Genomic DNA, 72089 nt, shown 5'->3' with positions numbered 1-72089 from the left:
CCTGAAGAGACTCGAGGACCAGCAATTATACCAATAAGAGGATGATCCAACTAAAGCATCTGGCACCTACTGATCCATAATGCTTCTTGTGTATTCATCTGGAACCACTCTGCTTAATTAGTGAAGGCTGGACTATAATCAATAATATATGAATTACAGAGCTCATCTTCTGGAAACCCTAACAAAAATTGAAGAATGCACCCTGACTCAACAGAAACTCCAATCATCCACATCTGCTAGATCCCAGTGCTGAGCTGGACCACAGTCCTTCATATTCCTCCTCTGCAGCACATTCTCTCTCCATCTCAGAGAGAATAAATGGTGAACATTACAGGATAAATGCAACAAAGCTTTCTTTTTCACTTGTTCACTTAGTCATTCTGTCTGCATGTTTTTATAAAGTACCTGAAAGTGTCACTCACAGTGCTAGAGCTAAAGTTATCATATATAAATGAGGCAGACCTGGTTCCTTCCCTTCCTGCTTAGTGAATAGAGTAAATAAACTAATAAATTCCCATAACAGAAAAGCTCAAAGAGTTCTAGGAGAGAATACAAATATCTAGATGTCCATCTGTATGTGGGGTGATGACCTACCCAGCACCAAATGATGATGGAAAGACTGTCTGACAAGGCAGTGTTCAAACTTAGAAATGAAGGAAGGCATTGCTATAGCAGAAGAGTGTTCTAGCAAAGAGAGTAATCTGTGCAAAGGCCTAGGGCTGAAAAGAGTTTGGAATTTTCTGAGAACTAAAAAATTTATGTTGGGCTGACTCATGATGTGTGAGGTGAGTATATGATATAAGATAAGGCCAAAGAATTAGGCAAGGACCATAGGAAGTAGGATCCTGTAAACAATGGTAAGGATAATGTGATATGTAAGCAAGGAACTGATATCAAATTGTTTACATTTTTTAAAATATTCTTGATTATTGTGTAAGAGTTAATTGGAAGAAAAGCACAGACATGGAAGCAATATAGATACTTAATATAATGAGCTCATTGCAGTGGTATATTCTATCTGTCTAATAATGGAAAAGGAATCTAGTCACTCTAAAACAAAACAGAATTCTGCAATTAGCATGTTTATTTACATTACTTCTCTATTTAGAGACATGCATGATCAGTTATATATTTATATATAAGGTAGTGTACTAGAATTAAAAATAATTCAGCTTTCACATTTTATTTATATAAAGAAAACTTTGTCAAATATGAACATTAGAAATGCAGCTGTGTTATTTTTTCTATTGCAAAATCTTTGTAATTCAAACACATCTGATTTATATTGATTTTAAATTTAGCATAAAGAAAACACTTACATGCTCTATAACATTGTTAAGCATCACAAATAAAATTAGAACATGAATTGTCATTGTTTTTCTAAGTTGTAAATTAGATGACTCACCATGTAGGAAAAATGGCTCTATGATGGTTGGCTAGTTTATAATTTGAATTGTAAGTTAGGCATTATGATGTGTTTCCTGTCATAAGATTTGTGGTCTCACATGAGATTATGTATTCTTATCTTGAGCTCAATTAAGCAACAAAGTACTGAGTTCATTCAGTGAATAAAATTCAAGAAACAGCAGCTGGCTTTTTCCCAAATTATGGTAGTTGTATACTGTGCTGTATCTCTATCACTTACAAAACCTTCCGTTTCATAACCTGCTCATTATAAATCATGTAGCTTCGAAGTTTATTCATTTTATATTAATACACTCCTTTGAATTGTATTTTACAAGTCCTATTTCATCCTAGAATAGAAGGGTAATAATAAACATGAGTAGTCATGAAAACTTGTTTTGCTGAAGAATGAGGTCCAGGGAAAGCTCAGAGATTTAATTAAAATAGTTATATCTATTGAGTCCTAAATCTCTAAGTCAGGTTGTCGTGAGAATGCCTAGTGTTTATATACTGCTAATTTTTCAAGAGGGCACTGACTTCTCAGAAAATTGTATATACATCTGTCCCATGGTTCTATCGGCAAATGTCTTCCTTCATGGATAGTCATCGATATTATTTCATTCCCACTCTATGCTAAGGCCATCAGGTAGGATGCTGTTGAAAACAGCAGAAACACTAGACTTGGCCTATGACCTCAAAGATTTTTACTTTTGGCAGAAATGACAACTCTTTGTACACATGCAATATCAATGCATGTGATTACTTGCTTACTAGATTTTAGGCTTGATAAAAGCAGTGGCCATGACTTTTTTGATAAATCATTGAAACCTTAGATCAAAGCTTATAAGCAACACAAAACAGACATCTGGAAATGCTCTGAATGCTAAGGAAAAGAATTTGGAGAACCTGGAGAGAAAGAATGCATGTAAAGAACACATTTTTGAAAGTATATTATAGAAACACATAGCCTACTAAGAAATCAGTTAATGGGGGTTCCATTATCTAAAATCTGAAATTAGAATAAAGGATGAAAATTCTCTGCTACAGATACAAAAGCTCTTGTGCAGAAGGCATTTTTTAATTCAAATCACTGTGGAACAAGAACAGTATAAAACATGTGAAAAAAGAATAGAAAAATATCCATCAATGCAGGAAGAAATTTTAAAAATTAAAAAAGTATATTAATAGAACATTAAAAAGTCTCAATGACACTGAAGTAAAATTTTATGAAGATTTTCAATGAGGAAAAAAATGAAATGTTTACTTAGATCCCAAGGTAAGACATATGTGCTTAGGTCAGAAAATGCTGTAGTATACATTCTAGACAGAATTAAGACATTAATCTTTTTTTCTTTCTATGCAAATGTCTATACTTAACGAATCTCTCAAATTACTGTTCAGGTAGATATTTAGACCAAATAAATGGAAGTTTGCCACAAGAATATATATTCTTGGATATAGAGAAAGTAATAGTATGTACCATCAGCAATATCAGCAGCATTTCAGACTTTACTGAAAAGTGACTTTCAACCATAGAGGTTCTTGATAGTTCTGACAGGTTGCATTGCTGCTGGAATGGTGGACACCCAGAAGTTCAGCATGGAAATATGGAATTCTGGGTATGTTATAGCTAGCAAAGAGCATTGAGAGAAGCAACCCAACTGAGTGTATCGACATGAGAAGTAATAATGATGCTGGGCTAGATTAGTCTTGAGCTGATTCTTTGTGGTCAGATACATGCTACAATAGTTTGGAATCTGGGAAAGAAGAAAAAAAAGAATTTGGTTGGCTAGGTAATGCTCCACTGCCTAAGTCCTAATGTCTCCTAATTACCACTACCTGTGACTATGTGACTTTACATAGCAAGGGACCTTCTTATTGTGATTAAATTAAGGATTTTGTAATTGGGGAGATTATTCTGGATTATCTGGGTGGGAACAAAATAATCACTAGAATTCTTAAAAGAGGGCCTAAAAGTGTCATAATTAAAGTCAGAAGAGGAGATGTGATGACAAGAACAGGAATCAGAGACAGGGAAAGTGATTTGAAGATGTTACACCGCAGGCCTTGTGGATGGAAGGAGAGGCCAAAAGTTGAGAAAAGTGAGTGGCTACTCTAAACTGGAAAAGACAAGGAAACAGATTCTCCTTCAGAACCTCCAAAGGGAATGATGCCATGCTGACCCACTTGGAACTTCTGACCTCCAGAACTAGAAAAAAAAAAAATTCTGTTTTTGTTTTGTTTTGTTTTATTGTATTATGTTAGTCACCATACAGTACAAGATTAGTTTTCAATGTAGTGTTCCATGATTCATTGTTTGCATATAACACTCAGTGTTCCATGTGAACCATCCCCTCCTTAATACCCATCATTAGGCTCACCCATTTTCTCACACCCCTCCCTTCTAAAACTATTTGTTTCCCAGAGTCCACAGTCTCTCTTGGTTCATCTCCCCTTCATTTTTCCCTTCTCCTAATGTCATCCGTGCTACTCCTTGTGTTCCACAAATAAGTGAAACCATATGATAATTGACTTTCTCTGTTTGACTTATTTCACTTAGCATAATCTCCTCCAGTCCCATCCAAGTTGATGAAAAAGTTGGGCATTCATGCTTTCTGATGGCTAAGTAATATTCCATTGTGTATATGGACTACATCTTCTTTATCCATTCATCTGTTGAAGGGCATCATGGCTCTTTCCACATTTTGCCTATTGTGGACATTGCTGCTATGAACATTGGGGTGCATGTGGCCCTTCTTTTCACTTCATCTGTATCTTTGGGTTAAATACCCAGTAGTGCAATTGCTGGGTCATAGGGTAGCTCTATTTTTGATTTTTTGAGGAACCTCCACACTGTTTTCCAAGGTGGCTACATCAATTTGCATTCCTACCAACAGTGTAAGAGTGTTCTCTTTTCTCATAACTTCTCCAACATTTGTTGTTTCTTCACTTATCAATTTTTACCATTCTGACTGGTATAAGGTGGTCTCTCACTGTGGTTTTGATTTGAATTTTCCTGATGGCTAATGATGATGAACACTTTTTCATGTGTCTGTTAGACATTTGTATGTCTTCTTTGGAGAAGTGTCTGTGCATGCCTTTTTTTGACTTGATTTTTTGTTTTGGGGTGTTGAGTTTGAGAAATTCTTTATAGATCTTGTTTGAATAGCAGCCCTTTGTCTGTAGTGTCATTTGCAAATATCTTCTCCCATTCTGTGGGTTGCCTCTTTGTTTTGTTGATTGTTTCCTTTGTTGTGCAGTAGCTTTTGAAGTCCCAAAAGTTCATTTTCTCTTTTGTTTCCCCACTGCTTTTGGAGACATACCTTGAAAGAAGTTGCTGTGGTGGTGTTGAAGAGATTACTGCGTATGTTTTTCTCTAGGATCTTGATGGATTCCTGTCTTTCATCCATTTAGATTTTATCTTTGTGTATGGTGTAAGAGAATGGTCCAGTTTCATTCTTCTGTATATAGCTGTCCAATTTTCCCAACACCATTTATTGAAGAGACTGTCTTTCTTCCATTGGATATTTTTTCCTGCTTTGTCAAAGATTAGTTGACCATAGAGTCAAGAGTCCACAAAATCTGTGTGTGTATTTTAAACCACTAAATTTGTCATAATCTGTGACAGCCATAGTAGGAAACTAATATGGGTGGGTGAAAGAGTTTCTGTTGAATGTCTCTGGAAGACAGAAAAATCACCTTAAGGTCATTATGGCTTCAAAGGTTAACTACCATGTAAGTACTTCTAGCTAATGGAGAGCAGGGCAGCAGAAATTGGGAAAACTTATTCTCAGCTCAGAGTAATCAGAGAGAAAACGGAAGTCCATAGTCCAGTTTTAAAACATCAGATAACAGTTAATACAAAAAAAGATTGAATGTGAGCTTAAAGTTGATTTGATGCTAATGGAGTTTCAAAAGCTGACTTTTGACATTTGCTATACATCTTAAAAACTTCAGGTTTTGGGGCACCTGGGTGGCTCAGTGGGTTAAAGTCTCTGCCTTCAGCTCAGGTCATGGATTTTAGGGTCCTGGGATCAAGCCCTACATCGGGCTTTCTGCTGAGAAGGCAGCCTGCTTCCTGCTCTCTCTGCCTGCCTCTCTGCCTACTTGTGATCTTTGTATGTCAAATAAATAAATAAAATCTTAAAACAAACAAACAAACAGAAAAAAACAAAGTAAAACAACAACAACAAAAAAAAAACTTCAGGTTTTATCTTGTTAGACTACATAGAAATCTGTGAGTAAGCAGCATATTAAATCCCAGGTTTATAAATGGACAAATGGAAGCATGTGCAAAAGAAGTCATTTGTCCAAAGTCACAAGATGGCACCTCCTGGCTCAAAATAGAAGGATATTACTAATATAACCTAGCTCTTTCGGAAACTATTTTAAATTACTATATTTTTATAATACAATGGATATGTTGCCAGTAGCAAGCATTAAAGTTATGTTAAATAAATGAACTATCTTAATAAGCATTAGCTGGATTGATTATCTGGTAGGGGATGAGGTTTTATTACTAATGAGTATAGTACAAAGAGAATGAGAGTTGGGTATGCTTTGAGTGACACTATTAAGTTTACACACATGTATTCAGGGTAATTTTTTTTTTTCTGTGTAAGTTTTCTAAGATTCAACTGTGAAAATTGTCTCAACCCATGAATGTTCTCTATATTGTTGCTCTGCCAGCCCCCGGACCATTCCTGATTGTCCCCTGGAACTTCACTGAAGGTCTAAATCAGGCTGGATGCCACCCAACCCATCTGCTCAGAGTCTGGCATGCCAAAGAACACAAGATATCAAGCTGTCCTGTGACTTCACTCTCAGTATCTGATAAAGAGCAAAAGAAGATCCCTCTGAATTGGCATCAGGACCCGAGGTCAATGCTGGCTTGTCAACTTATGAGCAGGAGAAAGGGACCAAAGCATTTTCTTTGCACAGCTTGAATCACATTTATTTCAGGGATGCAAGAAGAGGCAAGGTGTGTTGAGTTTACTTCAACATCTGAAACTGCAAAACTAATTTATTCACTTAGTCAATGAATATCTATTTATTGGCTAGACCCAATGTGAAATGCCTGAAGACATGGTCCCTGACTTCCTGTAATTTTCAGTCTAGTCTGGGATACAGTTAATAAACAGGTGAGTGAACACATAAATAATGACAATTTAGGGGGAAAAAAAAAACAAAAACAAAAACAAAAAAACAACTACCCAGAAGAATGTGAAGCCAGAATGGGTAGGGGTTAAGAAACTAGGGGCACCTAGGTGGCTCCGTGGGCTAAACCTCTGCCTTTGGCTCGGGTCATGATCCCAGGGTCCTGGGATCAGGGCCCACAAGGGGCTCTCTGCTCAGCGGGGAGTCAGCTTCCCTTCCTCTCTCTCCACCTGCCTCTCTGTCTGCTTGTGATCTCTGTGTGTCAAATAAATAAATGAAATCTTTAAGAAAAAATTAAAAAAGAAAGAAAGATACTACTTCACCATGGGTGGTCAGAAAGAATTATTCTGAGAAAAAAATTGAAGCTGATACCTGGGATGGAAAGAAGAAGTGGTCAAATGTCATGGACAGTGTTTCCTACAAAAGGGTTAGCATTAGCAAAGGCCTGGAAAAGAAGAAACATGGCCTAGTACAGAATATGCATGACTGAAGCACAGGGAGAAAGAACAAAATTAATATGAGAACAGATCAGGGAGTAGGGAAGAAAGTTCTGAAGGGGATATTGGAGGAAGAGCAAATCAACTGATATTACTCTAAATTTGGTAGAAAGTAGTGGACAGTTTTTTAAACACAATCTTCATTTAAAAAGACACGAGTTTGGGGCACCTGGATGGATCAGTTGGTTAAGCATCTGCCTTCAGCTCAGGTAGTGATCCTGGGGTCCTGGGATATAGCTCTGTATCTGACTCACTTCTTAGCCAGAAGCTCACTTCTCTTTCTTCCTGCCTCCAGCTCATGCTTCCCCCCCTCTCTCACATAAATAAATAAAACCTTAAAAAAGAAACAAACAAACAAAACAAACAAAAATATCTTGCCACTCTACTGAATTCTAGCAATTTTGAAATGAAGTCTCTTGGGTTTTCCACATAAAGTATCATGTCATCTGCAAAGACAGAGAGTTTGACTTCTTTGCCAATTTGGATGCTTTTTATTTCTTTTTTGTTGTATGGTTGCTGAGGCTAGGGTTTTTAATACTATGTTGAACAGCAGTGGTGATAATGAACATCCCTGCCATATTCACCACCTTAGGGGAAAAGCTCTCAGTTTTTCCCTATTGAGAATCATGTTCACTGTGCGTTTCTTTTATGGTATTGAGGTATGGCTTTTATGATATTGAGGCATATACATTTTATCCCTACACTGTAGAGTGTTTTAATCAAGAAAGGATGCTGTACTTTGTCAAATGCTTTTTCTGCATTTATTGAGAGGATCATATAGTTCTTGTTCCTTTTTTTATTTATGTAGTGTATCACATGGATTGATTTGTGGATGTTAAACCAACCCTGCAGCCCAGGTATAAATCCCACTTGGTTGTGGTGAATAATCCTTTTAATGTACTGCTGGAGCCTAATGGTTAATATTTTGGTGAGAATTTTTGCATCCATGTTCATCAGGGATCTTGGTCTATAATTCTTTTGGTGTGGCCTTTGTCTGATTTTGGGATCAAGGTAATGCTGGCCTGATAAGAATTTGGAAGCTTTCCTCCCATTTTGATATTTTGAAACAGGTTTAGAAGAATAGGTACTAATTCTTTAAATGTTTTGGTAGAATTTCCTTGGGAAGCCATCTGGCCTGAACTCTTTTTCCTTGGGAAATTTTGGATTACTGCTTCATTTCCTTGCTGGTTATGGGTCTGTTCAAGTTTTCTATTTCTTCCTGGTTCAGTTTTGGTTGTTAATGTCTCTAGGAATGCATCTCTTTCTTCCAGGTTGTCTAGTATGTTGGCATATAGTTGCTCATAGTATGTTTTATAATTGTATTTCTTTAGCGTTGGTTGTGATTTCTCCTCTTTCATTCATGATTTTATGTATTTGGGTCTTTTTTCTTTTTGATAAGTCTGGACAGGGGTTTATCAATCCTATTAATTCTTTCAAAGAACGAGGTACTAGTTTCATTGATATGTTCTACTGTTCTTTTGGTTACTGTTTCATTGATTTCTGCTCTTATCTTTATTGTTTCTCTTCTGCTGCTGGGTTTAGGCTTTCTTTGATGTTCTTTCTCCAGTTCATTTAGATGTAGGGTTAAGTTATATATTTGAGACTTTTCTTGTTTTTTGAGAAAGGCTTGTAGTGCTATATACTTCCCTCTTAGGACTGCCTTTGCAGCCTCCCAAAGATTTTAAACACTAATGTTTTCACTTTCATTTGTTTCCATGAATTTTTTTTTCAATTCTTTATTGATTTTCTGGTTGGCCCATTCATTCTTTAATAGGATGCTCTTTAGCTTGCATGTATTTGAGTTCTTTTCAACTTTCCTCTTGTGATTTATTCCAGTTTCAAAGCATTGTGGTCAAAAAATATGCAGGGAATGATCTGAATCTTTTGGTACCAGTTGATACCTGGTTTGTCACCCAGGATGTGATCTATTCTGGAGAATGTTGCATGTACACTTGAGAAGTATATGTATTCTGTTGCTTTGGGATGAAATGTTCTGAATATATCTGTGAAGTCCAGCTGGTTCAGTGTGTCATTCAAAGCCCTTACTTCCTTTTGATCTTCTGCTTAGATGGTCTGTCCATTGCAATGAATGGGGTGTTACAGTCCCCTGCTATTATAACTGTATTATTTTTGATGTGTTTATTTGATTTTGTTATTAATTGGCTTATATAATTAGCTGCTCACATGTTAGGGGTATAAATATTTAAAATGGTTAGATATTTTTGTTTGATAGAACTTTAATTATGATATAGTGTCCTTCCTCACCTCTTATTACAGTCTTTGGTTTAAAATCTAATTTGTCTGACAATAAGATTGCCACCGCAGCTTTTTTTTTTTTTCTTTTCTCTCTCTCTCTTTTTTTATGTTCATTAGCATGGTGAATGGATTTCTACCCCCTCACTTTAAATCTGGGAGTGTCTTTGGGTCTAAAATGAGTTTCTTTGGGTCTAAAATGGGTCTTGCTTTTTTTAAATCCAATCTGATACCTATGTCTTTTAATTGGGGCATTTAGCCCATTTACATTCAGGATAACTATTGAAGGATATGGATTTAATGTCACTATAGTGCCTGTAAGGTCATTGTTACTATATGCTCTTCCTGTTCCTTTCTGGTCTATGTTACTTTTGGGCTCTCTCTTTGCTTAAAGAATCACTTTTAATATTTCTTGTAGGTCTGATTTGGTGATTACAAATTCTTTTAGTTTCTGTTTCTCCTGGAAGCTTTTTATCACTTTTTCTATTTTGAATGATATCCTAGCTGGATAAAGTATTCTCGGCTACATATTTTTTTTTTTCTTATTTAATACTCTTGGCTGCATATTTACATCATGCCAGTCCTTTCTGGCCTGCTAGTTCTCAATGGACAGGACTGCTGCCAATCTAATGTTTCTACCCTTGTTGGTGACACAACTCTTTCCCAAACTGCTTTTAGGATTTTCACTTTGTCTCTGAGATTTATAAGTTTTACTATTAGATGAGGGAGTGTTGACCTATTTTTAATTGATATTGAGGGTAATTCTTTGTTCCTCCTATATTTTGATGCCTGTTTCCTTCCCCAAATTAGGGAAGTTCTCTGCTATAATTTGCACCAATATACTTTCTGTCCCTTTCTTTCCTCTTCTTCTGGAATCCCAATTATGCTAATATTGTTTAGCCTTATGGTATCACTTATTTCTCAAATTCTCCCCTTGTGACATAATATTGTTTATCTCTCTTTTTCTCAGCTTTATTCTTCATCTTTTGATTTTCTATATCATTAATTCTTTTTTCTGCCTTAAATGAGCACAGAAATCAGCTGTATTTCTATATACCATAAGGATAAACCATAAGATAACTAGGAATAAATCTAACCAAAGAGGCAAAGGACATGTGCTCAGAAAACTTAGAACACTCATGAAACAAATTGAGGAAGACACAAAGAAATGGAAAAAATGTTCCATGTTTATAGATTGGAAGAACAAATATTGTTAAAATGTCTATGGCACCTAGAGCATTCTACACATTCAAAGCTGTACCTATTAAAATACCATCAACTTTTTTCACAGAACTGGAACAAATAATCCTAAAATTTGTATGGAACCAGAAAAGACACTGAATAACCAAAAGAATGTTGAAAAAGAAAACTAAAGCTGGTGGCATCACAATTCCAGACTTTAAGGTCTATTAAAAAGCTGTAATCATCAAGACAGTATGGCACTGGCATAAAAAGAGACACATAGAACAATGGAACAGAATAGAGAATCCAGAACAAGACCCTCAGTTTACTGGTCAATGAATCTTTGACAAAACAGGAAAGAATGTCCAATGGAAAAAAGACAGTCTCTTCAACAAATGGGGTTGACAATGAATGACACTGGACCATTTCCTTAACCATACATAAAATAGACTCAAAACGGATGAAAGACCAAAATGTGAGAAAGGTATACATCAAAATCCTTAAGCAGAACATAGACAGCAACCTCTTTGACGTTGGCTTCAATGACTTCTTGCTAGACATGTCTCCAAAGGCAAAGGAAGCAAAGGAAAAAAACAAAACAAAACAAAACAAAAAAAACACCAATTTGGGACTTCATGAAGATAAAAAGTTTGCACAACAAAGAAAACAGTCAAGAAAACCAAAAAAACAACTGACAGAATGGGAGGAGATATTTGCAAATGACATGTCAGATAAAGAGCTAGTGTCCCAAATCTATTAAGAACTTATCAAACTCAACACCTAAAGAACAAATAACCAATCAAGAAACTGGCAGAAGACATGAACAAACATTTCTGCAAAGAAGACAGCCAAATAGCCAACAGACACATGAAAAAGTGCTTAACATGACTCTGTATCAGGGAAATATAAGTCAAAACCACAATAAGATACTGCCTCACACCCATCAGAATGACTAAAATTAACAAATCAGAAAATGACAGATGTTGGTGAGGTTGCAGAGAAAGGAGAACCCTCCTACACTGTTGGTGGGAACGCAAGTTGGTACAGCCATTCTGGAAAACAGCATGGAGGGTTCACAAAATTTGAAAATAGAACTCCTCTACAACTCAGCAATTGCACTACTGGGTATTTACCCCAAAGATAAAAATGTAGTAATCTAAAGGGGCATCAGCAGTCCAGTGTTTATAGCAGCAATCTCCACAATAGCAAAACTATGGAAAGAACCCCAATGTCCATTGTCAGATGAATGAATAAAGAAGAGGTGGTATGTATATACAAAATGGAATATTTTGCAGCTATCAAAAAATGAAATCTTACTATTTGCAACAACATAGATGGAACTAGAGGGTATTACACTCTGCAAAATAAGTAACCAGAAAAATACAATTATCGTATTATCTCACTGATACGTGGAATTTGAGAAATAAGACAGAAGATCACAGGGTAAGAGAGGAAAAAATTAAACAAGACAATACCCGAAAGGGAGACAAACTCTAAGAGACTTTTAATCTTAGGAAACAAATGGGATTGTTGGTGGGGAGGTGGTTGGGCAACAGGGTAGCAGGTGATGGACTTTAGGGAGGGTATGTATTGTGGTGAGTTCTAGGTGTTGTATAAGACTGATGAATCACAGACTGTATCCCTAAACAAATAATACTTTATACATTAATTAAAACAAAAGGAGCACATAGGTGGTTCAGTCTTTAAGTGTCTGCCTTCAGTTTAGGTCATGATCTCAGGGTCCTGGGTTCAAGCCTCACATTGGGCTCCCTGCTCAATGGGAAGCCCACTCCCCCTTCTCATGTTCCTCCTCTTACTGTGTCTCTCTCTGTCAAATAAATAGATAAAATCTTTTTTAAAAATTATAAAGGTGGAAAAAAAAGACATGAGATTTTAATTAAAATTACCAAGAATTTTGAATAGTAAATGTGGAACTTGAGGAGTAGTTGTAGAAGGGGAAGCTAGCTTAAAACATTTATTATTTTTTTAATATATTTTTCATCCCAGGGCTTAGTGAAGTACCCAGCAATAAGTATTAAAAATCTGATAAATGAGGGAAAGGAAAGATGAAAGGAAGAGAGGAAGGGAGGAAAACAGGAAGAAAGGGACAAGGATACAAAATTAAAAAAAAAAAAAGAGAGAGAAAAAGAAAAAAAAGAAAGTGGAGTTATTTCCAACCACAAATAAGAAAATAAGCTTTCACATAAAAGTTAAATTTGGGCAGAGGCAGAGCAATAAGACAATATATCCTAAATTATTCACTGTCACAGCAGAAGAAAAAGGAGAGAATGTTAACTGATAAATGTGAGCAAAAGAAATCCTGTGTTTGTAAAAGTATCATGGAGGGATTGAACAGGAGCTCCACAGTGAAATATGCATGCCTTGGTTTCAATATTTAATATACATTTGATATTAATGAAGGGTATCTAACCTCATTGCATATTAGTTTCACCATTTATAAAATGAGGTCAATAATAGTACCTAGCTGACTGGAAGTATATGAATAATAATAATAATATTTGTAAAGGGCTTAATATAATAGTAGGCATACAGAAAACATTGTAATAAAAATAATGAAGATAATAATAGTAGATGCTAAACACTATGGAAAATCAAGCATTTTTTCTGATACAAGAAATATTCCTTTCACAATAAAGTATGTTTAAATTCTGTCCTTAAGGCATAAAAATTCTAGGCATAATACTAATAATGCACCTTCTTTTAAATACCTTAGGTTTTGATTTTTCAGCCATTCAACAAATATTTGCCAAACATTTAATAAATACCAGATACTATGTAGGATGTATCTTGACCTTAAGAATCTTACAGCTTGGGAAAGAAACATGCATAAATAATAACTGCAATGGTCTACAGAGCACAAATTAATGGTATTATTACTATTGTGAAGAACTGAAGGAAATTCCAGATGCAGAGAGGAGAAACCACATCAGAGGCAGGATCTGAGTGGTTAAATGTGAGAGGTAGGTCCTACAAGCCATGTTCACATTTTTCTTTTAACCTAAGAGAAATGGAAAGACATAAAAAGGATTTAAGAAATGATGTGACATAAGTGGGGTTGTATTTTCAAAACATAACTTTGGCTCTAGGGAAGGTAGCATTGAAATTCTAGGTAAGATAATGAAATATTAATGCTTTGAAATGGGGAAGTGGTCATGGGGACAGACAGAAGTTAGAGGAGTAGAGTGAAGGAAAGAGTATCTGGATGAGTGATTAACAGGATGTTATTGAATTTCTTAAAGAGAAAAAATGTGGAGAAAAAAACAGGTTGAGTACATGTTTAAATATGTTTTGTTTCAGGTGTATGAGAACTATCTAGGAGGAGAGATCAAGTTAAATACACATTTCTAGGGGCGCCTAGGTGGCTCACTGGGGTAAACCTCTGCCTTCGGCTCAGGTCATGATCTCAGGGTCCTGGGATGGAGCCCCGCATCGGGCTCTCTGCTCAGCGGGGAGCCTGCTTCCTCCTCTCTGCCTGCCCTTCTGCCTACTTGTGATCTTTCTCTCTATCTGTCAAATAAATAAATAAAATCTTTAAAATAAATAAATAAATACACATTTCTAGAGCTCAGGGTGATGTGTGAGTAGCAGAGATAATTTAGGGACATCTCAACAGAGCTAAAAAATTGTTTTTAAATACAAAAAAGGAAGTGGAAGGCATGCTTTGCATTAGATCTGCTACAAAGGGAATATAGGACTAAATGAAATCAGGTTCTGATTTGAGCTCTGACACCCATGAGTATCTAATGTTTTCATAGATGAAATATTAGAATAGGTGGAATGACAAAAGGACACTCAAAAAAAGCCATTATTAGAGAATGAGAAGGTGCCAGAGAATGTAAATTCTTGGAAATCCAAATGAATAAAAATTTCTGAGCAGAGACGTGTGGTCACCAGAGTTAACTGCTGCTGAGAAAAACATAAAGATGTTAATTGAATAGAAGTTGAAGAAATAAAGGGAATAAGTATTGGGATTTTAGATAGATAAAAGAGTATGTACAAAAGCTTAATGATGTATAGTGACTGCAAAGTTTTCTATATGATTATATCATATCGGATGATAAAATAGGACCAGCTGAGAAAAGAACAGGAAAAATCACTTGTAGACATAGCAAGGAGGCTGTAGCAAGGAAAACAAAAACAAAAACATAGCTTTTCTCAGTATCAAAAATGAAATTGTTGAAGTTGGGATGTGTCACAATCAGGCTTGTGTTTTAGAAAGGCTATGCTGATTATTCTGACAGTATTTTGGAAAATTGTCTGCAGCAAGAAAGGGGGAATTCTAACCAATTTCCGCAAATCAGGTGAGTAGTAAAAAAGATATAAAATAAGTCAAACATGTAGGAAAGGGAAAGGAGGGGTCAGAGTGGAAATTTGACCTTCTGGACTTAGTGAAGGACTGGATGAGAAGAAGGAAGTACAGGAAACAGCTGTCAAGAAGGAGTGTTCATTCTTAATGTGGATATAACATCACCACTCACCAAGGCAGGAAACCAGAGGAGAATACTGTTCATCCATTCATTGAACTGCCACAATGTTTACTGAGCTGCCACAATATTCCAGGCACTGGAGATACAACAGTGAATAAAACAGACAAAATTGCTAACCTATGTTTATATACGACAGGCAAGAATAGAAGTACCATTTTAGTTGTCTCAAATTGGTAAAGTAACATCTTTACTTTGATAAAATCTCAGAATGAATAGTTCTTTAGGAGAGATTCTGGAGACAGAGGATTTGCCTTACATGGGTCAAAATTTTACCATGCATTTTATGGAATAATTATAAAGAAATTAACTTTAAATATTTTTCAATAGCAGATAAAATGGCCATGTATTCTGAAGCTACAACAGATATAATAGCTGCCTTAAATATACATTGGATTCCCTTAGCCCTGACTCTGCATAAACAACAACTGAGAGATAATGGTGAATCAGAGGTACTTCAACTTCATTCATTGCATTCATCAAAGAACTCATCACTTCATCTACAATCTCTCTCCCATTGCATTATTCCAGTTTCTTCTTGGTTCTTGCTACTTAGTCTCTCATTTTACTTTTAAGTCTGTCCTTAGGGCATTGTGTTGGCATTTGCTTTCTGCCTTTTACTCACAACACACTGCCTTCTATATAATTTGAATCAGTTTCCCCATTCCAACTCTTCCCACAGTTACAGTAGCCTGATTTTGTCATTTTAGAACCAGACCTCAAGAATTCAAAGTTCCCCTATCCTTAATCCTTAGCTAAGGAGACTTTAGGCGAGTAGTGTCTGTATAAATCACAAAGGACATTTTCTTCTTGACTCCAACACTGGTCAAATATTTATTAGAATAGTGGCTTTCATTTGACATCCCTTAACTGAGCCATGATAAAGAGAATTTGGAAAGAAACCAAAGAGGAGTAATAAAAATGATTAACAGCTGGAGAAATGGGCCCTCGGAGAAAAGGCTAAAGGAACCAGGTTAGTAAAGCCTGGAGACATGAATGTTAGTGCTGGGGGCAGGGACTTAAACACTATAAATAGTGAAGAGGCTCTTGATAGAGATGAAGAGCAAGTATTCTTTCCAGGAAATAGTGGTGAGGAGAGAGTTTATAGCAAGGTGTTTGGTGTGAGAAAGGATGTCTTGATTTAATGGATTATGAGGGTTAAGTCTCTTCTTTCTAGTTTCCTTGTGAGACTGTGATCATTTTCTCATTAAGGACATACATCTCTACTGACAATTCTGTCACCACTGTATAAGTAAATGCAAAGGGGGCTATCTAGAATATTTGGAATCTCTGAAAACATATTACAAAAGACTTTCACAGCCTGGATATCCATAAATTTGCATAACATTTCACTAAATAGATGTAATTTGACAATGGGCACAGGATGAAAGTATTCCAATAAAAAATAACATTTGACTATTTAAATATATTTGCTTTAAATCATCTTGCATCTATTATTGTTTACAAAGGTTATGATGAACTTCATATCTTTTTTTTTTTTTTAAGATTTTATTTATTTATTTGACTGAGAGAAATCACAAGTAGGCAGAGAGGCAGGCAGAGACAGAGGGGGAAGCAGGCTCCCCGCTGAGCAGAGAGACCGATGCAGGACTCGATCCCAGGACCCTGAGATCATGACCTGAGCCGAAGGCAGCGGCTTAACCCACTGAGCCACCCAGGCGCCCTGAACTTCATATCTTTAAAAATATTTCTCATGTCTTCTTAATTAAACTTCGGGGAAAGTTCAGCTGGTATCAAATGGCAGAATGCTTGGAAGGAAGGCAATGAAGTATACCTTAAGCTTGAAAGTGTGTTTTCCCATCTATGACATCATGAAAAAATATTCAAACTTTTTTTTTTCCTTTTTGTCTGGACCCTTGGTTTGCATTGTGGGAATTTTACTGTAGTCGGTGTGTACATTTAAAGAAAATATACCAATGTGTCTGCAATCCCAAGTTCAGTTTTAGTACCATATATTAAAATATTATGTACTATTTGTGCACATAGAAGCATAGAATAATACCAAACATTTTACTTATTGATTTTGGACCTTACTTTTTATTTATATTTGTGATACACTGATGTAACTTTTGAACACAGAATTATAGCTATTTTCAAGTGTTTCTAACAGACAAATCAATACTTTAATTTTCTGTACCTTGATTTTTGACACCGAGTTATGGAATCAGAGATTACATGAATATTGAGTGCTCATATGACTCATTCCATGCTCAAATCCACCTTTATGATATTTGATGTACCAGAACAATTAGTTAGTCACAGAAATTCTGTATGATGAGGTCATCACATCTTTTGTGGTACCTTTGCCCACATTACCACAATGTCACAAAACTGATTTAATCCATGAAGAATTTGAGTCTAGTTGTACAAGAGCCCTGCTACTAAAGAGTTATAAAACATTCAGAAACTGTTCCCTTTAAAAATTTTAAGAAAAATGTTTATAAAATGTAATTTCATAAAACTCTCCAATGCTTAACAATACCAGATCCATGAAAAATTCTCCCCAATATTATAAAGTCTACTTTTTCTTGGATTAATTTTAATGGGAATAGACAACCGGTATTATTTCATATAAGAGTGTTTCAAATTCATGTCCAATATTGGTAAATGGATGTCTGGGGTGTGTGTGTGTGTATACATATGTATACATACATATATATAATTGACATGGTAATAAATTTCTGATTTTTTTCAGTTGTCTTCTTTAATATGTGTTCTCAGCTGATAAGGGTAGCCCTCTTGTAAGCATTCATATTCTCTATGTCCTTTATGAACAGACTTTGAGTAAGAGAATTGAAAGATGAAACATAAAGGAAAAGTTAAATCCATTAAAAAAATACATACTAAGTCCTTAATATATAATTATTGGGTTAGTTAACGAGAGTAATAAAATGAAAAAAGTAAAAGTACTACTACTCAGGCCTTAGAAAAGTATACACAAGTTGGGAAAAATAAACATGTACCAATTAAGTGATCAGTTACATACATTTACTGGACACTATGTGCAAAGCAATGAGACAGAGAAATCACTTTCATTTTCTTATTAAGTCCTTACAAAAATATTTGAGAATATTTACTATTGTTGCCATTTTAAAGATAAAAATATCTAAAGCTAACATTCTTAAAATCACAAAACCAATAGTTAGCAGATTTGATTTCCAAGCAAAGATTTGTTTCTAGTGCCTGGGCTCTCCTTAGTAGACTATGTAGTCTCTCTTACTAGTTAATTAATAGAAGTCATCAGAAATTATAGAAGATGAATGGATAACTTTCCACTAACTAGATGAGTTCAATTCATACTTGGGTTTTGTTTTCATATCTATCTAATAACAGGATGATTGTGAGGTGTTCCTGAACCTTCCTTCCATTTCTAGAATTTAGTAATTCTACAGTTCTGTGGTCCTTATATGGACTGGATTGATTGATAGTCTATTTCTTCAAGAAACAAGAGCCAAGCTGATTGTTGAAGTGTGGGAAGGACTACAACAGAGAAAAAGCAATGGCTTTCCTCCATGGTTAGGGGGGAAAATAAAAAGTTCAGCAAGAAGGGAAAGGGAAGAGGTACATGTACGTTGATCAGCATGTATTTGTTGGAGAAGATGGCAATAAAGTCAGGTAGGTAATGCACAGTCATAACTAGGATATGTCTGAAAGCAGAAATAAGGAGTCTTAAAATCAAGCAAAAAGTGTGCAAAAGATGTTCGACATTTATGTGGTGATCAACAGATATTACAGGCTTCAGAAGCAGCCTATAGTAAAGTGGAGAATATTTGGGACAATTATTCCTGGTGAGAGCATGCTGAATCAAGGAGAAAATAAAGAACAAGAATGAATATAAGGCTCTTAGATTTCGTGCACAGAAACTGGTGGTATTTCAGTTAATCCTCAGAATTCCCTTCCCTACACTCTAAGATAGTTGCATTTGTATGTCTTGCTCAATTTTTATAACCATATATATAGTGCATAATATAATTGATCTTCCAGCTTCTGCTTCTAATGTTTTTTTGTTTAATTCAGATGAAATATTTAACCTGTCTTTATTGTTTTTTTTTTTTCTGTCTTTATTTACTGATTCAGATCATTGTTCAAATTTCCAACAGTCACTTCTACTTATAATCCTGTCTTTTCCTCAGCCTTCTTCACACAGCTTTGGGTATTTTATAAACTTAACCCATCCTAGTTACTGATGAAAATCTGAACCTCTGGGGTATTCACAGTTGCTTTCTATTCATCATGTTTCGCTCTATACCCCCATTGACAGATCCTCAAATAAACAGTTGAGATTGTAACCCTGCCTAATCATGTGACATCCTAAAAGCTATGTTATTTTCAACTGATGAAGGCTGATAACATCATATGAGGCAAGTGAAATTTTCCTACACCAAGATCAATGGATGTTATGTCTTAACCAAAATATACATACAGTTACCTTACATGTAAATACAATTGTTTGACAACCTTCTCATATTTTAAATTTGACAATTTGGAAGTTAGATTTCACAGTGTATTTAAGGGAAATAGTTGTTGAATGCGATTTTATATTTTACATGTATTTAAGAAAAATCTTTTATTAGCTAGTAATATTTGACATGATATCTCGTTTTGCAGAGCTGAATTTCATTTAGACTGTGGTTTTCATTATTTTCATAGATTTTTAAAGTAGGCTTTTAGAATTCTCAGATAATGACAATAGCATGTCACTCTCAATGAACTGCTCTTAAAGGAGATGAGCTTTCTCTTTTCTCTTGAGATACTCATAGCATAATGCAGAAGGTGTCAGAAATAATTAAGATGAATGACTTTCTATCCAATCAAATGAAATTTATCTTTTGGAATTTTGACATTTTTCCTATGCTGTGCATGATTCTAATAAGAGCAAATCAAGAGTGCATCTTCTCAACAGAAGTGGAAAGAATCTTATATATAGCACTTTAGAGTAATTAGTTGGGAGAATAAGGGTTTCAAATTATTAACAGTTTCTGTGTGCCAACTGTTATACAAATGGGGTAAGAACTTAATGACCCTAAATATTGGTAATTTGATAGTCTTTAGACAAAACAAGGAGCCGACTCTTAACTATAGGGAACAAACTGATAGTAACCAGAGGGGAGGTCCGTGCTGGGGGGCGGAGGGGGGATGTTGGGTAAAATAAGCGAAGGGGATTAAAGAGAACACTTAACATAATGAAAAAATAAAATAATAAGAAAATCTTAATAAATAGAATTGATGTCATTTTCATGAGCAGAAATCTAAACTCCTTGAAAAATAATGTTGAGTCACAACAGCAACAACAAAAGTTTACAATTTAAATTATGTGCTCCAATTATCTATCTGCTAGGGAGATTATACATATCTCTAACATTTTCAGGAAGAATAACCTAGTGATTTTTAGACAATCAGTTGTTATATTGAACAGATTGTTTATTATCAATATTTTATTGATTGGTTTTCTGAAGATGGTTTCCTTTAACTAGAGTTTCCTAAGATTTAGATCTAGCTGTCTCATTTATTCATTCATTCAATGGTCAAAAAATTACTTGATACACACAGCAACATTTCTTCAAAGTGTATGTGCTGCTGTGTATTTAATACAAGATGACTGTCTTGAAGACTACAAAGTTGATTTATTTACCCATTTTCAAGATACATCACTAACGCCTTCATATACTAAAAAGGTGACAATAAAATTAGAAAGTCTTGCATGTTCATTTAAATATTGTAAGGCTGTGGTATCACTCTAATTTGATGTCATCTAGCCTTCTTCAAAGTCTAACAATATGCCCCCAGAGGAAAATCTAAATTCTGAGAAGGGAATGCTTTCCAGCCAAGCAGTTAAGGCAGCCAAAATGTTCTCTGGTGTTTTGAATTTCATTCCTAATAATTTCAGGTGTCATAAGCAGAAATCACTTTTCCAGTTTCAAGGAAAATATGTTGAGTTTCTATCAGCATAGAAAACCGAATCCTATCAGAGTGTCCACCACATATAGCTGGAATTTGACATTAACACCCTTGATTTATTTTTCCCCAGATTGGAGGCACTTCTCTAAATAGTCACAAACTCATCTAACACCATTGACCTGATAGGTAATGAGAAGAGCCTAGTCAGAGAAAACATCTAACCACGGCCCTGACAGAATGGGAAATCCATTCTTCCAGCTGCTCTCTGGGAGACACCAAGTCCTCATTTTTAGAAATGTTACAGTGTGTGAATTTGAGTCACTACTACTACACAGAGTGTATGTGATGTTAGCAGCATGACTGATAGTGATAAGTATTTTCTATTTCAGTGTTAAATGATATAAAATATCTTATGGCAGTGTAATTCTCCTTCATAAAAATATGTTGAATTTTGGGTGCGTGGGTGGCTAAGTAGGTTAAACGTCTGCCTTCCGCTCAGGTGATGATCCCAGGGTCCTGGGATTGAGTGCTGCTTTGGGCTCTCTGCTCAGCAGGGAGTCCTCTTCTCCCTCTGCTCCTTCCCCCAGTTCATGCTCGCTATCTCTCTCTCTCTCTCTTTCTGTCAAAAATAAATAAATAAATAAATAAATAAATAAATAAATACGAACATTTTATTTTTGTTGATTCTGGTTGCAATAGCAAGTACTGTAACAATTAGCAATAGGTACACCCCAGAGTCTGGTGTCAGACTTAAGTTTAGTGTCAACTACTAACTAGCTATATGACCTTGGGAAACATAATTATTCTCTTTCTCATTTCCTTGGTTAAATAGCATCTATGTGAGAGTGTTGTAAACACATGACTTAATTGTCATGTGCTTGTAAAGGGCTCTAGTACAATGCCCAAGGCTTCCAAAACACTCAGTAAATCTTAGCAGTATCACCACAACATACATTAGGTATTTGTCCTCAAAATACGTTTTCAAAGACTCTTATGTTCTAGCTTATAATTTTCCATTCTTGATATGTACAACTTCAAGTTCTGTGACTTTTAGGGCAGGGAAACTTTGTTACTAAATTTGCCACAAGCATGCTATAATATAATCAAATAATCTCTCATACTATACAGCTATGTACAATTTATTGACAAAAACGGATTGGTCTAAAACAGCAGTCAACACACTTCTTCTGTAAAGGTTCTGATAGTAAATAGGCTCAGTTTGAGGAGCCATCCAGTCTCTGTCACAATTTGGCAACTCTGACATTGCAATTCAAATGCGGCCAGAGACAATGCACACCTGAATGATCATGGCCACACTGAGCCTACCTACAGGCAGTCATTTGCAGACCTCGGACTAGAAAATAACCTGAGAAATTGAATACAAATTAAATAAGATGATTCCAACAGTAGTCACAATTACAAAATGAGGGGAAAAATTGCCCAAATCTTCAGTTTTTTTCTTAAATGACTTCATTATCAATTGGACATTTTTCAGGAAATACATTTTCTGAACACATTTTAGTTATTTCAAATGAGGAGGGATTTAACACAGGAAATTAAGAGTTTCAAAAACTTTGTGAAGTGAAAGGGTAAAGGTCTACTGACTTTCCAGCAATCTAGGAAAGATGGAATCATAGAAAATAAGTGTCAATGATGTCAACTGCTTAAAGTATCTAAGTACCTGACTACAGGAGGACTTGTGGGAGCCAATGGCACATGCTCTTGCTCGCCATCTGCAGAAATGTGTATGCCTGGCACTGTTACAACTGTTGCTCTGTTACTTCTTGTTACTGCCCTCCAAGTCTTTTTTTTTTTTTTTTCTTCACATAGGGTCAAGTTTTATTAACAGAAATCTGAAGAATTGGTAAAAACTCTAGTTATGTTTTCACTGAACCGAACTGTATCATATCACTGAGTTGGATTTTAGCTTTTGAAGGAGGCCAAAGGTAAACAAACAAATCAAACTTTTTTAAAAGGTGAGTGAAATACCACTTCCTCTAAGATTATAAGCATCCCCTCAACCTAATATACTTTTATTTTCTTTTTTTCATTTTCTTTTATTTCTTTTCAGTGTTCCAGAATTCATTTTTTATGCGCCACACCTAGTGCTCCATGCAATACATGCCCTCCACAATACTCACCACCAGGATCACCCAGGCCCCTACCCCTCCTTCCCTCCAAAACCCTCAGTTTGTTTCTCAGAGTCCACAGTCCCTCGTGCTTCATCTCCTTCTCCAATTTTCCCCAACTTACTTCTCCTTTCCTAACGTCTCTGTTATTCCTTATGCTCCACAAGTAACTGAAACCGTATGATAATTGATTCTCTCTGCTTGACTTATTTCACTCAGCATAATCTCTTCCAATCCCATCCATGTTGATACAAAAGTTGGGTATTCGTCCTTTCTGATGGAGGTATAATACTCCATTGTATATATGGACCATATCTTCTTTATCCATTCATCGGTTGAAGGGCATCTTGGTTCTTTCTACACTCTGGTGACTGTGGCCATTGCTGCTATGAACATTGGGGTACAGATGATCCTTCTTTTCACTGTATCAGTATCTTTGGGGTAAAACCCAGTAGTGCAATTGCAGGGTCATAGGGAAGCTCTATTTTAATTTCTTAAGGAATCTCCACACTGCTTTCCAAAGTGGCTGCACCAACTTGCATTCCCACCAATCGTGGGTTCCCCTTTCTCCACATCCTCTCCAACATATGCTGTTTACTGTCTTGTTAATTTTGGCCATTCTAACTGATGTAAGGTGGTATTTCAATGTGGTTTTGATTTGACTCTCCCTGATTGCTGTCCATATCTTAAAGAAAAAGCCTTTCATTGGTAAAATCTAAACTAGATAGCCACTGCTAAAAGAGTTAGGAAAATATAGTTCTTATGATTTTTACCCCTCATAATTAGCAGAGACAATTTTTAGAAGAATAAAAATGTTGCAGGGTAGGAATAGGTAATAGCTAGCTCAGTATTATCCATGGGTAAAATGAAGACAATGAATCTTTTAAGTTAATACATGCTTTGATATTGATAAGATAATGGCTTCAGAATTTGAAAGTGGAATGTGTAAGTATTAAAATCACTTCAAGTTAGATAAGATAAAATTTAGCTAAGGACAATACATTTTTACTGCAAGCAAGGAATATATTTTTCATCACCAAGTGGAAAAAAATCATTTTTTTTTACATTTAAAATGTCCATGATTACAAGGAAAGTGGACAAAAATCTTTAAAGGAACTACTTCACATTTTTGACAAAAAGAGAGTTTTCTAAAAGAAGAAGACAAAAAAACCCATAGATTAAGAGATCAATATATTCAAGAGTGTTTTGGGAGTGGAGAAAGATGTAGAATTAGTAGTTTTTTTGGAGATGATCCCAGGAAATGAAAGAGCTGGAAAAGTGAGTCAGAGGAGGATGAATATGTAATATAAGAGTGCATTTTCACTTTCCCTGCTGTGGGCAATGGAGTAGGACTCTGCCAGAATATCCTGAAATGTACAGTGTGTTTTGCAGAATTGTGTACTTGAAAGGTTAAGTAATCCATCAGCTCTCCTCTCTCACTGGTTTAAGGCACCCCCAAGAGGACTAACTTCAGAATCCTCAGGCTGAGGTGCATCTGGGTCACATAGGCTCCCATGGCCTTGGGAAAGAAGGGCCAGAGGCAGAATGATACTCTTCCTGAGGAGTCATGCTGAAAGTTCAAGGTTAGCCTAACTTGTGCAGAACTGTTCACTATCTAGCTGTTGTTGAAATCAGAGGTGAACCAAGGAGATTTGACTCAGAGAAATAGAGTAGACTGCTACCATTTATTCCTTGCACAGCTCAAATTCACTCATGGGAGAATTCTTACTGTACACACTTGAGGTAGCACTTTGGAGTCCTCCTTTGATGGTGTCTTCTTCAATTATCAATTTCTGGATCTAAAGATCCACTCAGACCTGGGAATTGGCTAAGGAATTGCAATTTTATACTGTGGTATCTCAGACATTAGTTAATTTTTGTCAATTATTAAGAAGTAACATCTTAGTATAGTTTAAATTTTATTTTTTTTATTCTGAGTTGAATCCGAAATATCTTTATATGTTTAAAGGTTTTTTTTTTTTTTTAATCTGCCTCTGTGAATCATTCATTCATGATTTTTACTTTTTTTTTTTCTCCTTTTCTAAATCAGGCTTCTGGATGCTTTCTGCCACCAAATTATAAAGCTTCTTTTTTATGTTAGAGAGATTACCACTTTGGAATCTATATGCAAATGTATTCTCCTACTTTGTCACTTTCCTTTTGGTCTTGTTTATGGTGTTGCTGCAATACAGACACTTAAAAATATAATTAAATTGCCAACCTTTTTTTTTTTCTTCATTGCATTTGGATTTTGAGACAGCTTTAGAAGCTTTCCCAATAGATTCATTAGTATTGTTCACTTGACCTAAGATTAGTTAAAACCTATTTTAATGTATTCTGTCAATTTCTCACTGTATTTTCTATTGCATCTCTTTATAGGAAACATTCCTTTTTATTTGGCTTATAGATCTTCAAAAATATTATATATCCACTGTAAAGTATGACCTTTCACCTTATGATGTCTTTCTCTTTCTTCTTTCATTCATTTTGGCCTCAATCCTATCTTGTCTGATAGTAGGATCACAATTTGTGCCTTTGTACTGTGTCCATTTGCCTGGATACCTTCACGTACAGATCAGCATCTCTGGCCAGGATTCCCATAATAATCTCATAACTGATCCTTCATGTGCCACCCTTTGCACCTACCATTTATTCTCAACATAGCAGCTGGGGCAATCAATACAGACTTTAAGTCATAAGGCATCATTTCTCTGTTCCAAGGTTAACAGTGACTCCCTGTGTTATTCAGAGTAAAACGCAAATGCCTTAAAATGACTTGGAGCGTCCTAGGTACTCTTGACTCCAATGCCTCTCTGGCACCCTCTTTTTCCCTTTGGTCCTCCTACTACATTCACACTAGCCACCTTAATGCTCTTTGAATTTCCCAGTCACACTCTCAACTCAGGGTGTTTATAACAGCTATTCCTTCCAGCTGAGACATTTCTCAAACATCTAAATGGCTAACTTCCTTGAAATCACCAGGTCTTTTCCAAATATAAACTTAGAATCCTTCCCTGGTCATTTCATTTAAAATCGCAGTATAACCCCAATCTGTTTTACACTGCTCTCTACGTTTACTCATTTATTATATTTATGGTTAGTGTGTATTTTTCTACTAGAATGATAGCACCAGACGACAAGGATCCTGCATAGTTTATTCACTGATGTATACTAAGATTTTAGACCAATGCCAGCACATAGTAGGGCCTTAATAAATATGTGTTGAATGAAGGCTTTTGTCTTTCTCTCTCTAATCTTGGATTATAGAGATACATGCTCTGAAAAAATGTTAGAGCGATCTTTCAAAGTATAATGCAACCACACTATATCCTCTGCTTACAACCTTTTAGTGACTTCCCATCACACTTAAAATGATCCTGTCATGGGGGGAGCAAGGCTTTTCCTGCTTTATTCTCAGACACTCAAATCTTTCACAATTCCCATCTCATATTGTGATTTCTAGCTATGATAAATCACTTGCATTTCCTCAAATATGCTATGTTTGCTCACAACTCTGTGTCCCTGCCCTTAGGTATGCTGGCTATATAATATATTGTCCAAACCAGGGCACTTCTGAGAGTTAAAGTGGATGTTATTAATAATTGTAAATGGGACTGTCCCCGACAAACAAAAATGAATGGCCAGTCACTTTATCCTTAGGCTGTCTGCCTGAAATGTCCTTCCTAATTCCTTTGCCTGATTCTGTCAAAATATCTTTCATGCTTTAGTCCCAATACCACATCTTCATGTCGGCTTTTTCATCTCCTTGTTCTAAACCAGACAACTTTCCTCCTACCTGGTAATACCCCCAATCTTGCCCTATCCTAATCACCATATTTCTCTGGCTGCTGCAGACTAGGAGAGGGTACTCCTTGAGGGCAACAACCACATTACTTAAGCTTCTATCCCTGACACTGGATACATTGTATAGCAAGTAATGGATAACAGTGACATAATATTGTAATACAGTAAGCTTAGGAGTTAAGTTTATGGGCTGCAGAGCCAAACTAGTGGGCTTAAATCATGGCTTTATCAGGGCATCTGGGTGGCTCAGTCTGTTAAACATCTACCTTCGGCTTAGGTCATGATCTCTGGGACAGAACCCTACATCTGGCTCCCTGCTCAACAGGAAGTTTGCTTCTCCCTCTGCCCTTGCTCACATGTGCACACACACACTAGCTTTCTCTCAAATAAATAAATAAAATCCTTTGAAAAATAAGTCATGTTTATCAAATACTAGCAGTGTGATCTTAGGCAAAGTCTGCTCACAGAATAGTATAGATCAAATGAGTTAATATTGAAATGAGTGGCCGGAATAAAGTAAGAACTTAGTAAATCTTAAATATTTCAGCAGTATTCCAATAAAAAAAATACTGAGTGAATTAATAGTTTGCTAAAATAAACATCAACAATACTAATTCTATAACCAGTATTCACCCTGGATTAAAGCATAAAAATAGTTACACATCATATTTCATTTGATCTCTTTCCCCATGAAACTCATCAGGAAAAAATAGTTTTAGCATTGTCAATTTATAGTGAGGAAACTCATCCAAAGGGTTGAGGGTCACCTGGTGGCTCAGTTGGTTAAGCACCTGACTTGATTTCAGCTCAGGTCATGATCTCAGGGTCCTGAGAGTGAGCCCCCTGGTCAGGTTCCTTGCTCAGCTATGGACTCTGCCTGAGATTCTCTCTCCCTCTCCCACTGTCCCTCCCCACCTGTCTGTATACTCACTTGCTCATTTGCTCTTCTCTCAAATAAATAAATAAATCATAAAAAAAAAAAAAAGTTGAATGGTTTATACAGAAATTGGGAGTTACTAAGTAAATTAGCTGAAACAAAACTGTTTATCTCCATGCCTACCCTATGTGAATTCCTGCTTCAAATATATCTTCCCCTCTTCTCCTACCAATTTCCACAATGCTTCCAGATAAGATTTCACCTCATCCAGGAACTCCCTCCAGTCTGCTTTTGCTTCCTCTCCAGTCAGGGCCTGTGAACCCCTGAGGGCAACACGGTGCGCAGATTGTCGGCATTATCCTGCATCACATTCTGCTGGTCTGCCTGTTTACCTGTTGTCTCCTGTCAGGACTGTGATTCTCTCCAGGCCAGTAATTGTGTCTTACAGACCATGCTTCTAGAAGCTAAAAGAGGAGATCACTGCTATGCTTCCTATAAAGCAGTTGCTCAAAAATATTCATCAATATTAAACACAACTCTGATCCAATATTCTTTCCAATATTTAAAGTGGCTGTTTAAAATCAGTTTTAAGAGATTTTGCCACAAGGAATACTTTCCAGTTAGACTTCTCCCTTCTTTTTATAAATATTTTTTCTATCTCTATCTATCTATCTATCTATCTATCATCTATCTATTTTTTAATTTATTTTAGAGAGCACTTGCTGACCAGGGAAAGAACAGAGGGAGGAGGGGGAGAATTTGAAGTAGATTCTGTGCTTATAAGTCAGAGTAACACAGGGCTCAGTCTCCTGACCCTGAGATCATGACCTGAGATGAAATAAAGACTTTGATTTTTTTCAAGATTTTACTTATATTTAAGATTTTATTTATAGAGATAATGACAGAGAAAGATAATGAAAGAGAGAGCATGACAGGGGAGAAGAGGGGAAAGCAGGCCATCTACAGATCATAGAACCCTTTGTGATGGCTTGATCCCAGGAACCAGAATCATGATCTGAGTGAAAGGCAGATGCTTAATTGACCGAGTCACTGAGGTGTCCCTTTGCCCCTCTTTTTGATATAGTAATAAGTCATTTCTGCATTCAAAAGTAAGACAGGGGTGCCTGGGTGGCCCAGTCATTAAGTGCCTGCCTTTGGCTTAGGTCATAATCCCAGAGTCCTGGGATCAAGCCCTTCATCGTGCTCCCTGCTCTGCAGGAAGCCTGCTTCTCCCTCTCCCACACCCCTGCCTGTGTTCCCTCTCTCACTGTGTCTCTCTCCAGAGACAAATAAATAAATAAAATCTTAAAAAAAAATGTAAGACAATAAAATTTTAGCACCTTTTGAATAAATGCTGAATGACACACACAAACACTCCTCCTAATCTAACCATTCATAAACCAGTTAAAGGGAGTGATCGTGTTACTCAGGAATAAAAATTTCCCCCAGAGTGTGGATACTAACTGAACTATAGACAGGTTTTCAGGGGCAAAGCAAAATGAGTAGAGCAAGAGCTGTCTCCATGTTGGTATATTAAATCTTTGACAGTTTCTTAGAGGTAAACATATTTGTTCTGGGGAAATGGGCTTCCTATAGCCCAGTTGCCTGGGTTAATGGGATGGTGTGTTGCTGAAGAACTCCATTGCATTACTATCCTTTAGACAGTTGGATTTCCAGGGTTTTTCCCATACAAAATAATATAAAGCACCAGCATCAGCAATGGAGACCAGCCAGTTTAGACCTTAAACCATATTCCTGGTAATACCTGTCCAACATACAAAGAGGATATGAAAGTCTCTGGGAAATAAGATAGTATACTATATGGATTAAAAAAAAATAGAATACTTGCATGTAACTACCATAACGTATTTTTTTGAGGCAGTTGTGAAACTGGTCTGTGATTGTTGATGTATTTTGTTGTAAGTCCAAAAAGAAATTGTGTGTGTGTGTGTGTGTTTTAAGATTTTATTTATTTATTATTTATTTATTTTATTTAAGATTTTATTTCTGCCTCACAAGTAGGAAGAAAAGCAGGCAGAGAGAAAGGGGGAAGCAGGTTCCCTGCCAAGCAGAGAGCCTGATGGAGGGCTCAATCCCAGGGAGACCATGACATGAGCCAAAGGCAGAGGCTTAACCCACTGAGCCACGCAGGTGCCCCCAAAAAGAACTTATTGAAGCTTATTTTTTAACCTAATTTTAGAGTGTCTATTTTGAATTAAAATTTGTTATATAACTTCAAAATAAGTCACAGAATGGAAAGATATGGGCTGAAACAAAGAATTTTAGATTTCAATAAAGAAACATTAATCTGAAAGATTATATTGGCATTTTAAATGTTCTGCTCCAAGTACAGTGCTAAGCATATCACATGTACATTTTTCCATTTTTGGCTTACAGTAAGTAACCTTATGGGCTAAGTGGGCTAAGTACTGTTATAATTCTTATTTTACATAGGAAGAAAATATACTTAGACCATCTCCATATTGTGTATCTACAAAACTTTAGATCTAAATAGTAGAGAATATAAAAAATAAAAATTGCAACACATTCATTTTTCTCAGTAAAGTCACCAAATGTTATATAAAAGGGATTATTAGAATGAAATATATAGTTGTGTTATTCCTGTTTTCTTATTTATACAAGGAAGGCATTTATTTTCTATATAGCACACTACAAAAGAAATCCCTCCTCAAATTATTATGTATACATGACTCACTCATAGTTTTGCTCAACAAAATTGTATTTTATTATATAATCTCCCAATAGCTGGAATTGAATAATTTGATTTTTTTTTCTTTTCAAAGACATTGCTTTGACCCTTATACGATTAGTAAAAATAATTTCTATTCCAAGACTTTTAAATGCTAACTTAAATTTTTTCTCTACTTTTACAGTATAGAACATATGAATTACTAAAAATAAAGTTATCGTTTTAATATATTTATTTTTGCTAATATTTTTAAGTGGGCCAGCTAATATTCTCACTATATATGCACAACTCTATTTGCAAGATCTTACAAAATGAGCACAGACCTCAAAATATCATTAAAATATTTGCCCCCAGCTCACATGGAATTTGAATCTGCTCAGATAATGACATATGGGCTGTTGCCAGCAGATACAGAAGACCGTGGTAATAACCTTCGCTGAGTGCCATGACCATTATTACTAGGAAGATCTAAGTTTTCTTGCACCACGGTGAGTTAAAATGCTTCTAAAATTTAGTTTGGATTTGACATCAAACTGCCCTTTCTTATATGGATTCAAATTACTTGGAGAGTCTTCCTAGGGCAGCAAATCAACCTCATAATTTCCTCCAAGGTGGTTAGCTGTAGTTCTCTCTAGCTTTCCGCACCTCCCCACACATCTCCATTAATATTGTGAATAAGTTTGGGTTTTCCAGGAAAGGAGAAAATTACACGCTAGCATCACTGTGGCCTCCATCTCTGTATCTCCAGTCTTGTATTTCTTATATTTCAACAATTTGATCTTTCAACGATATGTAGAAAATGTAATTTAATTTGAAAAATACAAAGCATTGTCATGGCTTTGTAAATCCATCAGAATTGCAAGACTAATGCTGTGGTCAACAATTCCTGACAATTAGAAAATGAGAAAGCATAAAGAGGAAAACAAACTCCTTCCTCCAGAACAGGAAAGGAGAGAAGACAGGAAACCCTGTTTAATGTGGCTCTTGATTCTTAATGTGCTGTGATTTAGGTATGAATGTATTAAATATTGTTGAAGTTATTTAGAAATGACATATTTTAAAACCTGTGAATATCAATAGCTACATGCTTTAAGAAATTTCACAAAAGCATCAAGAGAAATTGTGTAAAAATTAATTAAATTGATATAACATATTTGTTTTTTTCTCCAAGCATGTGTGTGCCCTTACATTAGGAAACATGTGTGTGTGGGCTTGTGTGTGTGTGTAATTTTTGATTTGTTTTACTTTAAAGGTCTATCTCTGGTCATTGTTGAAAAACTATGTGGTTATGTTGATTGTTATTTCTTACTTGGGAGAGTGATTTTTTAAAGGTCCCATCTTCTACTCAGTTTCCTATTTTTCAGGGATTAAATTTATTTGAGCATATTTAAGTGTATACAAAATGCAAAATCCCTATAAAACAAGAGTTGTTGCATTTGTATTGCATTTGTATTGCAGTAATATTATCTTTCATGCTGAAACTGACTTTCTAACTGTGTCTGCACACACTGCCAGCTTAAATGCTCTATTTTTCACTCATCTATTAAGGCAAATAATTGGTTAATTCTATTAACTGGCTTTTAAAAATTGACCAGTGGGATTTTTGAAATGTTCAATTGCTGAGAAAATTTAGTAAGAACATTTTTGTGGTATTGCTATGCAGTATGATATACAGCATAATAAATTCAGTAGAAAAAAACTGAAATGAAATGAGGGGTGAATTTATCCAGCCAGAAAATGGCAACTACATAGAAAAAAAATGATTTTTTCTTATGAAATGTAGCCTTCCTAAAGTGGAAGTTTCAAGTATTGCATTAACTTTACAAATATTAATTACTATTATATTCATATTATTATAATCATATTTATTAGTAACCCATAGAATAATCTCTTTAATAAAAGAAATCTTAAGGAAAAATCTATAATCCAGATCAAAGGTGAGGGGTTGTGGGTGGAAGAGGCCCTGATGGGGCTCAGCATTGTAAGGGGTTTCTTAATTTCCAGACACAACTGCACAAAACTCCAAAACAATTACAATTTTAAAGCACTACATGCGAGGCAATGTTATTGACCACTGACGTGATTACTGTTATTTTAAATGTAAAATGTTAAAATTTTTAATGCAGACTCCCTCTAATTTGATGTGATATTCTAAATACCCTGTATCTTTCCAGTGAAACATATTTAAAATGGATCATTTAAAGATAGTTCTATAAACATCCTTAACTTCTTTATCCATTAGGAACTAATTACCTCTTTAACTAGAATTAAAACATTTTAAGTGTAAACCTAAATAAATTTGGATTGTCAAACACAAACTGTATGCAAACTTTTATAGAAACTTAATGTAAAAGGTTCACATTTCTATTGTTTATAGGAAACCGCAATGCAGATAATTCACATATAGAAAGAAATCATCTTTTTGAAACATGATATTTAGATCACTGGCATAAATCTAAAAATACTACAATATTTTGTCAATAACTGACTGGCATATACAGAAAGGGAAAATTTCATGGTATGATATTTCTTTGACCATAACTTTGCAGAAGAACTCCATAAATATAAAATGTTAACTTTTCAAAATATCTGTTAATCATGAGGAAAATCTATGACACTATCATATTTAATTTTATAGATATAGAAATTCCTTATTTATAATGCTGGAAATGACAAAAAGGGATAACATCTGATGCTACTTTTGATTTGAACTTACTTTTTAAATATTTTTGATTGCATGCTTACTATCTTATTTTTACAAGATAAAACTCTTTTGAGGGTTATTGGAGAAAATAAGCCATATTCTTGGGTACTGTGAATATGTCTAAGAAAGAAAAGAAAGAGTAAGTCTTCCACACTGGAAAAGAAGAAACAGCACAGGAAAGGAAGGAAAGAGAAAGAAAGAAAGGGAGGGAGGGAAAAAGAAAGAAAGAAAGAAAGAAAGATGCATGGAAGGAAGGAACAAAAGAATAAAAAACCAAGAAGGATAAGAGAAGGCTTCCTTGCATCAGACCCCAAGTATACCCCAAGTATAATCCACTAAGGTGCACAGGACTAGAACGTTCTTGAAACAGGTAATGAGTACGAGCCTGAGTATGGGCACACGTATCAACTTTTTGTGAAAAATGAAATTGTTGTTTTTTTTTTTAACAACCAAAAATAAATGTAAAATACAATTCAATTTGAGAAAAAAAAAGTCTAATAGCACACACAGAAAGTACACAGGAATAAAATAGCAAAGAAGTAGAGGCACTTCTTCATGGACTGAGACATAGTGAAAGAAACATGAAAAATTCCTAATAAAATTCTTAATTTTCTTTAAAACTGAATGAAGATGTGTATTAATAGGTATTGGTGGATTATAAAGTGTTAACTACTTGTTTTAATCTTAATGAAATATCATTTAAACCACTAAAATTGACAATAATTTTTTCAAGTCAGTTAATATTAGCAATAATGAGTAAATACTATAATGGTGTATCTCATAATCTCTGGAGAGAGACTCAATTGATACAACTACTTTGTACAACAATTTTGTATGATTCTGTAAACATACAAGCATACTCAAGATATAGCACTTCCACTAAAAGGTATATATTCAAAACATATTGAAGAAATGCTCCAGAAGCCCTTTAAAAATATGTATATATTCTTAGGTTTAAAAAAAAAAAGAAAAACACTGCTTGTAATTAAGCCAAAGACAAATAAGAGATAATCAAACAATCTGTAAACAAAAGGATGAAAAAGCTATTTTCTTATATCCATACAAGGGAATTTTATACTATAGTGAATATGAACAGTAGTTTTATGCCTCATCATGAAGCTCAAGAAACAGTAATACAAAGTGGAAAATCAAATTGATAGCTTGAACACAGAGCTCAAAAACAGAAAAAAAATCTGGTTATAAGGTATTTATTTATACACTTTTATGTTCTAATACTCTATATAAAAGTAAAAAAAAACAAGGGTAAACCTAAAATGTACAATAGTTTTTATACTTGGAAGGAAAGGATGCTATTAGAGAAAGGTCTACATAATTAATTCTCTGTATCTGAAACTGGATGGTAAGTGCGTAGGTGTTCTTAATAATTTTATCACAATGCATTATATGTTCTTTGAATTGGCACAATATTTCACAATAGGAACAAATGCTTTTAAATAAGTACAGGTATGGAGACGCCTAGGCCAACATCTTAGACTGTTTATGTGGTTTGAGGAATCAATGGGGAGTTGCTGGGGAATTAGCCACTATGGTGACTGTTTGAAAGTTCCTAAGCCTTGACTGCTCATCAGATTGGCCCAAGGAATTTTGTAAAATGCAGATTATAGGCTTTATTCCAGTCCACTACATTCAAGTCTTTAGGTGTAGGCTCTATACCGTATTTCTCAAAAGCTGCTTAACTGTTGCATGTGATCAGTCAGATTTATAAAGCACTTATTTTTGCTATCAAAGTATTGCCTTTATAACTTTCAATTTTAGCTGTATAACTTTGAGATGTGCATCACATTCTATTTTAGGTGTTAAAATTTGAAATATTACAAAGGCTAATAGGGTTGACTTAACAGTAACAGCATCCAGAAGCAAAGGAACACAAAGACAAATACAAGTATTTCCAGGAGTGTTACGGTGAATGAGTGAGAATAGAATTATTCTTTAATTGGAAACCAAATAAGTTGATTATCCAACTAAATAAAAACACCAACTATGACCATGGGAGGCATTTAACTTCCCTAAACTTATCTTTCCTCTTATTTAAATGCAGATATTTTACTATTCTAAGATAAAACCCATATGGTTAAGCAACTGAAAGAACATCTAGAGTTTATAGGTTACTATTTATTTAAATTCTTTCTCTTTGTGAGTTTTACATATCAATTATGACTTTCAAAACGTTTAGCTGGAAGTTGAAACCAAGGATGTTTAGAATGTTTTTCTTTTTATTTTCTGAGAGGTGCAGATTTTGACTCTGGATTATATATTATTCTAAATATCCACACTGAAACAAGCAGCATCTTTTCACAATTTACCCAAACAGTGTATCAGTTTTACTGAGAATTGCTGCAATGGCTTTTCCAAACGTTTTAGGATTTTCAACTCATTTCTGTGACAATATCTTGAGGGAAGGCAAGCCACAGCCCAAGGATTAAATCCAGTCTGCTGTCAATTTTTGCAAATCAAGTTTTATTGGAACTTGCCCACGTCCACTAATTTGCAGAATACCTATGGCCGTTTTACAGTGGCAGAGTTAAGTAGTGAAAATTGACTCTCTCTGACACACAGAGCCTAAAATATGTACTGTGTGGACGTTTACAGGCACAGGATTCTCAATTAAATTCTATCACAGTTAATGGTGCACTGAAGTACCTAAAAACTTGGTACTTTAAAGAAAGAGTCTTCACAATGCAATATTTGTGAATCAGTGTGTGAACAGTCATCATCATGCCAACCTTGTGGGGCTTATGTAAAAAATTTAGATATTTTATATGTTAAAATACTTATTGGTTTTAAGATGAAGATATTTCCTCTTATTTTTAATTTTTTTTTTTTTTTTTTTTTTAATCAGGGTCTTGGGACGCCTGGGTAGCTCAGGTCATGATCCCAGGGTCCCAGAATCAAGTCCCACATCAGGCTCCTTGCTTGGCAGAAAGTCTGCAGATCTCTCTGCCTGTTCTGCCTGCCACTCCCCCTGCTTGTGCTCTCTCTCTCTCTCTCTGACAATTAAATAAATAAAATCTATAATAATAATAATAATAATAAAATAAATCAGGGTCTTGATTAACAGATGTTGATTGTTGGTTTCAATCACAGAGAAAACAAGTTGAAAATTTTGGGGGCACCTGGGTGGCTCAGTGGGTTAAGCCTCGGCTGAGGTCGACCTTCGGCTCAGGTCATGATCCCAAGCATCAGGCTCTCTGCTCAGTGGGAAGCCTGCTTACCCCTCTCTCTCTGCCTGCATCTCTGCCTTGTTATGATCTCTCTCTCTCGATCAAATAAATAAAATCTTTTAAAAAAATAATTATGTTTAATATCTAGTGATTTTTATTAGTATTAGATACATAAGAAGATCAAAATAATCCTCCTTTACAATAAGTATTTAAATTTTTGAACATTGTATTAAAGTATAACATGTATATAGAAAAGTGCTTAAATCAATAAAGGTATTGGTGAATCAATTTCTACAAACTGAAAATAACAATACAAACAAAATCTAGCTTAAAAACAGAACAACAGAACATTATCTTCTCCCCATAATTTCATCTTGTGTTTCCTGTCACAAACCCTTTTACGCATGTAATCATTCTTCCGACTTCTAAGAGTTACAAAAAGATAATATAGATACTTTAAAAATATATAAGTTATTCTAAATATTCTTCTAAAATATCTGATGCTTCTAAGGAACAGTTTGTTGTTTTATTTTTTTCAATTTTTGTCTGTATACCATACAGAAATTCAAAGAAATTAAAAAAAAAATTCAGAAGACTGGATAAACATAAGTTGTTTTGACAACATACTTACATAGACCATATATTTTTCAGGCCCTTGGAAATGATGAGGGAGAGGGAGTTAAGTTATAATAACAAAAAGCACTTTGGCACAGTTGAGCAAAATTACTACTATTCAATTGTAATCATAAGTTTCTCATCGCATTGGCTTTGTGCTCATCACTGCCCCCATTTTCTTAGTGTCTGCAGAGTAGCAAATACTCTAAATGCAGGCGTGATGACCCTTATCCAGCCTCCAAATTGTTCTTTTCTCTCCCCTTGCCTCAGCTCCACATTAGTACCCAGACATATCTCTGACATATATCTGACTAAAATTATAAACCTTGTGGTTGCACAGATTGCAAAGTTTCATGTTGTATGGAAATGTTCCCCTGAACCTCCGGTCTAACACATCATCAGTGTTTCCATCATGCATACGAACAGTCTTTTTCCCCCCACATAGGAGAGAAATAAAACCTAAAGTCACTTGCTTTTAAATATAGTACCACTTTTTTACTTATACTCTTAAAAGGTTATTTTTCGGTTTTAGGAATTATTTCTCATATTAGACTATCACTCAACTTGTCCTGTGGCTGAATCAAGTGATGTGGCTGCAACTGCATATATTGTATTAATTATTAATTAATTAATTGTAGCTGAGATACATTTTACAAATCATACAATACAAAAATACAAATACTTTACAAATAATATAATGAATTAATTAATTGTATCTGAGATACTATAAACTGAAAGTAGAACAGAAACAGTGTAAAATGTGTGGCATACAAAAGCACTCAATAAGCCTTTTGTTCAGTGGATCTAGTGATAATTTCTTAACTTTCTAAAGTAGAGACTCAGTTTTGACTACTTACATGATCACTCCAAATTAAGCCAGCCCTGAGTTTTTTGGCCAGATTAATTAATTTAGCACCATTCAAAAACAAATAAATAAACTCCCAACAAGAGGTAAGTAGAATAATCTCTTAACTAGGTTTATGTAGGTAAAGAAAAGAAAGAATAAGAACAATTTATCCAACTTAGGAAAAAGAATGTTTAGGTCTGACTAGTTATGCAAATATTTCCTAGACTGCATTCTAAGGAATACCTGATTTAATGTAAGTGTATTTCAATACCTGCTTACATCTTGTTGTACTTTGAAATTAACCTTGCACATAGCCTCAGACATCACACTAGAGTCTAGCATTTCCTATGGCAAAGATACTGCATTTTGAGTTTTCAGATGTCGTATAAGTAATGAGAGGGTAATCTGATCTTTAACACTCAAAGAATTTCAGATAATCCTAAATCATCTATTCCAAAAATTCTCTTTCGTAGAAAAAAAGCCCCATGGTGTTGGAAAAGGTATTGTGAGTTCCATTTTGCAATTTATGTAATTGGAAGTGAAGGACAATTATTTACACAATAGACAAAATAAACTTCCACAAAATTGTCTTGTCTGATTCTAGTATATAGTAGATAGAATATTGACACTCAAATGGGAACGATTTTAAAGGGGAATATTTCAGCACTTCTGGACTGAGTGTAGGGAAGTAAACTAGATTTTTGTAGTCATTCAGGGAAACTATATATGTTTAGATGTTGAAACATACTGACCTTCTCCATGCCATCTAGTTTCTGGGTAATTTGTAAACACATCAATGCAATCATTCAGTAACATTCCAAATACTCACAGGTTAGATATTTTAAAAATTAATATTCTCCAATATGATTTTTCATTGGCCATAATTAAATAGTTTATTACATGTGGAAAGATGGTAAGAGATTAGAAGAACAAGAAATAGATGTGCCAGTAGATTCTAGTGGAATATATAATGCAAAACATATTCAAACTTAAATACCTAAAATATATTCATTTCCCCAAATTTGAGTTCATATTGATCCTCTAAAATCAGGGAAAGCAAAACAGTGGATTTAAGTGATAGAGAGAAATAAACTCTTCTGGAATTCACAGTTCACAATACCATTCCTGAGCCAATGTCACTCTTTCTACCTTCCATTCTATTCAGAGTTCATGGATTTCTACTCAGAGTAAGGTGTGACATGGCCTTAGGTAAGTAAAAAAATGAGGTAAAATCAGACCCAGTGTGCATGTCCAACCTATTTAACAGCCTGACTTTTTTTTTTTTTAAACTGGTATGAGTATTTTGAAACAATCTGATTAAGTGTTCGTGAGTTTAAATAATAATTTCTATGGGTCTCTTCAGGTGTGGTAAATTGAAAATATGAAAGCTTTTCAAATTGAGGTTATGGCCAAGAAAACTATATCCAAAATTGGCTTAAACAAGATAAGACTTGAAACAAATAAGTTTTGATCACTTGTATGAACACAAACACTTCAAAAATTGAACTAAAGAAGTACAGAGTTTGGGGCACCTGGGTGGCTCAGTGGGTTAAGCCTCTGCCTTCAATCGGTTCAGGTCATGATCTCAGGGTCCTGGGATCAAGCTCCGCATCGGGCTCTCTGCTTGGCAGGGAGCCTGCTTCCCCCTCTCTCTCTGCCTACTTGTGATCTCTCTCTCTGTGTCAAATAAGGAAATAAAATCTTAAAAACAAAACAAAACAAAAAACTGGAGGGAGATTTATTTCCAGAAGCTGAAAATAAGGGTATTATTTTATAAGAACTAAGGAGAAACAAACACACTGGCTTGTTCACTGCTCAAATTCTTGAAGGATATTGCTGTCCTCTGAGACAAAAGATATATTCACCTTGCACATACATGTCGAGAATTTTCAGTAAAATTTTGCACAGGAGATTAACATCTGGGTAGCAGAAGCAGGAAATAAATAGAAATTTCAGAATATTAAGTTGACTAGCATAGAAGGTGATCATAAATACATGTGATGTCTCAAACCAGGAAGCTCTTCTTGTGCTGACGCATTCCAAAGTACTTTAAAGTGACCAGTAAGAAACTAATCTGTAAAATGGGAATCACTGATAGATTTAGCTGAACTCAACTTCCTATTTTGAAATGTACCTTAGGACATGTGTGTTCAAGGGTCTCACATTTACATGTGTAAATATGTTGTCTTCCCTGATGATGTGAATATGCAGGAAGGGAAGCTCCCATTATGACTAATAAGAGTGGATGGCATAATTTCTAGTTAAAAGTACCTGATTTATCAAAATTCCTCTGGTCAGCAGTTCTCTTTTCTTCAACCCTTTAATTTGTTACAAAATAATTGATAATAAACCAATCCATGAAATAAATAGTACTTTGAACATTTGAAGTTGCATCAAGCATTTATTATACCAACCATAATTTGAATGAGCAAATTGTTTTGTTTGGAGAGTTTAATCTACTTATGTGTGGATCTCATGGGTTAGATCTCAATTTGTGGGGCGCCTGGGTCAGTGGGTTAAGCCTCTGCCTTCAGCTCAGGGTCCTTGGATCAAGTCCCACATTGGGCTCTCTGCTTGTCAAGGAGTCTGCTTTCTTCTCACTCTCCCTCTGCCTGTCTCTCTGCCTACTTGTGATCTTTCTCTGTCAAATTAATAAATAAAATCTTCAAAAAAATTTAAATAAAGTCTCAGTTTGTGGTTTTGTGCATTACTGCCCACACAGCCAATGCTAAGACAAAATTTTCTGCAGGTGTTTGGTAATGCATACCAAACAAACAAACAAATAACTAATTTTTAAAGTAGAAAAAATAAGAAAACAGGTGAATTTGTTTAAAGTAATTTTTCGGTTTTAGGAATTATTTCTCATATTAGACTATCTAGGATACGAGACTATATTATAATATTTGGTAGCATGATTAGGATTTTTTAATGAATAGATTCTATTTTGAAAAGAATTATTAGATTTATGGAAAAATTGAACACAGAGTACAGGAAGTTCCACTACATTCCCTGATCTCGATTATACTTGCTTCCATTATCAACATTTATATTAGTGTGTGATTTTTTTTAATAATTGGTGAGAGATATTGATATGTATTCACCATTATAGTGTCATACAGAATAGTTCTACCATCCTAAAACTACCTCTCTTTGTTTGCCCATTCACCAATAAATGACATCTTTGTTGTTTCCAAGTTTTGGCAATTGCGAATAAAGCTGTATGAACACTTGTGTGTGGTACATGTGTGGACATGTTTTGAACTCATTAGATTATATACCAGAAATACAGTTTCTGGGTCATATCAGCTGACTATGTTGAGTTTTGTAAGAAATTGCCAAACAGTCCTTCCAAAGTGACCACTCTATTTTGCATTCCCATCAGCAATGAATGACAGTTTCTGTTGCTCCACGTTCTTGACATTTGATATTGTCAGAGTTTTAGATGTTAGCCATTCTAGTAGGTGTGTGATGGTTTATCCTTGTTTTAATTTGGAAGTCCCTGATGACATATACTGTTGAGCAGCTTTTCATGTGTGTTGACCATCTGCATATGTGCTTCTGTGAGATCTCTGTTAACATAGTTGGCTCACTTTTTAATTAAGATCTTTTTTGTCTTATTGTTGAGTTTTAGAAGCTCTTTGTATATTTTGGGTGCAGTCCTTTATTAAGTATGTATTTTGAAAATATATTTTCCCAGTCTGTGACTTGTCTTTACATTCTCTTAACACTATTTTTTGCAGAGCACAAGTTTTCAGTTTTAAGTCCAACTTTTTGTTTATTTGTTTCATGGATCATACTTTGCATGTTGTATCTGAAAAAAAAATTGCCAAATGCAAGGTCATCCAGATTTTCTCTCGTTTCTTCTAGGAGTTTTATAGTTTCATGTTTTTCATTTAGGTCTTGATCCATTTTAAACTCATTTTTGGGAAGGAAGTAAAGACTGTGTTTAGATTCATTTTTTGTAGATTCCTTTTTTTACATGAATGTTCACTTGTTCTAGCACTATTTATTGAAAAGATTCTCATTTCTTCATTGAGATGCCTTTGACCCTTTGCCAAAGATCAGTTTGCTAGATTTATGTGGGTCTATTGATGGACTCTATTCTGTTCTGTTGATTAGTAGCATATTTTAATAGTATTTTTATACTTAATGGTTCATTGTATAATACTGTACAATGACAAAGCAACTTCCTTTAATTTTAAATTTATTTTAGAGTATTTTGTGTAATCTTATGTAATTAGCCAGAAATTAACTATTTCAGTTCATCTTTTTTTTGAAAATTCAAAAATAATAATTTCCTTAGGAAAATAATATTTGCTTATTTGGTTTTATAGAAACTGCCTTTATAGAAAATCTTGGAATATGTCTAATCCAAGAAGAGATGTTTATAGATTAAGATATTTATCTGCAGGTACAAAGACTGGACTATAAAATAAAAGATAATCATGAGATAAATTTTTACTTAATAGTAATAGTAATAATTAAAAATGGTTTAACTATTGTTAGGTATTTGACACTTTTTTAATCCAATTTTTTTTTTCTGGTCAATGAGTTTTCAACATCTAGAGTCATAGATGTTTGATAATGAATAAAAATTACTCTTCATATGAAAGCATTTAAATATATACAAATTTCTGTATATAATTTGAGGAGTTGATCATTCCTGTGAGTTATACTGATGGGTCCTGGATCAAAAACAACCACACCAAGGCCTCCCAAAGCATACTCCCAGAACCCAACGAAATATTCGTAAGTATTAAGTGATTTTCTAGTTTCTTTAGTCAAAATTTGAAAAAGTTAAGGCTTTTCTGAGGTAATACCCCTCAGATCCTTAAATAAATGTACGTGTTGCTACTCAAAAGAGACATAAAGTACATAGCCCTTAAAAGAAATTTGTAAATAGAATCATTGTTCCCCCTACAAGAGCATCTGATAGGACTAGTGTTGCCAGGAAAAGCAACTTAGGAAAGCACTGAGCTTGTCTAATGTCTGGTAATGAACTGTGTAATGTCTGGTAAAGAACTGTGTAAAATTAGCCATCTTTCTATTTGCCTTTATTCTTCCTATAGTCTTTTAGTATTTCTAAAATTGCTTCAGGTTTTGATTTATATTAGGACAGCATGGTATTTGAACTTGATATCCAGGTTCAATGTGGCACCCTGGAGAAGGTGGTTCTGGGCAATGACTGAAGAGGATTCATGTCCCAACACAGTACCACCAAGGTAGACTGGAGTTTGCCCAGTGCCTCTGAAGAAATATGAGTATATTTTCATTGTATTCCCATTTCTTAGGTCTTATCTTATATATGGAATCTTTTCCTGATCACTCAAATTCCAATAATTCTAAGTGAAAAATAATTCACTATTTTTTCATCCTCTATGAACCTCTGTCATATCTCTCAAGTTGTCCCTTGTAGCATATACATATTTTTCTTCTTCTGCATAATGTCAGTTTAGAAACAAAGTTTTCATTCATTCAGCTATTCCTTTAACCTTATGTCATTCAGCATCAGTGTTTCCTTTCATAGATTTTGAGCTCCTATATATAAAGTGTCATATCAGTTTAGCTTGATTTTTAGAGCAGCCAATATTTCAAAACAGATATTTAAACAATTTTTATGAAAATTTTTCTAAATATCAATCACATGTTCCATGCCCCTCACAAACTCACATGAGGTAATACATTTACTTACTTACATATTTTCCAGTTTTGATGGCTCAAAATTATACTAAGATGATTTTGAGACATTTTCTTTTTACCTGGGGAGAAAAGTTTGTGGAAACAAATTGAAAGCATTAGGAGAAATAAAGACCCATTTCTCCTTCCTGCCTTACATCAACAGGAATCCAACAAATAAGCTTAATATGCTTCTCGTTTAAAATGGATATAATGCCTGAGAGAGGGAGAAACTTGCTTTTCACATGTAGAAATGTCTGTCACTATTGGTTTACTGCTTATCTCATCCAATAATTGCATTTCTTGATGATTCTTTTGAATCTTTGAGTATGAATAAAGCAAAGTATACACTGAATAAATGCTTGAATAAGTGAATGAATCCTTGTGAGCTAACAAAGAAGGTTGTTTTAGAACAATAACTGTTGAGAGGTAAGTAAAAGAAGGATAATTTGGATTTAGATGAGATGTAGCAATGAGCAGCATGATGGCACTGGAACCTGCCCCCTCCTCCCACCTTCCTGACCACCCCCTCCCTAACCATGGAAAGAAGCAAGTTCTTGTCCTGTCAGAGTGAAGAGAACTATTAACTGCTCAATAAATATCTTTTAGAATAATTTGAAGCAAAATGGAAATTTCCAGTTGCTCACATTATATTGTTAAATATATTTATGTATAGAATAATATAAAACAGAAATGAGGGCCCAGCAGAAATGATGAAAAATTGGGGAAGAAGAGTCAAACATAGGAATTTGTATGGTTCTAAGAGCTTTAGGAATTTCAGACAGCCTGTCAGTATGTGAGGGGAGCAGGTGTTTTCATTGGTTCTTTTCCTCTTACCTGTAGTCATCTATCAAAATTTAAAAGTGAAATGTGTCACTTTAAGATGTGTAATAAAACCCCTCATATAAATAATGATTAATTAAATCAAAAGAAATATATAATTGGGGAGATTTTGAGAGACATATTCTGAAATATCTGTTAAAATTAGTTACCTTATACAAAATAATGTCTATAAATGATAAACATTTTCTACAATACCTTCAGTATATAACTGTTTCTGGTGATTTTATTAGGGCATCTTGTCAGTTCCCTGAATATGAACACATTCCAAAAAATGTTTGGGAAATTAAACCAGTAGATGCAAAATGAGTATATGAACCAGCTATAAAGGAACAAAGTGTTGTCCTGTCCATAAAGTTAATCACTCTAAAATTATTCCTTTGTTGAAATTATTCAAAACACTAAGCCATGGGTTATTAAGTTTACTCTGTAGGGTACTATAAAAAAGATATTCTTAGGATAGGAATAATGCCACCACAACATACCAGTCTATAAATTTCAAAGAAGTTCACAAACTCTTATGTGACTTGGGAAACATGAATTCATATGCTGCAGTGAATGAGTTATCTCGTTTTCACATTCTTGCTCATGAAGCAAGTGAAATATTTGACCATAAGTAAGTAAATTCATGATGACCTCATTGAATGAGATGTACTGGATTTCCTAGGGAACAAAAATAGGAAGAAAAGTGATAATGTAACAGAAGGTAAATTCCCTACAGAGCTTTGTTAGGTTTTTGTTTTTATAATTTAAAGAAATTATTTCAATATTTTAGACTTTTGATGAACCTACAGAATTCATTTTGGTGATGATTTTTAAGTCATTTAAAACAAGTTTATTGTATCTATGTTCAAGTGTACCTGGACATTTCACAAAAGGCCCTTTCTCCTTGTAACAGAATCATATTTTTTTTTGGTTTTATCACTGGTGCTAAACTTAATTAGATAATAAAGAAGGATGAAATGGACTCTAGAATCAGCTGAGAGGACGAGGAAAATGCATCCTTGTCCAAGTGTGTCATTGTTTCACAAATAGTCACTAATACTTTGCATTTTTAAAAAAAAATTGCATCATTTTAATAAACATTTTTAAAAGTATTTTTTGGGTTTTGTTTTGTTTTTGTTTTTGTTTTTTTCTGAGCTATCTATCTGTTCACTTTATTTACTGATTTTGGAGAGATCTTATTTGTAACATAATTAGAAAATTACATTTTTAAATTTATTTTAATTTTTTTATTAACATATAATGTATTATTAGCCCCAGGGGTACAGGTCTGTGAATCACCAGGTTTACACATTTCACAGCACTCAGCATAGCACATACATTCCCCAATGCCCAAAACCCCTCCTCCCTCGAACTACCACCCTACCCCCAGCAACCCTCAGTTCATTTTGTGAGATTAAGAGTCTCTTATGAGGGGCACCTGGGTGGCTCAATCGTTAAATGTCTGCCTTCGGCTCAGGTCATGATCCCAGGGTCCTGGGATCGAGCCTCACAACTGGCTGCCTGCTCGGCAGGGAGCCTGCTTCTCCCTCTCCCACTCCCCCTGCTTGTGTTCCCTCGCTCACCGTGTCTCTCTCTAACAAATAAATAAATAAAATCTTAAAAAAAAAAAGAGTCTCTTCTGTTCCATTTATTCTTATCCGTATTCATTTATTCTTATCCTCCACCTTGACATTGCCTCTCAACTTCCTCAAATCAGGGAGATCATATGATAATTGTCTTTCTCTGATTGATTTATTTCACTAAGCATAATAACCTCTAGTTCCATCCACATCATTGCAAATGGCAAGATTTCATTTCTGTTGATGGCTGCATAGTATTCCATTGTGTATATGTGTGTGTGTGTGTGTATACATACATACACATACATATACCACTTCTTCTTTATCCATTCATCTGTTGATGGACATCTAGGTTCTTTCCATAGTTTGACTATTGTGAACATTGCTGCTATAAATATTCGGGTGCACGTGCCACGTTGGATCACTACATTTGTATCTTTAGGGTAAATACCCAGTAGTGCAATTGCTGGTCATAAGGTAGCTCTATTTTCAACTTTCTGAGGAACCTCCATACTGTTTTCCAGAGTGGCTGCACCAGCTTGCATTCCCACCAACAGTGTAGGAGGGTTTCCCTTTCTCCACATCCTTGCCAACATCTGTCATTTCCTGGCTTGTTAATTTTAGCCATTCTGACTGGTGTGAGGTGGTATCTCATTGTGGTTTGATTTGTATTTCTCTGATGCCGAGTGATGTTGAGAACTTTTTCATGTGTCTGCTGGCCATCTGAATGTCTTCTTTGCAGAAATGTCTGTTCATGTCCTCTGCCTGTTTCGTGATTGGATTATTTGTTCTTTAGGTGTTGAATTTGTAAGTTCTTTATAGATTTGGATACTAGCCCTTTATCTGATATGCCATTTGCAAATATCTTCTCTCATTCTGTCAGGTGTCTTTTGTTTTGTTTACTGTTTCCTTTGCTGTGCAACAGCTTTTGATCTTGATGAAGTCCTAATAGTTCATTTTTGCCCTTACTTCCCTTGCCTTTGGCGATATCCTAGGAAGAAGTTGCTGTGGCTGAGATGGAAGAGGTTTCTGCCTAGAACCTTGAGGTTCTCCTCAAGGATTTTGATGGATTCCTGTCTCACATTGAGGTCTTTCATCCATTTTGAGTCGATTTTTGTGTGTGGTGTAAGGAAATGGTCCAGTTTCATTTTTCTGCATGTGGCTGTCCAATTTTCCCAACACCATTTGTTGAAGAGACTCTCTTTTTTTCCATTGGACATTCTTTCCTGCTTTGTCGAAGATTAGTTGACCATAGAGTTGAAGGTCTATTTATGGGCTCTTTATTCTGTTCCACTGATCTATGTGTCTGTTTCTGTGCCAGTAACACATTGTCCTGATGATGACAGCTTTGTAATAGTGCTTGAAGTCTGAAATTATGATGCCACCAACTTTGGATTTCTTTTTCCAACATTGCTCTGGATATTCAAATTCTTTTCTGGTTCCATATAAATTTTATGATTATTTATTTCATTTCTTTGAGAAAAAAAGATGGTATTTTGATAGGGATTGCATTAAACGTGTAGATTGCTTTAGGTAGCATAGACATTTTCATAATATCTGTGCTTCCAATCCATGAGCATGGAACATTTTTCTATTTCTCGTGCCTTCCTCAATTTCTTTCATGAGTACTTCATAGTTTTCTGAGTATAGATTCTTTGCCTCTGGTTAGGTTTATTCCTCAGTATCTTATGGGGTTGGGTGCAATTGTAAATGGGATTGACTCCTTAATTTCTCTTTCTTCTGTCTTGCTGTTGGTGTAAAGAATGCAACTGATTTCTGCGCATTCATTTTATATCCTGACACTTTACTGAATTCCTGTATAAGTTCTAGCAGATTTGGAGTGGAGTTTTTCGGGTTTTCCACATATAGTATCATATCATCTGCAACAAGTGACAATTTGACTTCTTTGCCGATTTGGATGCCTTTACTTTCTTTTTGTTGTCTGATTGCTGAGGCTAGGACTTCTAGTACTATGTTGAATAGCAGTGGAGATAATGGACATCCCTGATGTGTTCCTGACCTTAGCAGAAAAGCTCAGTTTTTCTCCATTGAGAATGATATTTGCGGTGGGTTTTTCATAGATAACTTTGTTGATATTGAGGTATGTACCTTCTATCCCTACACTTTGAAGAGTTTTGATCAGGAAAGGATGCTGCACTTTGTCAAAGGCTTTTTCAGCATCTATTGAGAGTATCATATGGTTCTTGTTCTTTCTTTTATTAATGTATTGTATCACATTGATTGATTTGAGGATGTTGAATCAACCTTGCAGCCCTGGAATAAATCCCACTTGGTTGTGGTGAATAATCCTTTTGATGTACTGTTTGTTGGATCCTATTGGCTAGTATTTTGGTAAGAATTTTTGCATCTGTGTTCATCAAGGATATTAGTCTGTAATTCTCTTTTTTGATGGGATCCTTGTCTGGTTTTGGGATCAAGGTAATGCTGGCCTCATAAAATGAGTTTGGAAGTTATCCTTCCATTTCTATTTTTTTGGAACAGTTTCAGGAGCATAAGAATTAATTCTGCTTTAAAGGTTTGGTTGAATTTCCCTGGGAAGCTGTCTCTGGCCTGGACTCTTGTTCCTTGGGAGATTTTGGATTACTGCTTCAATCTCCTTACTGGTTATGGGTCTGTTCAGGTTTTCTATTTCTTCCTGGTTCAGTTGTGGTAGTTTATATGTCTCTAGGAATGCATCCATTTCTTCTAGATTGTCAAATTTGCTGGCGTAGAGTTGCTCATAGTATGTTTTTATAATTGTTTGTATTTCTTTGGTGTTGTTTGTGATTTCTCTTCTTTTATTCTTGATTTTATTTATTTGGGTCTTTTCTCTTTTCTTTTTGATAAGTCTGGACAGGGGCTTATCAATCTTACTAATTCTTTCAAAGAACCAGCTCCTAGTTTTGTTGATTTGTTCTATTGTTTTTTCGTTTTTATTTCATTGATTTCTGCTCTGATCTTTATGATTTCTCTTCTGTTGGGTTTAGGTTTTCTTTGTTGTTCTTTATCCAGCTCCTTTAGGTGTACGGTTAGGTTGTGTATTTGAGACCTTTCTTATTTCTTGAGAAAGGCTTGCATCACTATATATTTTTTTCTCAGTACAGCCTTTGTTGTGTCCCACAGATTTTGAACCATTGTGTTTTCATTATTATTTGTTTCCATTATTTTTTTCAATTCTTCTTTAATTTCCTGATTGACCCATTCATTCCTTAGAAGGATGCTGTTTAGTCTACATGTATTTGGGTTCTTTCCAAATTTCCTCTTGTAATTGAATTCTAGCTTCAGAGCATTGTGGTCTGAAAATATGCAGGGAATGATCCCAATCGAGACCTGATTTATGACCCAGGGCGTGATCTATTCTGAAGAATGTTCCATGTGCACTAGAGAAGAATGTGTATTCTGTTGCTTTGGGATGGAATGTTCTGAATATATCTGTGATGTCCATCTGGTCCAATGTGTCATTTAAGGCCTTTATTTCCTTGTTGATCTTCTGCTTGGATGATCTGTCCATTTCACTGAGGAGAGTGTTAAAGCCCCCTACTAAATATGTATTATTGACGATGTGTTTCTTTGATTTTGTTATTAATTGGTTTATATAGTTGGCTGCTCCCATGTTAGGGGAATAGATATTAACCCACTGAGCCACCCAGGCGCCCTAGGGGAATAGATATTTAAAATTGTTAGATCTTCTTGTTGGAAAGACCCTTTGAGTATGATATAGTGTCCTTCCTCATCTCTTATTATAGTCTTTGGCTTAAAATCTAATTGATCTGATATAAGGATTGCCACCTCTGCTTTCTTCTGATGTCCATTAGCATGGTAAATTGTTTTCCACCCCCTCACTTTAAATCTGGAGGTGTCTTTGGGTCTAAAATGAGTTTCTTATAAGCAGCATATTGATGGGTTTTGTTTTTTTTATCCATTCTGATACCCTGTGTCTTTTGATTAGGGCATTTAGCCCATTTACATTCAGAGTAATATTTGAGAGATATGAATTTAGTGTCACTGTATTGCCTGTAAGGTGACTATTACTGTATATTGGCTCTATTCTTTTCTGATCTACTACTTTTAGGCTCTCTCTTTGCTTAGAGGACCCCTTTCAATATTTCCTGTAGAGATGGTTTGGTGTTTGCAAATTCTTTTAGTTTTTGTTTTTCTTGGAAACTTTTTATCTCTCCTTCTATTTTTAATGATAGCCTAGCTGGATATAGTATTCTTGGCTGCATGTTTTTCTTGTTTAGTGCTCTGAATATATGATGCCAGTTATTTCTGGCCTGCCAGATCTCTGTGGAAAAGTCTGCCATCAATCTAATATTTTTACCATTGTATGTTACAGACTTCTTTTCCCGGGCTGCTTTCAGGATTTTCTCTTTGTCACTAAGACTTGTAAATTTTACTATTAGGTGATGGACCTATTCTTATTGATTTTGAGTGGGGTTCTCTGCACCTCCTGGATTTTGATGCTTGTTTCCTTTGCTATATTAGGGAAATTCTCTACAATAATTCTCTCCAATATACCTTCTGCTCCCCTCTCTTTCTTCTTCTTCTGGAATCCCAATTATTTCAATGTTCTTTCATCATACGGTATCACTTATCTCTTGAATTTTCCCCTCGTGGTCCAGTAGTTGTTTGTCTCTCTTTTATTCAGCTTCTTTATTCTTTGTCATTTGGTCTTCTATATTAGTAATTCTTTCTCCTGCCTCATTTATCCTAGCAATAAGAGCCTCCGTTTTTTATTGCACTTCATTAATAGCTTTTTTTTTTATTTTAATTTGGTTAGACTTTAGTTTTTTATTTCTTCAGAAAGGGCTTTTATTTTTCCAAACAGGGTTTCTCTAATATCTTCCATGCCTTTTTGGAGCCTAGCTAGCATCTTGAGAATTGTCATTCTGAACTCTAGGTCTGACATATTACTAATGTCTCTATTGATTAGGTCCCTGTCCTTTGGTACTGTCTCTTTTTCTTTTCTTTGTGGTGAGTTTTTCTGTCTTGTCTTTTTATCCAGATAAGAATATATGAAGGAGTGAAAAAAATACTAAAAGTGTGGTAGGGACCTTAGGAAAATATGCTTTAAACAAATCAGAGGAGACCCCAAATCTTTGGGGAGAAGAAAGGAAGTAAAAAGAAGCTCAGAAAAAAAATTTAAAAAGCAAAAAATAAAGAAAAAATATAAAAAAGAAAATATATATTTTAGACTGCTGAATAGAACAGAAACCCCCCCACTTAATTTTGGGAGTCTTTTGGTCTCTTAGAAGAAACTACCTCCCAAAATTTTAAAGAAGGAAGGAAAACACACACACACACACACACATACACACTCACACACACAATAAGGGTAAACATGATGAAGGGATGGAATAAGACTATAAAGATAATTTTTTTTTTAAATTTCTAAAAACGGAGTTGATAAGTTGGTTGGGAGAATAATGAAAAAGAAAGTGGTGAGATTTTGCTCTGGCTGGAGACTAGAATAAAGACCTGTGCTAGATTTAGGGTATATTTTGATCTATTAGAAGAAATTGTATCCCAATTTTTTTTTAGAAGAAGAAACCCTATATGTATACAAAATATAAAGTTAGATACAATGAAGGATAAAATATGAGTATAACAATGAAAGTTCTTTTTTTTTTATGAAAGGTATTGTTGAGATAAACTAGTTAAGAAATGTTGAAAGAGGAAAGAGTAAAAGTTAAACAAATTTTAGCTTAAGAAAAAAATAAAATTAAAAAAAATAATTAATTTTGCAAGACTAAAGAATCATAGGGAGAAAGCCACGAATTCCATGCTTTGCTTTCTCCTCCTCTGGAATTCAGCTGTTCTCCTTGGTAAGTGAACTTGATCTTGGCTGGTTTTCTTGTTGATCTTCTGGGAGAGGCGTCTGTTATAGTGATTCTCAAGTGTCTTTGCCTGTGGCAGAATTTCACCATCCTTACCAGTGGCCAGGCTAAGTAATCTGCTCAGGTCAACTTTTGGGAGCTTTTGTTCCCTGAACGCTTTCTGTAGAGTTCTGGAGGATGGAATGAAAATGAAGGGCTCAATCTCTGGCCCAGAGGAGCCAAGAGCTCGGGGCCCTTCTCCTCAATGTGACCGTTGAGAAAAGCACTCAATCACTCCCATCTCCCTCGCCTCTGGCCATGCTCCGAGCTCACCCAGCCTGTGACCAAGTGTCTCTGGAACACAGCCCCACCTACAATCTCCAAATCCAGCAGATCCTTGTGCTCTTTCAGGACGGTCTCCCTGGATCTTGTGGGATCCCTTTGCACAGAGCAGTGGTCTAATTGTGCCAAGGATCACAGTTTAAGGTAAACTGGAGTTGAAAGCTTACTCCTCAGCTCCGTTTCTCTAGCCAGCTTCTCTGCTCTAATACCTGTGAGCTCTGTGACACTCAGACAACACCCAATCCTTCTGTGACCCCACAGAACCTGAGACCATGCTGTCCCTATATGGGTTTCACCTCGGCTTAGCCTCTGGAGTGATGTCCCTCAGTGAAGCAGACTTATAAATGTTCTGATTTTGTTCTCCATTGCTCCACTGCTTGCTGGGAGCTGGCCCCTCCCCCCGCAGTCTATCTTCACTTTGGATTCACTTCTCTGCAGGTCCTACCTTTGAGAAAGTGGTCGATTTTTTGTTTCTAGAATTGGTGCTCTTCTTCTCTCCAATCTCCTGTAGGATTTGTAAGTGTTTGGAATGGTTTGATAAACTATCTAGCTAATCTCCTGCTACCTGATATCATCTCAGCCTGCTACTTCTCTGCCATCTTGACTCCTCCCCAGAAACTTTTCTTTTTAAAAACTATGAATGTAAATATATATGTGTTCTCAGAAAACCTTAAAACATGTGTTTCCAAAAAATTCAGGCAATAGGTGTCCATCAACAGATGAACAGATAAAGAAGATATGGCATATATGTGTATGTGTGTGTGTGCATGTGTGTGTGTATATGTATAATTTCAACCATATCATTGCAAAAGGCAAAATTTCTTTTTTGATGGCTGCATAATATTCCTATATATAAATGTGTATATGCGTATATATACATATATACACATATATACATACATATGTATGTAAGGCTGCATAACATTCATATGTATATATGCACATAATAGGAATATTATGCAGCCATCAAAAAAAGAAATCTTGCCATTTGCAACGATATGGTTGAAACTATACATATATATATATATATATATGTACACATACACACACATATATACCAGATCTTCTTTATCTGTTCATCTGTTGTATATATGTATGTATATATATACACACATATATATTTAGGAATATTATGCAGCCATCAAAAAGAAACTTTGCCATTTGCAATGGTATGGTTGAAACTAGAAAGTATTATGCTAAGCAAAATAAGTCAATTAGAGAAAGACAATTATCATATGATCTTTCTGATACGAAATTTGAGAAAAAAGACAGAGAATCATAAGGGAAGGAAAAATGAAAGAAGATGAAACCAGAGAGGAAGACAAAACATAAGATATTCTTAATTTCAGGAAACAAACTGAGGGCTGCTGGAGAGGATGGGGGTGGGAGGGTTAGGGTGGCTGGGTGATGGATATTGGAGACATTATGTACTATGATGAGCACTGTGAATTGTGTAAGACTGATGAGTCACAGATCTGTACCCCTGAAAAAAATAATATATTATATGTTAATAAAAAGAAAATCCAGGCAAAATCTTTGATCATAAGAATCATGAGTAAAAATAGTATAATTCTGAATTAACTACTTTATTGTCTATTTTTAGGCTAAAAAAAGTAAAAATAAATCAAATGAAACCCACTTTTTTCTCTTCTTGTTTGTATCTGCTAGCACACTGTTTACTCCTTTTCATGTCTTAGCCTACCAAAAATGGACTGACCTTTTTTTTGTGTCACGTATTCCACATCTATAACATCAAGAGTATAGAACAAATGAAATAGATGTGGTTGAAGCTTAAGAAAAGTTTCACATTTCAGTGCACCTATAATATGGTATTAGTTTACATATAACTGGTGGTCTTAAAAGTACAGTTTGTCCTTTTTAGTGTCATAAACCTGGGAAAATATCTACTAATGTCAAAATGCTGTCATGTCTCAAAATATCTAGAGAACTTCACTTTTGGAATGCCTCTAGGTCACATTAAAACCTAATAAGCAGATTCTTTTCACTTTAAATATAATTGTCTACGGTACTAGTATGTATGTTGACATCACCTCAACAAATTACTTTTGAAAAATGTTTCCTTCTTTGCGAAAACCAAATTTAACCCCAGAGAAAAAAGAGTTATCTAACAGCAACTCATATATATCTTTTTTTTTTTTCTGAGAAAGAGAGAGAGCAGATGGGAGTGGTCAGAGAGAGACAGACAGAGAGAGAGAATCCCAAGCAGCCTTCACCCTCAACATGGAGTCCAAAGTGGAGCTTGATCACATAATCTGGAGTTGTAATGCTTAACCAATTGAGCCACGCAGGCACCCCACAATTCATATACATCTTAAGCAAAAGCAGTATCTGCAGCTTATGTGGCTACTTTGAGAGATATAAGGTAGTACCTTTTCAGAGACAAATCTAAATTGTTTTAAAGTAAGCCATCCTAAAAATCAGTCTTAGAGATTATATTTTGAAATATGACATAAAATCAAAGGGGAATAAGACATATCTTTGGGTAGTAAAAAAGGAAGTCTAATAAATATGTGGCCAAATAATTTAGATTGCTCTTTAGAAAGCACCCAAAAACCTGGGAGGCAGTAGAATCCAGTGATCCTGGGAGAGCAGAGTGTGATGCCAGGCTCCCTGTGTGTGACTGCTGGTTCTGACACATTTTAGTTGATGACTTGGACAAGTTACCCAGTCTTCATATGCCTCAGTTTCCTTTTTTATAAGATTTTATTTATTTTTTTGAGAGAGAGAGCATGAGTGAGAGGGGAGGTGCTGAGGGGGAAGCAGACTCCCCACGGATCAGGAGCCCCATGTAGGTCTTGATCCCAGGATCCTGAGATCATCATCTGAGCCAAAGATAGCTGCTTTACGGACAAGCCACCCAGGTGCCCCAATATGCCTAAGTTTCCTTATCCGGACAATTGATATGATGATAGCACCTATTTTACTGTTAGAAATATTTAAGTTAATAATTAAAGTATTTATATGTGCTTATATAAGAGCAGTTCCTGGCATAAGGGTAAATCTTAACATGTAGTAAGTACTTAGCAGATAAACAAAATAGAGACTTGAACTCATGCCCAGGAAGTGCTGCTCATAGGCAGAGATATAATTTCTCCCGCAGTCTGTGTGCTTATTAAGTGAGAGGATTGGATTTGTTGAGTCCTAGTGCAATTAACCATCTTAAGAGTCTTAAAATGTACATTAAAATGAGATTAGAAAGCAAGGAATCAAGACACAGAAAATTAGAACTGTTTTTTATATGCTAGTCCTTTAGAAAGAGAAGAAGCCTACTATTCAAGAAAAAGACAACTCTTACTACTCCTGAATAAATACAAATAAGCAACCCTTAAAAAAGAAAATAAATTAGGACTTTAATTTAAAATTACTAAATGAGAACTATAACTAGCTCATAAGAAGAAAGCTACATGAATTACCATGAGTAAATGTATGCTGGTATCGATGTTGCCAAGCTATACACGTTAAATTTCTAGGCATAAATATATTCAGGAAAATGGCCCGTTAATATAAATATAACACTTTGCTTTTTTTTTTTCTAATAACTGTGACACTATATTAAACATTATGACTATTAGGAATTGAGGTAATAATGTCACTTTTATTTATTATAATTCTCTTATCTACTATTGGCACTAACCACTAAGAATCTAACTTATTATCTCATATTAATTCAGATTCTTGGTTGCAAAATATAGAAATCAATTAGATAACACAAGCAGAACAGAGATTCAAAGATTCAAAGATTGATTTGAGTAGCCCATTAAGTTGATGGAAAAGTGACTAAAGTGCTAGTTTAGAGAACAGGACACTGAAAAATCAGAGAGGGAAGTGAAGCATCCAGAAGCCTAGATACTTGTTGCCACGCCTGCTCAGGGGCAACCATGGACCTTTTGGACACTGGATGGCAGTGTTGCCACCGCAGAAGTAAACTGAACTTCCCTTGTTTCTTTGTGACACTCTGAGGAGTCAAAGCTTCAGGCTGGTATATTGAATGTGCCAGTTCTAGGTTATGGACTCTGATCCAGTTCTTAAGGGTTACATATAGAAAGTGTCTGAACTTTCCAACATCCACTATGGAAGGCAGAGCACTTCTGTAGTACTCCAGATGCAGAAGTTTAAAGGCAGCATCACAAACCAGTAAATACCCACCAGTGCCATGATGAGACAAATGAAAGAGCATATATTCTGGAGATATATAAATGGTTTGCCTTCCAAATGGAGAATTACTACCTACATGGTAATTCAGGTGTACTAAAGTTTTATGGCTATTATTTTTCCCACTGGAAGACCCCCGGGTAAACATATTGCACATCATGTGAGAGTATGTTGTGAGAATTAAATGAGATAATTTATCTATAAAGTGCAAGACTCACAGACATCACCTAATGCATGTATTTAACAACCCCAATCTATTTTCTTTTACTTTAAAAAAAAAAGTGCTTGATATTGAGAATTTTACATCTGCAACCGGTACTGAAACTTTCTGTTTTACATCTTTGGTTGACATTAATAAAGCACTTCAAGCTGGTGTGGGTGGATATTCCTTCCTGTTGAAAGAGAACAAAACCTTCAACAGGGAGCAGCTGGAGACAAACATTGGAGAGAGGAAAAGCAGAAAGTGTTGCATGGCTTAATCATTTAAATCACAGATTAAGTCAACATAATAGCAGAGAAAATGCAGAGAATTTAAAATGTGTGACTATAATGGCAAGCACACAGGGTCTTTTCACTGGGATCAACAGAGGAAATGAACAAAATGAACACAATTTCATATCTCCTGAGAAAGAAATAAAGAAAAGGATTCATAAGCAAATGTTTTATTTTACCCTATAAATTTATTAAAATTTCCTTTACATGCAAAGCCCTTATGCAAAAGAATATAAGCATTAACTGCATGAAAAAATAAGTAATAAAAGCTATTAATTATTCAACTTTCTTGAGATTGTACCATGCATGCATCCAAATTAATCTGATTGAAAAAGTACCTTTTTTCCCTCTCTCCTATCATTGAAAAATTAAAACAGAAAACAAAAGGTAAAAGCTCAGGGAAGTTTATATTTTCCTCAAAAAATAAAGCCTTGAGTAAGAAATCAGTTACCATCACATTAGACAACTGAAAAATGGGTTGAAGACAATATTTTGAAACTGAATTTTTCAAGTGCCACTGATTCCACTGTATAAAAATGTAGTAATGTTAAATTCTTGGTTGGTGCTACCATAGGCTAATATGACTTTAATGTTTTCAAGTTAATGGTTGAAAGGATCACAGGCTCCCCATCTGTCAACAGAATGTCAAGCTTCATATAATAATGACTGTCTTATACCTTGTTGATCTAAGAATTTAATCTAAACCTCTTTTCTCCCTAGCTAATTAATGTGGTAAAGAACAGAGATGGCTCTGGAGAGAAACTTTTGCCTTACATTACAGGAGATGTTATCTCTACTTCAAAATTAATTGCCCCTTCAGTATTTTTTTAAAGTTTATTTACGAATGTATGAATTTATGTGTTTATTAATTGTTTATATCCTCCTCATTCTAGCAGTGATAAAGGAGTTTGCCTCACAAGACAACATGATTAGGGATTTTATGGAAGTTAGTGCATGCTACCGCTGTTTGAGATATTTTTAAGAGATAATGGTTGTCAGTTTCATAACTGTTATTAGTCAGCAGTGTTATAAGTGTTAAGTGATAATTTCATTTTTTTAACTTAAGGATAGAGACTACTTTTTTTTTTTTTTTTTGCCCCCACAGCTTCAGTTGAGCAAAACCTCAAAATGCTCAGGTTCATGGAAGATCTGAGTTTGTGGTATATAGTAATACCAGGAGAAATCTCCCAGAGAACATCATCGACCCTATGATATGGTCTGAATGAAAATTCATACAGTATATATATTTTTTAAAGATTTTACTTATTTATTTGGCAGAGAGAGATCACAAGCAGGCAGAGAGGCAGGCAGAGAGAGAGAGGAGGAAGCAGGCTCCCTGCTGAGCAGAGAGCCCGATGCAGACTCGATCCGAGGACCCTGAGATCATAACCTGAGCCGAAGGCAGCGGCTTAACCCACTGAGCCACCCAGGCGCCCCCATATAGTATATCTTAAAGGAGAAGAAAGCATGGGATTATGTCTGTGATTTTAGGACTCCCAAATTCTGAATAGAATGCCTACTATAAGAGATGGATAGAACAATAAACACTGATTATGACAAGCCTGTAGATTGCATTTTTGGGGGGATAAACCTCAAAACCAAAACCTAATAACTCTTGACTTACATTCCACATTTTGTTCTGTTGGGTCCTGATGTCAATAAATGTGGTACTCTTGACTTTTTACCTTCTTTTTCTCTACTACAACTTTGGCTTATCAGAATAGGATAGAAAGGGCGTGCCTGGGTGGTTCAGTGGGTTAAAGCCTCTACCTTCAGCTCAGGTCATGATCCCAGGGTCCTGAGATTGAGCCCTGCCATCAGGCTCTCTGCTCAGCAGGGAGCCTGCTTCCTCTCTCTGCCTGCCTCTCTGCCTACTTGTGATCTCTGTCAAGTAAATAAATTTTTAAATTCTTAAAAAAAGAGAATAGGATAGAAAAAGACATAAGCACATGCATCTTTAGCACAGTGCTATATTTATTTATAATTTCTTAAATATTTATGATCTTGAGCAGATATTAATTGAAAAGTTATTACTAAAATCTTTTATATCTGAGGCACATAGGAGTAGTTTAATAAAGCTAACAGTAACAATATTTTCTGTTAACTTTGTATAAACTTGTTATAAATCATAGTTGTGCTTATTGAAATTAAAATTTAGAAGGAACACCTTCAATTTCATTTTATAAAGAAGTTTATAAAGAATTTTTTAATTTTAAAAATAAATATGTAAAAATTTAAAAAAAAAATTTTAAACGGGGGGGGGAGGGTGCTTGGGTGGCTCATTTGGTTAATCTTGATTCTGTCTCAGATCATGATCTCAGGATCCTGAGATCCTCTAAGCTATCACTAACAAAAGAAAATGGCTCTTAAAATGAAGAGAAAAAGACCTACAATAGAAAGAAACTGCTTTGAGATGGATCACAGGTCAAAAAAGTCTCTTAAAAATATATGGGGAGGGTATGTGATATTGTGAGTGCCGTGAAATGTGTAAGCCTGACAATTCACAGACCTATACTCCTGGGACAAATAATACATTATATGTTAATAAAAATAAATAATAAAAATATGAAAATGTAATAATTTTTAAAATATCATGTCATTTCTTATTAGATTTATCAAAAGTTGGAAAGCATTCTCTGCTGGTGGGGCTATGGGGAAAACTTTACTCTTAGAATAAAACCAAAGGGTAGCAAACTTATATAAATATTTATATAGATAGCAAACTTATATAAATATTTATCCATTGATCTAGGAATTCTATTTTCAGAATTGCAGCCCCAAAATACATGGTAAAAATGTGAAAATCTTTATGCAGAAGGTTATTAATTGTGGCTTTATTTGTTAATAAAAGAATAGAAGGAACTTTACTAACCATGAGAGATATGGCTCAGTTGGTTAAGTGCCTGCCTTTGGTAATTAATATTAAAAAAGAGCAGGGGCTCCTGGGTGTCTCAGTGGGTTAAGCCTCTGCCTTCGGCTCAGGTCATGATATCAGGGTCCTAGGATTGAGTCCCACATTGGGCTCTCTGCTTGACAAGGAGCCTGCTTCCTCCTCTCTCTACCTGCTTCTCTGCCTACTTGTGATCTGTCTCTGTCAAATAAATAAATAAAATCTTTTAAAAAAATATTTAAAAAAGAACACACTTAATTAGAATGGTGAATTCTATTGAGTAGTCTTACTAGATAATATTGGCAAGAAGATTCATCTCAGTTGTCAGCATCACAGCTCAAGTACAAGTATACACCTTAGGTCTTCTTCTAAGCAGCAAGATTATAAAAAGAGCACATCATAGTGCCTGGAAGGAATTCTTTGAGTTAGTAGAGAACACAAGGGAGTGTTAAAATTACCAGAAGATATATTCAACTGAAGAGTATTAGGAATCAATGTCCCAGTAACTGCATATTTCAACAGGTCATTCTGAATACATTCTATACTTTCCAGAGGTCTTTCGGAATCCACATCTTTGCTCACAGTCGCAACACTGATAATGTTTCTTATTGTAGCTCCCCCCTTGCTCATATTACTTTCCCGTTTCCTTCACTCCTGTTCCCTTAGATTACCTACCAAATAAACTATCTGAACCCAAGGTCATTGGCTCAAATTCTGAATGTTGCTAAAACAAACTGAAATAACAGAAAATGTTAGAATGCAAGGATCAGGCCATAATTACCCAAATATACTTACATTTTTACCTTCACTTAAATTTAATACCAAATGCTTGTGTGGCATAGTATACACTTCATAGCAATACCAGTGAAGGGTTCCTGCCCAATCCACTCCTCCCAAACAAATTATAATCAAGCCTTTAGAGCTAATCATCCTGTTAAAGCAATATAAGCAAGAAGCCATAATTTATTAAGATTGGAGATTCCGTAAGACAATTGGTCTGACTTGTTCAATGTCATGGAAAAAAGGAAGATACACTGTCCTAGATTGAAAGAAATTTTAGAAACGTGATAACCAAATTCAATAAGTGATTCTTAGTTGTGTTCTGATTCAAACAATCTATAATAAAAAGACATTTCTGAAAGAAGAGGGTGTCTTAATCTGTTTAGGATGCTATAACAAAGTATCACAGACTGACTAGTTTATACACAATAAAAATTTACTTCTTACAGTTCTAACAATATATAAAATGCTCCTCTCTTCAAAGAATTAATTAATGGTAATTTTAAAGAATTATAAGGGCTGAGAATTAAGTGGAATAAGAAATATCAAAAAGATTAAATTAGGTGGAGCTGGAGAACTGGTAGATTTTATGTAAGCTGATTAAGCAAAGGCAGTTTCAGAGATAATTTAAACTGAAATCTGAAAGGTAGTAAAACAATCAAGTGAAAATCTGGTGGGAGAATATTCAAAAGAAAAGACAACCAGAAAGAAGTTCCTAAAATGGAAGCAAGTTTAGTCTGTTCCAAAAATATGCTGTCCACCAGAAGTATAATACAAAACATATTAGTAATTTTACATTTGCTAGAAGCCACACTAAAAAAGTAAAAATAAGGCACGCCTGGCTGGCTCAGTTGGTTAAGCAGCTGCCTTCGGCTCAGGTCATGATCCCAGCATCCTGGGATCGAGTCCCACATCAGGCTCCTTGCTCAGCAGGGAGCCTGCTTCTCCCTCTGCCTCTGCCTGCCATTCTGTCTGCCTGTGCTCGCTCTCTCCCCCTCTCTCTCTGATAAATAAATAAAATCTTAAAAAAAAAAAAGATTTAAAAAATAAAAAATTAAAAAAATTTAAAAAAAGTAAAAATAAAGTAGCTAAATTACAATTGACATTTAATTTTTTTAAATTTTATCTAACACAGCAAAAATAATATTTGTGAATGTTACCAATGAAAAAATAATGAGCTTGTTTACATTAATTTTTATACTGACTTTGAAATACGATTTGTATTTTATATTAACAGAAAAAATCTAATTTAAATTAGAATATGTACATATGGTGATCATATTTAAAGTGATCAATAGTCACTTGTGAGTAATAGGTAGCACATGGGATAATACAGTTCTAAAGACTAAAGGAAGACCACAGTCTCTGGAAGGTATCTAGAGAAAAGAATGGATCAAGGTGATTTTGTGGGAAAAATCCCACACACAAGAAAGACCTTTGTTTACACATGTAGGAAAGATGTCAAGGATGAGAGTAAAAAGAAGTGAACAGCACGGGTACGCAGTAGGAGGGTGCTGATGCCTGTGAGTCATTTTAATGAAGTGTCAGGAATGAATGCTGTACCACAGTGAACTGAAGTTGACAATGTAGAGGAAAAACAGCTTTTAAAACAAGTTTTGCATTAGAATGACAATGCAATAAGTCAGTTGGTAACCAGAGTGGGAGGAAGGGACAAAAGAAATAGTCTTTTTAAAAAATGATAATAATACCCATTTCATAGTATTTAGAATATTCAGTACCATACTTACCTTTTCAAAATGCCATAAAAGATACTATAAAATATCTTATTCTGAGACTAATTTATAAATTTTGCTCCTTAGTCAAGATTTCCATTAAACAGAGATAAATACATGCTTTAGTGAAAAGCACCAGGGTGTGAACTATGAAAATCCAGGGTAAATTAATTTCTCTGAGTAGTGATTTTATTCTCTTATAAAATGGGGCTGGTTAGTATATGCAAGATATTAGATGTGATGATGTTTTTTCAATTGTACAGAAACTTCCATGAAATACAGAAGTAGTCACTTATAAAGTACATAAAAGATGTTAGATTTGAAGATGTTTTGTCAATTGTACAGAAATTTCCCTGAAATACAGAAGTACGAAAACTAAGCATAAAAGCTACACTTCGTCACTACACTATGAATCAAGTAATAGAAAATAAGAATAATAATAAAACTAGTGACAACATGTACAGTATTTTAAGTCACTGTATACAGATATTTTAGACAAACTATCTAATATGATATTTTATTAACAGCTCACTAAAATGGTAATAAAACTACACAATTCCATTAGGACACTCCCATTCTCATCGCCAAGCTACTTGTGAAATAACTTACCAAATCAGCCTTGGAACAGCATCTTGTACAGACAAGTTTTGGCCATTACTCTGTCAGTGAATATCGAGAAAATATGCTGCATATTGAAACTTATGCTATTGATGGTGAGGATACTGTTTAGGGAAAGTATATAAATGTGTAAGCCTCTATACCTTCAAAGAAACTAGGTCAGAGTAATGGGTAATTTCTGCTTTTGAAATTACTATCAAGTTTGAGAGATATAGAATTCTAATAAATACAGTGGGAAATATTGTTATCAATTGTTTATCTTACAAAAACAAAATAAAAGGTTAATCTGAAACTAATTGTCACATTGATATTGACTTAGAAATTTTGCATCTGGGAATTTGCTATAGGCAAATAATCATTGATATAGAAATATTTAGGTGCAGATTGTAAATGGCTGTATTCTTCACATTGGGGAACTTGCACATATATAAATATCTATTATTAGTAACTAATAAGGAATATGGATTTGAAGATTAGAACACTTGGGCTCAAATATTGGCTCTGACAATTGTTGGCTATATGATTTTTTACCATACATCTTCCTGTGCCTCAGGATCCCCAGTCATAAAATGAGAGATGGTTGTGAGTATTAAAAAGTGTCTGGACCATAGAAAGTATTCAGTAAAGGCAGTCTCCCATTGTTATCCCTTACCATACTGGGTCATGAAATGGAAAACAATGAAGGTAATGTTGAAAACAAGCCGGCACATAACAACTAAATGCAAGGTAAAATCCCAGATTGGACTCAGAAACAACAAAAAAGAATATTAGTGAGAGAAACTGGTGATATCTAAAACCTAAACCTGCTAAAATCTAAAGAAAGCTTATGGTTTATTTAATGTTATTAGTCAATAATTATCCATTAGTTTTAACAACCTTACTGTGGCTATACAAGATGTAAACATCAGAGGAAGCTGGTTGAAGTACATATGGGGATTTTCTGTAATATTTCTGCAACTTTTCAATAAGTCAGGTATTTTTTAGAAGCAGAAAGTTATTTAAATCTTATGTAAAAATACATAATGTTATGGAAATATGCTCATGATATAGATTTGTGGAAATATTTTATTTGTTTATAGAGAGAGAGTGTGAGCAGAAAGAGAGGCAGAGAAGGGAGAGAATCTTAAGGAAATTCAAACACAGAGCCTGAGGCAGAGCTTGATCTCCTGACCCTGAGATCATGCCATGAGAAAAAATCAAGAGGTGGATGCCCAACTGACTGAGCTACCCAGGTGCTCTGCTCATATACATTTTTTTAAGTAAATTGTGCAGTTTATAGAATACATACAGGATGGTGTTGTTTTTGTTTAAAAAATAAATCTATGATTAAAAAGCCAAAAATAGGGGCACCTGGATGGCTCAGTGGGTTAAAGCCTCTGCCTTCGCCTCAAGTCATGATCTCAGGGTCCTGGGATCAAGCCCCACATAGGGCTCTCTGCTCAGCAGGGACCCTGCTTCCCCCTCTCTCTCTCTGCCTGCCTCTCGGCCTACTTGTGATTTCTGTCTGTCAAATAAATAAATAAAATCTTTAAAAAAATAAAAAATAAATAAATAATTAAAAATCCAGAAATAGACCAATTATCCTATAAAATAATTAGGGCAATATGTTCTTATTCTCTTGATAGTATAGAAATGTGAGAAATTTTTAAATTCCTTTGTCCATATTTTCTAAGTTTGAAAAATGATTTTCTATAAGTAAAATGTTGATATTAAGAAGTATTATTTTTTAACTTACAAGATAACTCTTTCATGAATTCAGTATAATAATTTGTTTTCAATTGTGTTCCAATTAGCTCATATAGATAGCTTTTTGAGCTAAAACTAAAATTTAGTGAACAAAATTTTATAATTTAATTTTATTTTATCTGTTTCTTTTATCATTTTGTTTTATATTCTAAGTTTCTATTTGAAGAAATTGAGTCATTAGTTAAATTCTTTAAACATTAAAAAACATGGATATCTAAAATATGTAAAAGATTCAGTGTTAATTAAAATCTAATAAATAGAAACATATCAAGATTTCAGTAATTATTGTTGGAAAATATCAAACATAAACTTATTCATTTAGTTGATTTTCTTTTAAAGTTAAAAGTCTAAATAAGTTCCGTTAAGAACAATATGTTTTGACACAAACACTGACAACTAATAACATTTTTATACATCAGATTATCCTGGAAGAGATGATTCAAAAATGAATAAAATAATCTCTACTTATAAATAATTCTAATATGACAGATTTGCATGTAAACAGAGAGCTATAAAAGAGGCAAGAGGTAGGAAATGATTCATTCTCTCTATCTTGTAGGGGAATCAGAGGGAATTTCATAACATGACAACTGAGTTGAATTTTGAAGTATAGGTTAAAGTTCTAAGGAAAGACAAATAGAGTTGCATTGTAGGCAGAGATCATAACATCCATAAATTCACAAACAATAGAGTACATGAATCATTTAGGAGTTCTTTTAGCTACATGTAACAGAAAGTTTGACTAACAGGAATTTAAATCATGAGGTTATTCATTATCTGCATAAAGAAATATAAGCAGTTATACAGGTGGTTCAACATCTCCTCAAATTTAATGTGTTGGGTTAGTTTATTTATTATTGTTCTAATATTCCTGTCATGGTTGTAAGATGGCTACCATAGCTCCAGACATCATATCCATTTTGTAGAAACTTCAGTAAAGTTCCAGTTAAGTGTATTAGACACATCTGAATGATATTGTTATTTTTAGGTTCAAAAGACTCTAGGAATAAAAATAAATTTTTTCAGTCTCTTAAATAATAGCCAAGAGTAAAGAGGGATAAAATTGTTCAGAACACTTCAAAGCACCTGCCAACAGTGCATTAAGGAAAATTAAATATAACAGCATTGCTGGGCAATAAACTATAAAGAAAAGAGTATCAGAGGATGATGCTAGTGAGCAAAAATTTCAGAGAGAAAATTTGAGAGAAACTTGAACTTTGCTTAAGATCAGGGATAGCCAAAAAGGAACTTAAAATAGTATCAAATACAATTTTTCAGAAATTTACTAAGGTGTTAGTGTCAAGAATGAAAAGTAAGTCAGAGATATCAAAGATTTTCTAAATAAATGGAGAGCTATTCCATGTTCATGGATAGGATGACTTAAAGAAGACAATAATATTAAGATGTCAGTTCTTCCAAATTGATCCATAGATTCAACCTAAGCCCAATGAAAATCTTAATAAGTTACTTTGTGGATGTTGACAAATTGACTTAAATTTTTATGAAAGGAAAAAGGTTTAGCCACAAACTGTGAGTAAATATCTGAAAAAGGGCTTGTATCCAAAATTTGCAAAGAACTTTTAAAATTCAGCAATAAGAAAACAAACAATAAAAAGTGGGTAAAGATCTTAACAAATACCTTATGAAAGAAGATAGTCAATGATTATATGAAATGATGCTCAGTATCATATCCCATTAGGGAATTAAAACAACAAGGAGATACTACTATATACCTACTGGATTGGCTAATATTCAAAGCACAGACATCACCAGGTGCTAATGAAGATATGGAACAGTAGCAACTCTCATACACTGCCAGTGGAAACCAAATGGCACAACCAATGTGGAAGGCAACTTGGTAGTTTTTAAGAAAACGAAACATACTATTACCATAGGATCTAACAATCACACCCCTAAGTATTTATCCAAATGAGCTGAAAACTTATATTCATATAAACTTTGAATTCAAACATTTATAGAAGCTTCACTGATACTTGCCAAAACTTGGAAACAACAAAAATGTCTTTCTTTGGTTTTGGACAAACTGTGGTATATCTGTATACAGTAGAATATTTTTCAATGTCAAAACAAAATAAAACAAAAATGAACAAGAATACTTGCTATAAAGCTACAGAATTACAAATAAGAATCTTTAAATATATCTCAATAGGTGAAAAAAGCCAATCTGAAAAGGCTACATACTGTATGATTTCAAGTATACAACATCCTAGAAAAGGCAAAACTACAGAGATAGTAGAAAAGATCACTTGTGGGGCGCCTGGGTGGCTCATTGGGTTAAGCCGCTGCCTTCAGCTCAGGTCATGATCTCAGGGTCCTGGGATCGAGTCCCACATCGGGCTCTCTGCTCAGCGGGGAGCCTGCTTCCTCCTCTCTCTCTCTCTGCCTGCCTCTCTGCCTACTTGTGATCTCTCTCTGTCAAATAAATAAATAAAATCTTAAAAAAAAAAAAAAAAAGTAAAGGTCACTTGTTGCCAGGGCCTGGGAATAAAGGGAGAGATGAATAGATAAAGCACAGTGGATTTTTAGGGTAGCAAGATTATTCATTATGATACTGGTAATGGTAGATAAATGATATGCATTTGCCAAAAAAAAAAAAAAACTATTCAATGCAAAGAGTAAACACTAACGTAAACCATATAGTTTAGCTAATAATAACATAACAATATTGGTTTCTAAGTTTCATCTGTGTGCCACACCAATGCAAGATGTTACTAATATGGGAAATTGTGGGGTGGAAGGGGTAGAGTATGGGAACTCTGTACTTCTGGTCAATTTCCCTGTAACTCTAAAACAAAAAAAAAAGTTTACTAAATTAAAAAAAATAATAATTTGCAAGACTGAAGGCCATGATAGCAGTTGAGAATACTAATGTAAATTAAAAAAAAATAATAATAAGGTCCAGAAAAGGACAAAGGTAATAGAAATGGAGAAAGGGGAATGACTTGGGAGATACTTATAGGTGTGATCACTTAGGATCAGATTGGATCATAGAGGTCCCGGCCAATGAAGGAAAGGGAAGAATCTAGACTAACTCAGAATTTTGACTTGGGTACCTGGATGATATCCATCAGGATAGGAAAGAGCAGATTATGGTAGAGAATAATAATGATTTCATCTTTGGACTTCTTGAATTATAGATGATAGAAGCAAAAATGAAAGTGTTGTATAAAAATAATATAACTGAAAGTTTAAAACTTAAAGATGTTTTCTTGTCAAAGTTTTGGGGGAACTGTATTTTTAAAATAGACTTTGCCTCTTCACTAATATTTTATATTAAAAAAACCAGCTGCAGAATAGATTAAGAAAAGAAGTTTTTAAAATAGGCTTAGACCATACTAATGAGAACAAAAGTTAAAGGGGACTGGATAGAAAGAGTCAGACGTTGTGAAAGAGCAATACTAAGCTTTATTTCCAAATTATTAGGCAATGTGATTTTGCAGAACACCTACAGTGGAAGGAAACTGACTTAGATATGAAAGCACTACAAATCCCTTAGTGTGAGATGCTTCAATTGTGTCTCTGAAAATATTTTGATTTCTTTGTGTAAGTGCTACTGCATATCATTGCCTCTGAATACACACTTACAACACTCTGAAAATTGAGCCGGTAATTTAGATAGCATATCACAACAAGTGTAGCAAAGCAGGAGAATATTAAATGGTATGCAAATGGATTCATGAATATGAATAGCATCTGATATACAAATACTGTCACAACATTATAAAATTAAAAATAGGATTTTATTATAAAGACCAAAATTTTGTGGAATAAATTAAAAGTGGCTAACTATCCATAGGATTCCAGCTTCTTTAAAAACAGTCATGCTCCTATGCATTATCTTAAACAAAAAAATGAAGAGTATGCTGAATAAGGACTGATAGAGCTGTAGGAGTTAAAATTAAATTATTACTAGGCATCAACCTAGGAGGTTTCTATACCTTATCAAAAAAAGAAATTATTATTATTAAACTAAATAAGTATTTTATATTCTCTAGAATAGTTTAATATAATAATAGTGGGGCACCTGGTTGGCTCAGTGGGTTAAAGCCTCTGCCTTAGGCTCAGGTCATGATCCCAGGGTCCTGGGATCGAGCCCCACGTTAGGCTCTCTGCTCAGCGGGGAGCCTGCTTCCTCCCCTCTCTCTCTGCCTGCCTCTCTGCTACTTGTGATTTCTCTCTCTCTGGCAAATTTAAAAAAAAAAGTAATAATAGTAATAATTTCTGATATTTTTATAGTGATCTATTTGTTACAAAGTACTGTCATAGAAAAGTGTCACAACTACTTGAATTGTATAATGTAAGGAGAGCAGTTAGTAATACCTTTATTTATAGATAAGTAAATCGTGTTTCAGAGAATTTAAGAAAGTTATTTCAATCAAAATCTACATTGCGGAGGTGCCTGGGTGGCTCAGTGGGTTAAAGCCTCTGCCTTCAGGTCAGGTCATGATCCTGGGGTCCTGGGATGCAGCCCCGCATTGGGCTCTCCACTCAGTGGGGAGCCTGCTTCCTCCTCTCTCTCTCTGCCTGCCTCTCTGCCTACTTGTGATCTCTGTCTCTCAAATAAATAAATAAAATCTTAAAAAAAAAACACACACACAAAAAAAACTACATTGAGTCCTAAACCTGGTGACTAAAACTTAGGTCATTTTAGATCAGCTGAGTTTCTTAGTTTCTTAGAGTCTGCCAGAGATGCAACATGTGGTTGTCCTTTTGGTTTTGTTTATTTTTTGTTTTACTTCACACTAAGAAATCTCTCTAATCATCTGAAAGAGAGCAAACCACTTTCGAGTCCTTAAAGGAGATTCTTTTTGAAGAAGGAATATAGGCATCCTTGAGGCACCGAGGATCAATGCCCAAGGAGAAGTGAGAAGGCACTCCATAATCTGAAAAAATGGGTTGCAATACCATTTGTGTAAAGAAAATGTGAAGGGGAGGTATGCAGAGTTTCCAGTACATGCTATGAGTGAACGTACCTGCAGCCCTGGCTGAGCATTCTGGATGGAGTTGGCTTACATTAAAGCAAGATTGCACAAATAAGTATAAAGTTTTGTAATTATTTTAGTGGCATCAACCGAGGAGGTTTCTATACCTTATCAAAAACAGATTTTACAACTAGTATAAGGGAACACAGGATCATACCATCCCCTAATTCATTGATTACTTAAAATAATAATCATTTTATGAATGTTTTATTAAAACATAATAAAATCATAGAATTCTAATTTAAATATATATAAATTGTTATGTAAATGTCATATACCTAATATCAGCATCACTCCCACGTGCTTTGATTAGATGAACTCTCTATGGATCTGTTCTTTCGCATCTTCTCATCTTATTCTATGTGTTTTCTATGGGTAGTTTTATCCATTCCTTTTACTGAAATTACCACCTATCGGCTGAATATCATAAATCTTTTTCCTAAAACTGAGACGCAAAATACTACTATCGCCTGGACATATTTACCACATCATGTCAGCCACAAATTTGGGATTATCTACCTTTCCTTTTTGTCTCTCTTCCTCCACTTCCGATTGGTCATTAATTTCAATGCATTCCTCATTACACTACAGACTACACACACATACAGACTGGTTGGTTCTTGAAGGAAATGTGTTGAGGCCCATTTACCATGAAAAACTACTGTAGGTTTCCTAAGGCCTATGGAAAAAAACAAATATGCATGTGCACACACACACGAAAAACCCTAAACTCTTAAAAACTGTCCAAGTCTCTGTAGTGATGTGGCTTATCCTACGTTCTTTTTTTTTTTTTTAAATAAGTTTTTGCTTTTTTTTTTTAAAGATTTTATTTATTTATTGGACAGAGAGAGATCACAAGTAGACAGAGAGGCAGGAAGAGAGAGAGAGAGAAGGAAGCAGGCTCCCTGCTGAGCAGAAAGTCTGACATGGGACTCAATCCCAGGACCCTGAGATCATGACCTGAGCCGAAGGCAGCGGCTTAACCCACTGAGCCACCCAGGCGCCCTTATCCTACATTCTTAATTCCCAGCTAGGATACAAGATCCTTATTCTCTCTGCTTCCACTATTCTGAACTCCTCACAGTTCCAAAAATAGATCAACTTTTTGTTTTTCACTTCATGGTAGAGGTGTGTGTGTGTGTGTGTGTGTGTTCCTGCATTGGAGGAACATATTTTCTCCAAGTAGGAGGGCCCTTCTATTCCTTGTTCATCAAGAAATTTTCTACTTAACTTTTGAGACTCAGGGCAATTGTTACCTTACTTTCTATGGAAAGCCTTTTTATTTCTCCCTTTTTGTGCTGTAGCTGTTCTTTGTATATATCCCTATTATAGCACCTCCCAAATGCTATTGTCTTTTTTTGTTTATGGGCCTAGAGATGCCTGCTTTCATGGTTTTCAGATGGTAACACTGAAAACAGTAACTAAAATAGAGCCATGCTCCTTGAGTTTCATAAGGAATTTGATGCAGCTATTTTAACGAGAAAACATTTTAAATCTGTATGAATAACAAATTATTTAACATTCAGTTTTTAGAATGGACATGATACATGCAAAATGGCAGTTTAATGCCGTTCCTGCCTCTCATCTCATCCTTGTATCTAGATGGGAGAGGGTCAGATGCATGAACATGGCTGAGTTAAACAGGACACATCAAAATGACTTGCTTGAAAAACAAAACTGTATGACAAATAAATTGAGAATATGTTTAGAAAAGCAAAGTTAGGGATATTAGTACTTCTAAATAACTATAAAGATTACCACGACATGCCAAATATATAGGTATATAGATAGCTTTAATATATCTATTATTTAACATTGCTTTCCAAAGATAGCCCTGATACGCTTTCTAATATACTTAAATATTTTCTACCTGAACATGGGCAAACTAGACCTCCAGAATTTACCAGAATGGAATAAAAAGGAAACAAAAAATCCAGAATTGTCAGCTAAAACAAGTCTCGAGCAGCATTTCTCAAACTTCTCTTTTTTATTATTACCCTCCTAAGGAGGCTTGTTAGACATTTTATTTTAATCCTTACCATGAAATTTTAATGCCACAGATACAGTGTGTATGTTTATGTATTTTCTTTATACCTGTGCTTTATACATAAAAATAATAAGATATTTTCACCTTCCCCAAGAGGGTGGTATTGCCTCTGCTGAGAATGTATACTTGGAAAAAAGGTCAGAAATAATACTCATTTTAGAACTCTGGCCCAACCATGAATACAATGTAAACTTTTTTCCTTGTTTCCTTTAGCATAATGAGACAAACGGAAACTTTGTGAAATAGGCCTGGGATCCCCACACTACAGAGTAGCTATCAGTCTCCAGGGGCCTCTTCCATCCCTGGAAGTCAAGATTTCCCTTGAGAATTTTTCTGTATTGCTCTTTTCGCAAACTGAAACTTCTCTGGAGAATATGGACCAGAGTGAATAATAACGGTTTCTGCTACACTTGAAAGGAGGGTCTCAAGTGTCTGCTTTCTCAATATGGATATCATGGGGGCCAAGGGCAGGCTGCCCCCAAATATGTCACTTTGTTATATTGATTGTTTGAAAGAAAAGTTACTTAAACAGCCAGTGCAAGGACATTCCTCTATATCCGTGAAAGCAGAAAACAAATTTCCC

Source organism: Mustela putorius, unplaced genomic scaffold, assembly GCF_011764305.1.
Source record: "Mustela putorius furo isolate JIRA1106 unplaced genomic scaffold, ASM1176430v1.1 tig00003927_pilon_pilon_pilon, whole genome shotgun sequence".
Lineage (NCBI taxonomy): Eukaryota > Metazoa > Chordata > Mammalia > Carnivora > Mustelidae > Mustela > Mustela putorius.
The sequence above is the reverse complement of the archived record's forward strand: the minus strand, read 5'-3'. Positions refer to the sequence as shown.